Below are 72,089 nucleotides of genomic sequence, written 5' to 3'. Positions count from 1 at the left end.
TAGTGTCTGGTCTTCATTTTCAGCTAATGCAAGCTTCTTTTGATGTTAATTGCTCACTGTCCACTTCTTCTTCTTGTTCCAGGATGTGCCTATTTTTCATTTATTCATGTGTTGTTAATGTTTAGCATTAGAGGGGCTATCATCCCACCTCTGCGTTAGGATTTAGCATGTATCGTTGAATTTGTCTGCAATTTTATGTTATTTTAATGCCAGAGAGCTATCATCCTGTCTGTGTATTAGAAAACAGATTTACAGACCTTTTAACTAGTTGCAGCCAGCCATCACAGGCTCCTGTGCATCTGCTGGTGTGGTTAGTCTTCTCCATCATCACATTTTATTTAACATTGTGAGTAATCGGTCGTTAAAAGCCTTGTAGTCTGGGGGTGTTCACCCATGTCGGGGTTAAGCATAGTAGAAGTGGTTATCTGGCTTGGATATGCAGCATTTCTTTCATTCATCCACCATTTATCCAACTTTTTGTTGAGTTTGTAATGTTCCCAAGCATCTCTAATATACAGCCTAGGAGAGTTCCATGGGGAGATAACAGTCCCATTTTATTATAATTGTGTCCTATGTCTCTTAAATATATAAGCAAAAGATGTTGGGCATGTGTTATATTGTTTCCATGACTAGTTTCATGTGCAGGGGGCTGATAGCCCCCACTGTTCATTGTACCAGGTGCAACAGGGGGGTTACAAGGGTGTAACAACCCCCGTTATCAGGGGGTTTCACGGGGGCAGTAGACCCCCTACACATGGTGTGGGGCAGTGCCCCTAAAATTTTTTTTTGACTGTATATTAGGTGGGCAGATCTACCTATGGCATTGTTCATGGGTTTTTCACATGGTTTTGGCCATGATGATTTTCTTCCCATGGTGTTTTATAGATACATTGAAGGGAACTACAATTATGCTCTAATCAAGGGTTAATGGATTGCGATTTATGAATGCTTCAACGTCTATATATATTACAATCATCAAAAGAGTCGTTATCCCTGCAAAGCAAAGAGATCTCAAGATTTTCCTTGTATTAGATGGGTGTTATAGAAGGTTCATTAAATATTTTAGGAAACTAGATTCACCCTTGTTTGGTCTCTTGGCTAAAGATTCAGATTTTTTTGGACAAACAACTTTTGAGAAGTCTTTGAAATACTAAAATAAAATATAACCATTGCACCCATCCTTAGGGGTCCCAACTAGGAATTACCTTTCCATTTACACAAAGATGCCTCAGATAAGGATATAGGGGATTCCTTAGGACAAGTGGAAGACAAATTGCCTTATGTTATCTCTTTCATTAGTAATAATTTGTCTAAACATGATTTGAATTATACTCTCACTAAAAGAGGACTCTTAGTTGCAGTACATTCTTTGAACAAGTCTAGGCATTATATCATTGGTTATTAAACTTTGGCTCACAGTGATCATGCATCCATTAAGTATTTAATGAATAAACATGATGTCAATTCTAGGATAATTAGATGGTTTTTATTATTACAACAATTTGATTTGACTATTGCTAATAAAATACAGAAAGAGAATGTGGTTGTCGATTTCTTGTCAAGACTAACCCTACCTGAAGGAAAGGAATAAACTGTATATGTTCGACTTCCAGATGGACATCTCTTTTCCATCTCAGTGCCTCTCGTTAGTTTTCTGATATAACCAACACTTTGGTTGTTGGGAGGTTTTCTCCTAATGAATCCTCTAGGGAGAAAAGTAATATTATTAGGAAGAGTGCCCCATTCATCTGGATTGGGGGGAACCCTTTTAGATTGGGGACATATCAGATCCTGAGAATATGTGTGAGGGAATAAGAGGTCTTTGACGTCCTCTCAGTATGCCATGATGGATGTTGTGGGGGCAACTTTGCTGTGAAGAGGACAACATTAAATGTTTTACAATCAGTTTATTATTGGCCTAGTTTACATCAGGACGCAAGGAGGTACACCACCAGATATGATCAATGTGAAATAATAGGTAAGCCAACACCCAAGGATGAAACTCCCTTACAACCTCAAGTGTCTCTAGAGCCATTTGAAAATTGGGGCATGGATTTCATTGGAGCTAACTATCCCCCATCAGGAAAAAAATGTATATCATTGTATGCACTCATTACTTGACCAAGTGGGCTACAATAAAACCAGTAAAGGCATAAACTAAGTAAAAGGTGGCTGAATTTTTGGGGGAGAACATCTTCTACAAATTTGGTTTTCCAAGAGAAATAGTTGATGATCAAGGAGCACAATTTACATCAAGTTTGATTGAAGACCTTATAAAGTAGCAACACACAAAGAAAAAGTCATCTACTACCTATCACCCTCAATAAAATGGGTAGGTGGAAGTCACCAACAGAGAATTGGAGAACATTCTTACCATAGTTGTTAGCAACAACAATAAATATTGCGCAAACAAACTTGTGGAAGCCACTTGGGCCTACAACACCACTTGGAAGACCACCACTGGATTCCATCCATTTTAGATGGTCTATTGGAAGAAGATCGAGTTGTCCATTAAATTTGAGTACAACACCTTGAGGATGCAAACTTAGTTAGACATGGATCTCACTATAGAATAACAGGAAAGGTTTCTCCAACTCAATGGTCTCGATGAATTAAGAATGCAAACTCTCCTACACACTGAGCTAATACAGGTACAAGGGAAGATATGGCATGATAAGCACATCAAGGAAAATACTTTTCAAGAAGGATATTGAGCCTTGATGTATGATTAGATATTCAATGATTTTAAGGGGAAGTTGATGACAATATGGATAGGCTCCTATTAGAACAATTGATGAGGAAGGGATTCCCCTACTTCTCAATGGTCATAGGTTAAAGTTATACAAGAAACCTTTGTCCAAGGAAGAATTTTTTAGCTTAGTTAAAATATAGTTAAATGTGATTGGGATGCTCATAGCCCTTAGTCCACCAAATTTCTAAAAAGAAAAAAATAAGAGGGCCTATATGAAAACCCCCATGAGGCACCTGAGGCAAACTCCTTAGTTGAAAACCTCTCTAAGGTAGACTAGGAGCAAAAAAGGAAAAGATAAAAAAAAATATCACTAGGCAAAAACCTCCTCTCTAGCACCTAGAGAAAACATGCAAGTTGAAAACCTCTACATATGTAGCCTACCTATCTAAAAACGGAAGAAAAAATAAAATTTAAAAATAGGAATACAAGGAAGGAGTTATTACATCATTTCTCCTAACATTTTCTTTTTTCACGACTCCAAATAGTGATAGAATGATGGTGTAGGTTTTAAGCCTATACAAAAATTACCTATATACGAATTCTAAAAAAAAAATAAACAATGGTAAGAACATAAAGCATATATACACAGAGATTTTCCTCTGGATCCCCAAAAAAGGAGTACCAGCTTTATTTTTCATTATGTTCCCTTCATTATTACAATACATATATATATATATACATACTGAAGCATTCATAAAACCTAATCCATTAACACTATATTAGAACATTATCGTAGTTCCCTTGACTGGATCTACAAAATGCCATGGGTATAAAACCATCATGCCCAAAACCATGAGAAAAACTCATGCACAAAACCACAGGTAGGTCCATCCACTTAATATAGGGTCCAAAAAAAATTCAGGGCTACCACGCCCTTGAAACCCCTAGTGTGACTCGTCATGGAAAGAATATAATACACACCCAACAACTCCGTTATTCAGCCACCTATCATTTCTTCCATGTGAATTGCACATATTCACTTGCAAAGGTATCTATACACTAAAAAACCAAATCAGACGAGATATGTGAAAGCATTTGGATACACTTCTCAGACCTAGGTACATTTCTTAAGGATGGAATTTTATCCAGTCTTAGAACCTTTCATTACTACTTTACTTGAAATTTATTTTTCTTTTGATTCTTCGGGAGCTACAATAAGTGTCATATATTGTTGGAAAGGTGTAAAATAGGACTATCCAACTATGCACTTGAGAATGTTAGATATAGAAAGAATTCCATCAAAGATAAGCCATTGTATCATACATCCAATAGTCTGCAATGACCACAAGACTCTACAAATAACAAAAAAGTATCAATAAGATCAACGACTCCATTAAACTCGTAGTCCCTTGAGATCAATGACTAATCTTGACATTAATGACAACCAACTTTCAATTTGGTTAGGAGAAGCAATACTTGAAATAAGGGTTAAGTAGTAGAGTAACTAAAAATTATGGAGTACATCATCAAATAGAAGAACCTTAGTGGAAGAGATAACATGAGAAGATGAATTCTTCTTGAAGAATCACTAACAATTAGTCAAGTGTTGGCTACACTTGTTTGATGCAAAGGGGCATGTTAATCCCTCTATGAGAGAAATATTAATCTTAAAAGCCCATATTAATACCTACATATGATGTGATTACATTTCTATTTTTATGTTGTTTTGTGGCCTATAACCTTTCACAGTCCCATTTTATTATAAATGTTTCCTCTGTTTATTATATATATAAGAAAAAGATGTTGGGTTTGTGTAATATTCTTTTCATGACTAGTTTCATGTGCAGGGGGCCAATAGCCCCCAGTGTTCATTGTACCAGGTGCAACAAGGGGATTACAAGTGGGGCACAACCCCCCCTGTCAGGGGGTTTTAGGGGGGTGGTAGCCCCCCTGCATGGTGTGTCAGGAAATTCCACTGGAATTTCTTTTTGGACCGTAAGGGACTACAGTTAAGGGAACTAAGGTTATGTTCTAATCCAGGGTTAATGTATTGGGGTTTATGAATGCTTCAGCGTGTATATATATGTATTGTAACATTGAAAGGAACATAATGAAAAATAAATCTGGTAGTCTCAGTTTTGGGATCTAGGGGAAAATCTCCTTGTATATTTGTTTTATGTTTTATGTTCTCACCATTGTTTATTTTCTATTTTTAGAATTCGTATGCAAGTAATTTTCATACAGGGTTAAAACCTAAAAAAGACACCTAGCCCTTGTCTTAGTATCATCAAATATTTTATTAGTTTCGTATCATTCTCAAGGTCAAAGATTCATAATATATACTATTAAATAAAGAGAGACAACGTTAAATATGATAACCATTTTCTTCCCATCTCCTTTATAAAAGGAGGATACTTATATTTTGAATGTGATTTTGAAATTTGATTAATACAAAATATTAATATTTCCACCAATATCATGTGCTAATTAGTATTGGAGCTTGCATTCCTACCTTTGATGGAGGAGGTAGGAAATAGGGCATGATTCCCTCAATATCTAGTTTCTGTAACCAACACGTAAGAGGGGAAAGCTTCGTTAAGAAAACTAGATTAAATCCTTCTTTACCCAAAGTATAGACTAATTTTAAAAACAGGAGAAAATTTCCTAGTGGATCCTTTTAAAATGAATGAGATGGAGTCTTCCTCATAGATATGTTAATTTTTCTTTTGTGTAAACAATATTTTTTTTCTCAAAAGGTAGAAACACATCATCCAAGTTTCAAAAATATAGAAAGAATACATAAATATAAACATATGTATGCCATCACCTCCTCCTAGCCTATGATGGGACATGTGACTCTTCCTGTGTAGGATCATTGTATGGAAAACAAGTAGATACTTGAGTGAGGGATTTTTCCACTTATTTAGATGATAAATTTGATTAGTTGAAGTAGAATGTCATATTTAGGACCTAGGTACCTAATTGTGGGAAAATTCTAACCATATGTCGTTTGAAGATGCGTATTTTTGCATTGAACTTATTAAGGACGTATTTCAATAAAACTCTCATGCCATCACGAGTTGTCTCATGTTCTACATTTACCATTATATGATATTTTATCCCCATAGCTATAGTGAAGGTCTAGCTCACTTAAATTTGGTTTTTTTAAGACTCTATAATAATACATTGAATTTAAGTGGTTTTTTTTACTCTATAATAATACATTGATGTTTCCTACATGATCTAGGTATAACCCTCCTTTTTTGTACACTAAAAAATATTGCATTTTCACAAGACCACATCTCGCAAAAGTGCTTCTTATTGTACCCTCCAATTGAACCATAATCCACTCCCATACCTTCTTCTACTCCTAATGATGTTATCAAATACTCAAGTCATTCTTATGAATTATACTTAAAGATCATGATTTTTTACTTACATTTTTTATTAATCCCATGTTCAAAAAAATATTTTATGTGATGTCACCCCATCAATTGTGTGAAAAAATATTTTATGTGATGTTTCCCGTCAATTGTGTGAAAAAATATTAAAGTAAACCATACTAGGTTTATTGCTTCACCCAAAAGAAATTAACATGATAGCTTACACCCTCAGTAAAGGAGTCACAAATATCACTTTCATTTCTAAGCCACCTCGACAATTCTCCCTCTCTTAATAATTTTATTGTCCCTCATGTTGCACTTTACAAATGTATACAACTTATGTTTTTTCTAAACCTTATTAGTCAATGTATACTTACCTCACCTGCTCTCTTAGTACATGCAAATCATTTTTGCATTGAACTTATTAAGGAGGTATTTCAATAAAACTCTCATGCCATCACGAGTTGTCTCACATTTTATATTGTTCTTTATAAGATATTTTATCCCCATAGCTAAAATGAAGGTATAGATTGCTTCAATTTGGTGGTTTTTAAGCCCCTATAACAACACATTGAAGCGAGTCTACATGCTCTAGGTCTAACTCTCCATTTTTTACCCTAAACAATATTTATTTTTCACACAACCACATTTCCCAACAATGCTTCTTATTGTACCCTCCAATTGAACGATAATTCAATCCCTTCTCTTCTTCCTCTCCTAATGATGTTATCTAATCGTCAACTCATGTTCATGAATTACAATTGGATATCATGAATTTTTATTCACATTTTGTTTATTGGTACCATGTTAAAAAAAATTATATGATGTCACCCCATGTGTTGTGTGGTAGAATATTAAGGTAAACCATACCAAGTGTATTTCTTCACACTAAAAGTTCCCACATGATAGATTACACCCTCAATTCTATTCACATATATCTCTTTCATCTCTAATCCACTGGGATGATTTTCCATTTCTTAATGATGCTATTGTCACTCATGTTTTCCTTTATAAATGTACACATCTTAACGCCATATATGGTCTTACGAAATTATTGCACAAATAGAATCCTTTCACATTCTTGTTACATGTTATCAAAATATTTTTTCTAAAAGTGAATAGTCAAAATATATTCCTCTCACCTACTTTCCTAGTACCTACAAATTACATTAATACCAAATAAATTCAATTTCCAGATATTTAAAATACCATAAATAGATAAATACTATAGAATTGAGGCTTCTGTGATCCATAACGAGTTTATAAGGAAAGCTTTTGGCGACAATCACATCAAAATTCATTTTTCGACGTGTTTCGAACCAGCAAGTGCGGTTCATCATTAGGACAAAATGGAGAATCAGATCATAGCAATGGATTAAATAGAGAGACCCCTCACTCAAACGGCTAGAAAGAAGCAACTAATATGGACCACAAGAAATGGCTACAATTGACTGGACTACAATTGAATTTGACTAGATCAAGGGTTCAGGAAGTTTACTAATTAATTAATTAGTTAATTTGTTAGATTTCATTATTTTGATCAAATTTCATATGTAACTCAATATCTCCATTAATAATTATATATTTTTCTTTTCTTTTCAATTTCAAACTAAATAAATTATATGTGAAAACTTTTGTTATGGGATTAAAGTTTATTGATTAAATAATTAGTTAGTTCAATTTAATTTATTAACTTGTTTCCCATGTGTATTAATTTAAATTGATATGCATTATCATTCGTTGAGAAAGTTTAATAATTAGTTAGTTAATTAACTAGTTAGTTTGTTAGATTTCATAAAGTTGATTCAATTGTATATGTAAGTCAATATATCCGTTACTAATTATTAAAAAAAATTCTCTTTTCAATTTAATTGGGACTAAATGTATTTAATTTATTTAGGATATGAATTTATAATATTTAATTTCTTTTAATTAGTTACCTTTTTAGATTTGATAATTTTGATTCAATTTTATATGTAACTCAATATATCCATTACTAATTAATAATAAATAAAAAATTCTTTTCAATTTCAAAAATAAATTAAATGTGAAAACTTTTGTTATGGGATAAAGAGGAAAAATATATAAAAGTAACAAGATTCAATGAAAATTAAATTTTAATGATTAAATAATTAGTTAATATAATTTAATGGTTAACTCTTTTTTCCATGTATATTTATGTAAATTGATATGCATTATCATCTTTTAATTCACATAACTGAAGAGTTATGGGATAAGCTATGAAATAATATATACAAATGTTTACTAAATGACTAATTATATTTTTATTTCTTTTAAATGAATGAGTTACTAAAACTATTATGGGATAAATATGGATTAAATGTGTATCAAACAATGAGTTAATATTTTTAATAAGTTTATATGATTTAAATAAACCTTTTTATAACTCTTTATGTTTATAAATAAACTTATTAATTTTAGTAAAAATATTTTGAATTAAAAATAAATATTTATAAAGAATGTAGCCTAAGAAAAAATAAATAGCAAAAGGGAAGGGAACAAATGGGAATTCAAACAACACAACAGTCGAGGGAATAAGACAAGAAAGGAAAAAGCGAGAATGAAGAAGGGTAAAAAAGGGGAAGAGGGGGGGAGGGATGGGTGGCAGGGACTAGGAGGAGAGCTCTAGGATCCAATAGCTACTAATCTTCCAGCCATCATCCTTGTTGACATTGCTCGACCTTCTTTCAATTTCTATGGCCTCCCTAAATTTACGATGGTGAAAATTAGAAATCTTAGCAATAACTTTGGTCTCCTCAATATATGTATATGCTTGGTCTTCTCTACATGATCTGACAAGGCTGAAGAACAATCCCGCCCATGCTTAGTATTACTTGCGTGCTCATGAATCCTCTGATTGATAGAGCACCCAGTTTCGCCAACATAAGGGGTCCCACAAGAACAATGAATAACATAGACCCCTTTCATGTATCTGGGGTCAACAAGGTCTTTTACATATATAAGGGAGTTACAAATGGTTCTAACGGGTCTAAAAGTTGAAGGAAAATTATGTCTCCTAAGGATTCTACCAACCTTGTCAGTGGTCCCTTGTATGAAAGGGAGATGCACCCCTAAGATTCAATCTTTAGGGTCTTCCTTAACCTTGGGACCTCTGCTAGCTTTAAGGAAAGCTTTGAGACCTTGGTACCTACTATATCCATTATTAACAAAAACATCGAGGAGATGGCCTTTCTCTTTTTCCAAGTTCTTTTCATCAGAGATTCTCAACGCACGAGCGGCTAGTGTGTTTAGAACACCCAGCTTTTGAGTAGGGAAATGATGAGAGTTGGCATGAAGATACTGCTCGGTATGGGTTTTATTTTGAAATAACTTGTGGGAGAAAGAACCGTCCTCCTTTTTTGAAATGAGAACATCAAGGAAAGGGAGGAACCCATCAACCTCCTGCTCCATATTAAACTTTATGGAGGGAGATTGATTGTTCAGATGCTGGAAGAACTGATCCAACTCATCTTGGACATGAGACTAGATGACACAGGTGTCATAAAAAAATATTTTCCACGACTGAGGAAAGAGACAAGATGAGGCTAAAGCCTTGGATTCAAAGTCTTCCATAAAAATATTATCAACAATCGGGGACAGGGGGAGCCCATGGCGACCCCGCATGTCTTCTCATATAATTCCCCTTCAAAGCAGAAAAAAGTAGAAGAAATACAAAGCTCTACTAACTAAGCGGTATCGGGGTCAGCGAGGTGATTGATGGCCTCAATGGCCTCCTTCACCAGCATACAAGTATAAAGGGAGACCACATCAAAATTAATAAGAGTGTCATGAGGGTCAAGCTTTATGTCCTTCAACTCGTTGAAAAATGAAGAAGAGTCTTTGACGAAGGACCCAGTAAGGCCAATGATGAAAAGAGATCTGGGTATAAGCCCAGAATCCCCTTTCTTAAATAAATCTCAACCCTTGACCTATGGGTTATAGCCCACAGGCCTTGTCGGAAGGGCTCTTTGGGTATGAGCCTTTCATAACCATGGACTTACAATTAAAATCCCACTTTATAACTTTATCAGGCCTTTATATCCCATCGGAATCCACCACCCATCCGCATATACATCAATCTTAAACATTTCCATATATAAATATTAAAACCCCATTTTACCTTGTATAACGATGGACTTACATTAATGCCTTAACCACCCTTCGCAAACCTTGCAACATAGGCATCAAGCCTTAAGACCTCCCGCAGCCACATATATAAACATACACGGAACACTATAAAACCCCGCTCCAATCAATACACACTGATTTCAAATATTATAGCTTCGTCGATATATATATCAGTGATTCCGGCTTTCGGTGATCGCAACAATCCTTTGACTCCAACTCCGATGCGATGCGAACCCGACGCCTCTATCAGCTCCTTCCTATACTGATTTCGGATCCGCCATATCGACGAATTCGTATCGGTGGGTTTGTAATACAAAGGTTCTGCAGATCCGACGATCCTTTAAGCTCCGCTCTATAATGTTTCGGCTCCGAAGGTCGGAGCTCCCACTTCACAAGCTTAACGGTCCTATCGGACCCGACGCCTTTACATGCTGTACTCTATAATACGATTTCAGGTCTGGAAGATCGCGATTTCATTAATCACTGCTCCGAAATGATACAAGGCCTCTGCGGACCCGATGGCCCTTATACTCGGCTTTATAGTGGTTTCGGCTCCGGACTGTCGGAGCTTACACTTCGGCAGTATCAAAGCTTCTCCTCCGATGTGAAAGTAGGGCCGGACCCGATATAATAACTAGCCAACTTAATAACTTTTTCAATTCTGCCAATGTTTCGCCAAGGGAAATTATTAAGAATTCTCTGTGTAAACAGAAATATATACAGAGCCGTATAAAATGACTTAAGGCAGCATAAATATGACGAAATGAAAGGGAAATGATTCCAAGGCCTTAACCACACATCATGCAGTATAGCCAAGGTGCATTCATCAACTTCCAACTCAAAGTAACCTGTTAGCAGATACACATAGGTATACAAGTTTTCAATTAACAGAAAGTCTTTAACACAGATACACGGAGAAAGAAACTTCCCAAGGACCAGAAACTCTACATATATTAATATGAATGCATGAATTTACATTGAGAGACTTGAGCTCTCGCCCAACCACACACACACAGGCCAGATTTTCCTCACGAATGGCCTTCTCTCTCACAGGCCTGATTATCAATACTGGTGGCCTCCTCTCTCATAAGCCAAATTCTCAACACTAGTTGCCTCCTGTTGCCCGTAGGCTTACATACCTATTTATAATAATCATTGGATCAGATCCTTGAGATCCGATCAAAAGCCTAAGCTTCTACATGCATGCATCCATGACAAAATCTCTTGAGGCTTTATTCTATCTTTAGTCTATTTTAAAATAGAAAAGCCTCCTTATCCCTTAACAGCCCACATTCATTGCTTTTATGCCTAAAAGCTCTCCCTAGTTTCTATGTTCTCATTTATTTTGAGAATATCTAATTAAATCCCACCTAAATATTAAACTGACTTAGAATTAAGGAAACTAATTTCTAAAATGCATGACACCCCTATGTCTATTATTTACAATGATTTCCCTTGGGCTGAATGCTCCTGCATCAGACTCCCAAGGTAGAAAAAATTCATGATCTCCTGATCATGTGTTCAGATCTATGTTTGCCTGGATCCCATATCTTGTGTTGCAACTTTCCATTTGTCGCTGCTTCTGCCTGTTGTTCTTCTCCAGGTCTCCACACTTTATGCTGTCTTGCTCCACTTGCTGCACTTTCACAATCTGTCTCTATCTTCATTTTGCTGCTGCTGCTTTTCTTCCTTGCGGATGTCTTCCTCTAAGACATTTTCAACATGATTCTTGTGATTAATTCAATTTCTCTGTCCAATAAATCTTCAAGCTGCTAATTTCTTGCTGCCTGCTGAGCTAAGACGGCTTGCTCAGTTCTTATTCCTATGCTTGTTTCCGTTCTTACCTTCTCATTTCTTACTGCCACCCAATCATCCATGCCCTCTTGTCTTCTACAACGGAAAACTTCTTCTCTGTTTTCTCCTATCAGCAACTTACTGGACTGGTACATTGTGTACTCCTTTCTGCTATCTTCATCTCTCTGCATCTGCAATTCCCAACTCTGAAATTGAGATTCTTTCTGCACTGAATTCTGATCATTCAACATCCTTTCCAGCAACATAACGTCCTCATCCCATGGATTAGAAATTTCCATAGAATTCTCGTCTTTCTCCTTCATTTGACTGCTCAACTGAGTCAAATGTCCTTCAACACCTGCAATAATACCTGCATTCACAAAACACTTGTTAAAAAAAAAATCATAAGGCATTAGTGCCTTACTTCCCTCTGCCAGCACCTCAGTATGCTGTTCTGAATTCTCCATCTCAATCAGCACATCAGTATGCTGATTCTCTCTTCCCAAAGAATTCTCTAAAGAACTCTCAAGACTATCAACCAGTCTTCCTCTCGTGTCATCTGTTTCCATGATGTCTTTCTGCTCTCGTTCACTATACTAAACTCTTTCTTCTGCAATCTCCCTGTCATACTCTGGATTCTCCAACAAGTATTCCAACAATGCAATTTCCTTGTGGCATTGTTGAAGTATATCATCATCATGTACCATCCCTGCATTCATACACAAATCTTTAGTTTGAAAATCACAAAGTTCAACAGTCTCAACTGTTGGTTTATATACCAGCTCTTTAAGCTGATCCTCTTCCTTATTCACAAGAACTTCCTCTTGTACTATAAGAGCTTCAAGTACAAACACATCGTTGCTTTCTTCTTCCAAGTATTTATCTCCTGAAAGAGTCTTTTCCATACTTGTGACAGCTTCACAAGATTGCGCATCCTCCTCAGTAAAACCTGTAATCACATCACAATTGTCAGCTATAACAACACACGGTTTTACATTATCCAGTTGATCTGGATTTACCCAATAACTCAAGAACTCATCAATGATCTTCTCGTCTGTTTCACCAATGCAAACCTCCACTTTCAACTCAGTTGTTCTGAGTTCTTCACATCTCAACTGTATACTCATCATCTGCTCGAGCTTCTTCAACTCTTCCATTAACTGCATGTTTATCTGTCGATCTCATTTATGTTGTAGTCTCTGCCACTTCACTCTCTTCCTCATGAGCCAACCCACTCTCTGGTCCTTCATATTTTCCTGTAGCAATTCCATCAATAACTCAAGATGCACTGCTATCTTAGCTTTCTCTTTCTCATACTCTTCCTGAGTCAACTGTTGTCTTATGCCATTCACCTTGGCATATTTCTTCTCTTTTCTACTGTGGCCTCTTTCTGAACCTCTGCTTTCTCCTTTATGACTTTCAGTAATCATCTCCTTCGCCATGAGTTTCTCACCCATGAGTTGCATCAAGCCTCTACAACATCAACCTTTCTTGCTGCCACTTACCTCACCAATCCTTCCCTCCGGATCTGGTCTTTTGGTAATCACCAGTCCTCTGCTGGAATCTTTCAAGCATTCTCCACTGCTCCTTCAAGCTTCTCCCATCTACACCTTCCAAGAACACACTTGTCCTTTTCATTCAACCTCTGTTGAATCTTTAGGTTCTGCCACATTTACCTAGAATCCTTTGCTGGACTCCTTCATCACTGCACTTCAGCTGTGATCTACTTCCTCCTACTGAGATTTCTTCACTATGCCTGTAAATCAAATTATCCAAGAATAACCTTTAAACTAGAGATAAATAATACCTGTCAACTCACCTTTCAAGATCCTGTTGTTCTTGTTTCACTTCCTCAACTGCACTGCATCTCTATGCTGCAATATTTATCAGTTCCAAAATCTAACATTCATTCATCACATGCAATTAACTTAACTTAAAAACTTGAATCTTCAAACAAAGGTATTCCAACTCTAATACCAACTTCTGCTGCTCAGAAATCCTTCACTCTACAGGAAATGTTTCCTGCTCTGATACCACTTGATGAAAAGAGATCTGGGTATAAGCCCAGAATCTCCTTTCTTAAATAAATCTCAACCCTTGACCTGTGGGTTATAGCCCATAGGCCTTGTCGGAAGCGCTCTTTAGGCTATGAGCCTTTCATAACCATGGACTTACAATTAAAATCCCACTTTATAACTTTATCGGGCCTTTATATCCCATCGGAAGCCACCACCCATCCGCATATACATCAATCTTAAACATTTCCATATATAAATATTAAAACCCTGTTTTACCTTGTATAACGATGGACTTACATTAATGCCTTAACCACCCTTCGCAAACCTTGCAACATAGGCATCAAGCCTTAAGACCTCCCGTAGCCACATATATAAACATACATGGAACATTATAAAACCCCGCTCTAATTGATACACATGGATTTCAAATATTATAGCTCCGTCGATATATATATCAGCGGTTCCGGCTTTCGGCGATCGCAACAATCCTTTGACTCCAACCTCCGACGCGATGTGGACCCGACGCCTTTATCAGCTCCTTCCTATACTGATTTCGGATCCGCCATATCGGCGGATTCGTATCGGCGGGTTTGTAATACAAAGGTTCTACAGACCCGACGATCCTTTAAGCTTCGCTCTATAATGTTTCGGCTCCGAAGGTCGGAGCTCCCACTTCACAAGGTTAACAGTCCCTTCGGACCCGACGCCTTTACATGCTATACTCTATAATACGATTTCGGGTTCGGAAGATCACGATTTCATTAATCGCTGCTCTGAAATGATACAAGGCCTCTGCGGACCTGATGGCCCTTATACTCGACTTTATAGTGGTTTCGGCTCCGGACTGTCGGAGCTTACACTTCGGCAGTCTCAAAGCTTCTCCTCCGATTCAAAAGTAGGGTCGGACCCGATATAATAACTGGCCAACTTAATAACTTAAACAGAAATATATACAGAGCCTTATAAAATGACTTAAGCTAGCATAAATATGACGAAATCAAAGGGAAACGATTCCAAGGCCTTAACCACACATCATGCAGTATAGCCAAGGCGCATTTATCAACTTCCAACTCACAGTAACCTGTTAGCCGATACACGCAGGTATACAAGTTTTTAATTAACAGAAAGTCTTTAACATAGATACATGGAGAAAGAAACTTCCCAACGATCAGAAACTCTGCATATATTAATATGAATACATGAATTTACATTGAGAGACTTGAGCTCTTGCCCAACGACACACACACAGGCCAGATTTTCCTCACGAATGGCCTTCTCTCTCGCAGGTCCGATTATCAATACTGGTGGCCTCCTCTCTCATAAGCCAAATTCTCAACACTAGTGGCCTCCTGTTGCCCGTAGGCTTACATACATATTTATAATAATCATTGGATCGGATCCTTGAGGTCCGATCAAAAGCCTAAGCTTCTACATGCATGCATCCATGACAAAACCTCTTGAGGCTTTATTCTATCTTTAGTCTGTTTTAAAATAGAAAAGCCTCCTTATCCCTTAACGAACCACATTCATTGCTTTTGTGCCTAAAAGCTCTCCCTAGTTTCTATGTTCTCATTTATTTTGAGAATATCTAATTAAATCCCACCTAAATATTAAATTGACTTAGAATTAAGGAAACTAATTTCTAAAATGCATGACCCCCCTATGTCTATGATTTACAATGATTTCCCTTGGGCTGAATGCTCCTGCATCAGCCAAGAAGGGGTTTAAGCTTCAAGGTAAGGAATTTGGCTAGGAGGTAGGTTGGCCTTCCTATGGTATTGACAATTGGTCTGAGGGGGATGCCTTCCTTATGGATCTTTGTCAGCCCATAGATCCTCAGAGTGGTGGGGCTACTCTCAATAAGCTTGTGGCAAAAGGAACCTAGAGTATTATTGGATTTTATAGCGAGAGTGACTGTTTTGGAGATCCTTTTCAAGGGATTATTATTAAGATTTTTATAGCTACCACTATTACACAGGTGATCCAACATCTTCATGTGATAATCCTCTTTGTCAAGGATAACAGTAGCCCCACATTTTTAGGCTTTCAAAATGATAATTTCCGTGTTATGGTTCAAGGATTTTAGGGCATCGAATTCATCCTTGCTGATATTGTTTCTTGGGGGGTTTTCCTTCCTAAGGATGACAACACAGTCTTGCCTAATCATTTCCTTAATATTATCAAGCAAGCCCCTAATCCCGAACTCCACGTCACACATAATATCCTCCACGAGGATTTTTCTAGGAGCTAGGGAAAAATTTAGTCCCTTGCCAAGAAGACTATAGATGGAAGAGGGAAAGGAAAATTTTGAAAGATTGACCACCTTACTACCACAACAGGATTATTATTATTATTATTGTTTTTGTTGTTGTGATTACCATTATTAAATTTGACATTGTTCTTTATAGTGATGTTGATATCATTATTATTATTATATTTCTTAATATTATTAGTAATAATACTATTGTATTTGAAAAAATTATTATTATTATTATTATTATTATTATTATTATTATTACAACATCCACTACTATTATTGCTTTCAATATCGAATATTATATTAAAGTTATTATTATCAACCTTCAAATGGGGAGACCTACCACCATGTAAATGATAGTGAACCTTACTAGCTCTAGATCATTTACGTGGTCGTAGGTCTCCCCATTTGAAGGTTGATAATAATAAATTTAATATAATATTGGATATTGAATGCAATAATAGTAATGGATGTTGTAATAATAATAGTAGTAGTAGTAGTAGTAGTAGTAGTAGTAGTAGTAGTAGTAGTAGGGATAACATATATATTAATAATATTAATTTCAAATATAATATTATTATTACTAATAATATTAAGAAATATAATAATAATAACGATATCATCATCACTATCAATAACAATATAAAATTTAATAATAATAATAATAATAATTTTTCTCGTGGTAGTAAGGTGGTCAATCTTTCAAAATTTTCCTTTCCCTCTTCATTCTATAGTCTTCTTAGTAAGGGACTAAATTTTTCCCTAGCTCCTAGAAAAATCCCAGTGGAGGACATTATGTGTGACGTGGAGTTCGAGATTAGGGGCTTCTCTAATAATATTAAGGACACGATGAGGCAAGACTATATTGTTGTCCTGAGGAAATCAAAACCCCCTAGAAACAATATTAGCAAGAATGAATTCGATGCCCTAAAATCCTTGAACCATAACAAGGACATCGTTGTTTTGAAAGCCGAAAAAGGTGGGGATGTTGTTATCCTTGAAAAAGAGGATTATTGTAGGAATATGTTAGATCACTTGTGTAATAGTGGTAGCTATAAAAAGCTTAATAAGAATCTCTTCAAAAGGATCTCCAGAACAATCACTCTACCTATAAAATCCAGTAATACTCTAGGTTCCTTTTGCCACAAGCTTATTGAGAGAAGCCTCATCACTCTCAAGATCTATGGGCTGACAAAGATCCATAAGGAAGCCCCCCCCCGAGACCCATTGCCAATACCATAGGAGGGCCAACCTACCACCTAGCCAAATTCCTTACCTTAAAACTTAAACCTCTTGTTGGCCTTACTCAGTCCTTCATAAGAAAACTCTTCTTCATTTGTTAACTAGTTGAAATACATAAGGTTTGACCCTCATGACATTCTTGTTAGTCTTTATGTGGTCTCCCTTTATACTTGTATCCCTATTAAGGATGCCATTGAGGACATCAATCACTTCACTGACCCCAATACTGTTCTGTTAGTATAACCGTGTCTTACTTCTACTTTTTTCTGCTTTGAAGGGGAATTCTATGAGTATAAATCCACGGTCGCCATGGGCTCCCCATGTTCCCGGTTTTGCTAATATTTTTATGGAAGACTTTGAATCCAAGGATTTAGCCTCATCTTGTCTCCTTCCTAAGTTGTGAAAAAGATTTTTTGATGACATTTGTGTCATCTGGTCTCATGGCCAAGATGAACTAGATCAATTCTTCCACCATCTCAACAATCAAGCTCCCTCCATAAAGTTTACTATGGAGCAAGAGGTTGATGGCTGCCTCCCTTTCCTTGATGTTCTCATTTCGAAAAAGGACGATGGTTCTTTCTCCCACCAGGTATTTTGGAAGAAAACCTATATTGAGCATTATCTTCATGCTAACTCTCATCATTTCCCTGCTCAAAAGTTGGGTGCCTCAACACACTATCCACTCGTGCCCTGAGAATCTTTGATGAAAAGAACCTAGAAAAATAAAAATCCCATCTCCTCAATGTTTTTGTTAATAATGGATATAGTAGGCACCAAGGTCTGAAAGCTTTCCTTAAAGCTAGCAAAGGTCCCAAAGTTAAGGAAGACCCTAAAGATCGAATCTCAAGGGTCCATCTCCCTTTCATACAAGGGATCAGTGACAAGATTTCTATAATCCTTAGGAAGCATAATGTTCCTTCAACCTTTAGACCCCTTAACATCATTTGCAGCTCCCTTAGATCTGTAAAAGACCCTGTTGACCCCAGAGACATGAAAGGGGTCTATCTTATTGCTTGTTCTTGTGGGATCCCCTATATTGGTGAAACTGGGTGCTCTATCAATGAGAGGATTCATGAGCATGCAACTGACATTAAGCATGGGAGGGCTTATTCTTCAGCCTTGGCAGAGCATGCAAGGAAGACCAAGCATCATATATGTATTGAGGAGACCAAGGTTACTGCTAAGATTGCTCATCTTCACCACAATAAATTTAGGGAGGCCATAGAAATTGAAATAAAGTCGAACAATCTTAACATGGATGAAAACTGGAAAATTAGAAGCCTTGCCCCCTTATGCCCTCCCTTTCCCACATTTTTACCCTTTGTTAGCTTAGGTTAGGTTCTCTATAAATATTTCTTTTTAATTCAAAATATTTTTATTAAAATTAATAAGTTTATTTAAATCATATAAACTTATTAAAAATATTAACTACACATTTAATCCATATTTATCCGAGAATAGTTTTAGTAACTCGTTCATTTAAGAGAAATCAAAATATAATTAGTAAACAAATAATCTTTTAATTAGTCATTCAATAAACATTTATAGCTTATCCCATAATCCTTTAGTTATGTGAATTAAAAGATGATAATGCATATCAATTTAAATAAATATACTTGGAAAAAAAGAGTTAACCATTAAATTATGCTAACTAATTATTTAATCATTAAACTTTAATTTTAAGTGAATCTTGTTACTTCTATATCTTTCCTCTTTCCTTTTCCTCTTTATCCCATAACAAAAGTTTTCACATTTAATTTATTTTTGAAATTGAAAATATTTTTTTTTATTAATTAGTAACCAATATGCTGAATTACATATAAAATTGAATCAAAATTATTAAATCTAAAAAATTAACTAATTAAAAGAAATTAAATACTATAAATGCATATCCTAAATAAATTAAATACATTTAGATCAATTAAATCGAAAAGAGATTTTTTTTTTTAAATAATTAGTAAAGGATATATTGAGTTGCATATAAATTTGAATCAAATTTATTAAATCTAACAAATTAACTAATTAACTAGCTAACTAATTATTAAACTTTCCCTACCATTGATAATGCATATCAATTTAAATCAATATACATGGAAACAAGTTAATCAATTAAACTCAACTAATTAATTATTTAATCAATAAACTTTTATCTGATAACAAAAGTGTTCACATATAATTTATTTAGTTTGAAATTGAAAATAAAATAAAATATATAATTATTAACCAATATATTAAGTTATATATGAAATTTAATCAAAATAATTAAATCTAACAAATTAACTAATTAATTAATTAGTAAATTTTTTGAATCCTTGATCCAGTAAAATTCAGCTGGAGTCAATTGTAGCCATTTCCTGCTGTCAAAATTAGTTTCTTGTTTCTAGTCATTTGAATGAGGGGTCTCTCTATTTAATCTATGCTATGATCTTGTTATTCATCTTGTCATGACAATGAACCACACTTGCTGATTCAAAACTGTGCACAAATGAATTTTAATATAATTATCACCAAAAACTTAAAACATATTTTTCAAGTCCATTTTCCTTTTATCTTTAAGCTCATCCGTTGGATTCTTCCTTCAAATTACCTTACTCTACACTCTATTACCTTACTCTACACTCTATTGTATTAAAACGTCCATGTTAATTCGTAATTCGTCATTGTCCACTATAGATCAGGTTACATACGTAGCTATATACAAATTCACTGTCACTATCTGGTATAATTAGAAATTTAATACACAAGTAATAGATGAACACTATTCCATAAGTAACCATATGATGTGAACCGATCCAATTCCAATATGTGAGAATGGGACTAATACTAATCCATGAATGTGTTTGTGTGACCGGTGTGATTGTGGGGGTTTCCCTACTGTGTGATTTGAATGAAATTACCATATATCATCTATTTCGTGGCTCTCGAAGCCTGCAAGGTAATAAAGTAGAGTATACAAGCAATATCAATACTTGGGAAGGTGGAAGCATATATAATGAATAGGTGCATGGTCTGATAATGATTGGAAGCTTGCAACTTTGGAGTAAGAAAGTATATATTTATGCTACTTTCATTCCTTAATGAAATCGGTGAAAAAACATACGACCATAATGAGCATGAATATTTCTATTCCATATCAGATAGAGATAGAACAAATCTGCCAAGGGGTTGAACAAAGCCATGAGACGATTTATCATTCTTTGTGATACCACGACTTCTCGCCTCCTTGGGGCAATAGGTGCTCAACACTTTCAGCCTCCCCCTCTAACATTCTTACTATGTTCCCAACTCCTTACTATTGATTGAGAATGACGTTTACTCCCTGATGTTACGGTCTGAAATATGGTCGACATGTGCGATGACTGCGAGAAAATGTTCTAGAAGTTATTCCCTTCTCCGAATCCCAGACAATCCCTCCCCATCCTACTCTACGGCTCTCTCCCTCAATTCTCAATCTGCTCAAAAATTTTCTGCACAATGCATTTCTCTAGTTTGCTACACAAACTTAATCGCTTACAAGTCTATATTTATTTTACGTCAATTTTCATTGGAACAACATTGCTCACATCATCATGCGATCGCTGAACACGTAATTTTCGAGAGCTCACATATCCATGCTGGAGTGTGCTTATCACAGGAAAAGGAGGTTCCTTACATGGATCGAGTTCCAAGCGATCCGTTATTGCAGTATTGGTCGGTTAAGATGACTCATAACACAGGATTTTGGCCGGCTGGCGGTTCCTCAATATTCGCATATCCTACAGAGCCAACGTAGCATTGAGAAATCGCGTATAAGCCGGAGATGATTCGAAGATCGCGTTGATAATGGCATACTTGACGGAGATAATTCGTATAACACATATTCCGTTCCTAATCCGCTAAGAGCTTAAAGAACCTGAGCTTAAAGATGTTGCGCACAAAATTTGTTTTTATTAATAAAAATTATAAATATAATTTTTGATAAAATAAAATAAAATCATAATATATTGATCTTCTATACTAAACTTTTTTTCCGACTATTTTCAAAAGGACGAACACAATAGATGGCGAAGCTAAGACACCAATATCCCAAGAACCAGAAAAGATGAAAGAGATGCAAGATAAAGGGAGTTGGAAGACCGTAGAGAAAAAAAGAAAGGTCCATCACCAATCTCGCCAAGAAAGATGAGCAGCCAAAGAATTAAAAAGTAAGAAAATTGTAGGTCCGATAGACCAATTTGGTCTCAGTGCACGCTATCATCATCATCATCATCATCATTATTTATATTTATATACCTAATAGTTAGAAATTAAGATTGATTTACCATGTAAATTAAAACAATGATGTTGTAACAATACTTAAATTTAATTAATAACCATAAGAAAAATTTAATACTTACAATAAAATTACAACATAACCATATTCTAAACCATGAATATTCATTCCCACATTACTATAGATATTATTAACTTCTAAATAGACTTTATTACAATACCATCAACCATTACCATGACTTATCAAAATCCGTGTCTAGAAACCATGATACATTTCAAAGGCACAATGTTTTATAAATATTCTATTTTAATTTAATTTTATAACATTTTTAAAATTAAATGGAAAAAAAAATAGAAAAATGTTATAGTGGTATAAATAGTTATAAACATTTAAACGTTAGCTCAATTAATAACCAACCTAGATTAATCAAATCAATGAATATACTATCCTTCTTAAATCTAAAAATATACTTATTAAGACTATAAAAGTAAAAATTACAATATGCTAAGATTATCAAGTCTTATTATTGGAATATTTAGTATCAGTAACTATTATTATTTAAAAAAAACATAAATTATTAACATAAGGGTAATTGTTATTTATAAATATAATAATATAATAAGAAATATTATTAAATAAACCTTAAATATAATATTTATTATCAATAATAATAATAAAATTATTCCAAAATATAATAATGTTATTATTAAAAATATAACAATGTTGATTTATTTGAATAAAGGAAAACAATAATATTAATTAGATATCATTTTTTGGGATTCAAGGATTGAAGTGCGTTAAGAAAGTCATTCATTTATGACCATTTCCATGAAAGGTAGTGGTGAAGAAGTGGGATTGAAACTAGTGAAATGAATCACATAGTGTTAATCATCACTTGTGGGTAGTGAAATGAATCACATAGTGTCAATCATCACTTGTGGGGCTTACAATCCGTTAGGAATTCTCGGGAGGTCACCCATCCCAAATCGCCTTTGGCTCAAGCGCATTAACTGTGGAGATTTCCCACAATCAAGCCAACTTACCTCGCTACCCCATTAACTAATTAATTAAAAAAATAATATTAATCATATCTTATTTTTGTTAAAAAAATAATAATAATATTTAATAGATATTGTTGACAATTTGACTCAATAAAATTACTTGAAAAAAAAATAGAAAAAAACAGTTATTATAATTATTAATAAAACATTATGTCTCACTCAAATTACACATAACTAAAAAATATAATTTGAAATATAATTAAACAAGCCGAAATTCAGTTTAATTCTCTATCTACTAAGCCACTCTTAGACGGATCAAATCTCTTGAGATGCAAACCTCTTTTAGAGTGAAGATAGATTTGATTCTTCTTGTCTCTTGGTACACATAGAGTTAAGATGGATATAAGTTGGTTGTATTCATGTACTATTTGAATTATTTAGTTTGATTGTATGAATATATTGTTTTGAGAGTTAGATTATTGTCTTTATTGTTTTATTTTAAAAGTTAGAATGCATTTGTTAACATTTTTGTTTTTATATGCATTAATAAATATAATATCTACTTATATTATGTGTATGAAGGTATTATTGGGAGTGTTGGTAAGTCGTATTTTCATTCCTTATGCAACTGTTTATTTGTTTGGTGTTTTCCTTGTTTGTAAGTGTATATATTTTTTTAAGAATTTACTTGTATATGTATGAATGTGTCATTTTACTTTTTTTAGCATTCTCTTATTATTTATTTGTATGTTTATGGTTGTATATTTTTAATAATTTCAATAATAGAGCGATGTTTTCATCTTTTGTATGTATATATAAATGTACTTTTTGAAGAATTACTTGTTTATATGTATGAATATATCATTTTAGTATTATTTTACTCTATAATTTGGGTGTATTTTTTGTTTTATATATTATGGTGTTTTAATTTATTGTTTCTCCTTTTTTTTTGTTAACAAAGGAATTGGCAACTGGAGCAGCCTCGCAACTCGCGTTACACGGGGTCGATTCTGACCGCTACCACTATAACCCCTGGGAAACTGCGCCTGCCCCTCTCCACAGCTCTGGGTTAGTCCGGGGGAATTGAACTCATGACCTTTAGTACAGAGCCCGCCTTTCTAAAAAACTTCACCGCAATGTGATTACCAACTCGCCTACCCCCCTGGGGCTATATTAATTTATTGTTTCTCATTTTAAAATTTTATTTTTATTATTTTTTATTTTTTTAAATTTATTTCTACTAAAAAATTATATATATAAAGAGAGAGAGAGAGAGAGAGAGAGAGAGAGAGAGGCTCTTTTATTCAGCGACCATACAAAACCAACATATTTTTCATAGATCCTAACACACATCGCTAGGATATCAAACAAGAAAAATTGAAATTTACATATCAATCAGCATAAAGTATGTGTGACTTGATTGAATTCCACACCAAATATTCTTCAAACTAAAATGAGATCCTAGAATTGAGCCTCGTTCTACTACCAACAATGAAAATACATATGAGAGCCAAGAAGAAATAACCATATATCATCGAGCATCACCATTGAGAGTTCAACGCACACTACTATATCCATGCTAAACAAGATATTGATTTTCATGTTGAAAAGGTGATCAAAACATCACACTTAATCCCAAAACTTAACACAAATGAGCAATGAACAGGGGGGTTTGTCAACCCCCCTGTGACCCCCCTGTGCGTGTGACCAATCATGGAAAGAATATAACACACACCCAAAATAATCCCGCTTGTTGTTTTCATTTCCACACAAGGGGTCATAGGAGAGCTTAGTCATTGGTCCATCCTTGCAATGCCCATTGTTTCTCTACACCAAGAAAACTTCTCAGTGCTCACAAACTTTGTCAATGCATCTGCAATATTCTTTGAAGTGTCCACCTTTACCAACAACACCTTTCTATCCTCAACCATATCCCTCACCAAGTTATATTGAAGATGAATGTGCATTTTCCTCAACCATATCCCTCACAGTCTATCCTTATAGCTCGTTGTACTAACCTCATACTTGAATACAATCTTTGCAACCAAACTACTTCCCTGCTTGCATGAGTGGCCGCCATGTATTCTGCATATGTACTTGAAAGTGCCACTACAAAATATCTCTTGCTCATCCAACTGACTGCTCCTCCAAAAAGGTTAAACACATAATCCATTGTAAATATTCTCTAATCTAGATCTCAAGCCGAGTCTGCATCAACAAAGCCATGGATGTCCAAAACTTTGTCCAATCCCAGTCTTCCTTGGTAGCACAGACCATAATCACTAGTGCCACGTAAATACCTTAAGACCTACTTCACTATTGTCCAATGCTCCCTCCCTGGTTTTGAAATAAACCTACTCAATACTCCCACTACATGTGCAATGTATAGTCTAGTACAAACCATTACATACATCAGGCTAGGAATTGCACTTGCATACGGAACATAGGACATGTCCTCTTTCTCTTCTTGTGTCTTGGGACATTGTTCAACAGATAACTTTACACCTACAGGAATAGGAACCTTCACTGATTTACTATCATACATATTAAATCTATGTAATATTGTCTTGAAATACTTCCTTTGGTTTAACTAGAGCTTCCTCTTTTTCTGATATCATTTAATTTCCATGGTCAAGATATAGTTTGCAACACCAATATCCTTCATGTCGAATTTGGAGAACAATTAAGTCTTCAAAACTTGGATAATTTCTTTGTCATTTCCAATAAAGAATGTATCATCCACATACAAGACCAGATAAATAACACGGTCACCAATTAACTCGAAATAGACACAGTGATCCCGCTGTCTTTTGGTGAATCCAAGTCCCCGTATATATGTATCAAATTTCTGATACCACATCCTTGGTGACTTTTTTAACCCACACAGAGACTTTTTTAACTTGCATACTAGTTATTTCTTTCCCTTCACTGAAAAGCCTTAAGGTTTCTTCATGTAGATCTTTTCTTTCAGATCCTGATGGAGAAATTATTTTTTCACATCCATATGTTCTACATCAAAATCAGAAGCAACAACAACAGATAAAAGTATTAATCTAATAGAAGCTACCTTGGCAACACGAGAAAAAATATCACTAAAATAAATTACCGACACTTGGGAATAACATTTTGCTACCAATCAAAGTTTGTATTTTTCCACCTTTCCTTTTGCATTCATATTATTTTTAAACACCCATTATCTTCCATTGGGTTTCTTTCCAGTCGGTAACTGCCCAGATAAAAAGCCTCATTTTTATCCAAAGATGCAATTTCATCAACCATGGCCTCTTTCCAGATTTTTCCATCCTCTGAAGCTACTACCTCCCTAACAGTTTTGGGATCATCATCACTAGTAGATAAAGAAAAGTTTGAAAATAAAGCATATGGAATATACCTTTTTGGATGCCTTCTTTCTCGAACTGATCTTCTCATTAGCTAGAGTTTGTGACTCTTCATCTTCTAATTCCTCTTCTGTTGTAGAGATTGATTCTTCCTCCTTTAGCTCAAATTTTGTCTTCTCAGCTTCCTTTGGTAGGAATCCATGTTTAATAGAATATTTCACCTCTCTAAATACCACATCATGACTACACACAACCTTCCTTGATACTGGGTTCCATAGCTTATAACCTCTTAACCCATACTTATCTACCCAATAAAGATGCACCTTTCAAATTTACTATCCAACTTGGTTCTTTTCTGATTTTGAACATGTACATATGCATCACAACCAAATACCGTGAGATGTGAAAGAGAGGGTTTCTTACCAGTCCATAACTCATGTGGTGTCTTATCCTCCAATGTTGATGAAGATGATTTGTTAACCAGGTAACATGCAGTCTCCACCACTTCTACCCAAAGTTCTTGTATGCTCCTCCTTGGGTGATTCTTGGGAGGTGTGTTTGATATGGAATGTAAATTGGGTTGCATACTTAGTAATAAACTTGTGTTACCATTATTAAAAAAAAAAATTCACATGTAAAGTACTTTTTTTGGGGACTCTTGTTTGGGTGCTACCCAAAGAAAGGCTTAGGTAAGGATGCTTAGATTTCCTTAGATAACATTAAAATAGTTTTGGGGTTGACACTATTGTAGTTGTATGTCTATTTGGTTTGTGTGGATTGAAATTTTTAGTGAGAAGTGTGTAACCATCACAAAAGTATTGATTTATGTATTATCTAAGAACAAGGAAATAACAAGGGGAGGCATACAATACTAGGAAAAACAATGGTTTGTGGTATGAGAAGCCATTTAAGATATGTAAGCAAGATGGGCTTGTTTGTATTTAACAAGGTCCATAGAGTGTAAAAAAATAGACTCTCTTAATCGAATGAAATTCTGAGGTGTTGTTTATGGTCCTAAATGACATCATCAACATTGGGGAAAACCATCTGGTCTAGATCCTAAATCATACCCTTTTCCGTTTGGAATGGTGGCTCTAACTGGAATTATGGGACCAGTTTCCCTTAAAAAAATTATATGGAGTGAGATGGAAGGTGATAATATATTCTAATTTGTATTGATAATTGGAATAAGAACTACTATAAACTACTATTATACCTGGGTAAGATGATGACATATGTGCTATGAAGATGTCATAATTAATACAACAATATTGATCATTGTGCAATCATGATATTAACAAAATTAAAGAAAGTTATTTTAATTAAATAGTTAATTAAATTATTTTTTTATAACATCACATATGTTTGAGATCTTGTTGCTCACAATATAAAGAAAATTTCAATCAAGCATATCAATAGTGAGCATGAAATATTGACCTATACACATATATGTGAAAAATAATGTAAAACAATTCCATTCAAAGAAAATACACAGATAAATAGGATAGTAGTACATGAGACACTATAGCTCTACTCATCGCGGAAATGCAAGTGGTTTAGGTTAATATTAAGAAAAATTTAAATATAATAGCACAATTTAAGTCTATTCTTGCATAAACTCATAAACCGTTCCCCATCTCGGAGAGGGAATTTATAGTTTCACATACAAAAGACAAAAATAAACTATCGTAACAACTCTTTAAAAAAAACAACAATAATAGAAAAATTGAGAAACATTTTAAACAACATTCCAATCTTAGGAAGAAAATTGTCCAATAGTTAGATGTTGCAATCTGTTGATATCGACCAACATAGTTAGTTTCAGAGGGTGCCTGGGCTTAATCCTCATATGAATGGTAAAAATAACAGTCTTTAATGATGGAAGAATATAATAAGTGGCATTTGAGATGCATCAGAGAAATAGCCATTGACTATGTGTCTTGACCAAGAACTACCAATGATGGACTAGATCCAGTTTAGATAATTGTTCAATCGTTTCTGCCATTGTTGCACTATGTTCTTGCCCAGCCTGCAGTAATATCTTGCCATCTGGCAATGAATCTTTGAAGCAGTTGGGAATGAGATTTGATTGCAACAATGTATAATTGAACATTTATATGATTGAACTAGAAATATCATGAGCTTCAGGAACATCAGCTTCAACCTACTTCATTATAATTTCCCATTCTCTAACAATTATGATTTTTTGAGTTTCATCCATTTTAGGTAGGTTTGTAGATCTACCTTCAACACTTTCTTGCAAGTTTAGGAAATTAAAAAAAAAAAAAAAATCATTTACTTCCTCAAAATAATTTGTCATTTCCGACAATTGATTAGTTAGATATTTGACAATTTTACACTGATCTTGAATTGTTGTAATCTTATTGCAAAGAATTTTCTGTTGATACTTTAACAAATAATTTATTTCTTTTGCTTTTATCTATAACTTTGATAGTTGGGGATTGACATGAAATTGTACTCCATTCCCTTGATATCATCATCTTTCATCTGCATCTATTTCTCATGCTGAATTTGCAAGGAATGAAGCTTCTGTTGCAACTCTTTCCCTTGGTTTTGCCATTATTAATTGACCTTTTGTTTCTTAGCATCAAGATTCTCCTCTAGAAAATGATATTTTCCTCCTTTTCCTTTAAAATTTCTCAAAATTATACATCTTTATCAATTGTTGTTGAGGCATAGGAACTAGTGAGTTGTGTTAGAATGCCTAACTCTTCTATAGGTTTTGTAGTGGACCCTTTCCATAGTACTTCAAAAGAGGGGAGATTGTTGGACACTAATGTCTGCAATTCATCCAATTTTATTTTCTTTCATTCCTTTTGCACCATAACTTTTTGTTTAGGAATATAGAAAATGTCGTAGGGAGGAATATCTTGAATATTTAAAATAACCTGTAAGGTAGGAAAAATAGGAATAACTTCAACATGATACTTATCACTAATAGTCTAAGGTTCATCAATATTTGAATTAAGAGTTTCGCTAAAATATTTCCATACTTGAACCAATCTGGGATTAAAAAGAAATCCTTCGATCTAACATGTTGAAGGAAAGACAACAACCTTTGATTGAGAAGGAGAAATTGATCGTGAAGAACTGCCAAGTTGAACATTTGAAAATAAGACGTTTTCCTGAGCCAACTGTAACAAATTCAAAGGAATATTTTCTAATCTGCAAGCTCTGTATTTTTCATATTGAATCCTTTCCTATGGTGACAATTGTTCTTCTTCTCTTCTTAACACTACTGAATAAGAGGAATGTTATTCAAACAAGTCATCTAGCTAATATTTCTCATGGACAAACTATCTGAGATTCTGAGAAGCAGTGAAATTTTTAATCGTAGCAACAAGATCATATTGTGTATTTGGAATAGTAGGCAACTTGAGAAGTAGTATGCCCAAAATCTCTTTCTCTGCATGGCGATAGTTTGCGAATGAAAATATACCCCATTTAGCCAGGAAAATAGGCTATGCCTTCTTATTAGATTCTCTCAAAACATTTTCGATGCCATATCACATTGCTTGGCATGAAACCTCTTTTCTTACCAGTTTATCTCGAATATATAGGGGAAAAAGATCAGGATGAGCAAAACTACCAAAAAATATTATACAAGTAAATGATTCTTCTGTAAAACTAGTTTCCAACCTTTTGAAGGTCCTCCATGGCTTCCTTGAACATTTGAGGAGGATGAGATTCAAATATGGCTTCATAAATTGGAATTATCACTCTAGGAAAAATATGATAAAAATGCTCATAATACTTGGACTCCCATAGAATATTGTGATAGATATGAATGGGCTTCAAGTCCTGAATAGTCCATTTCCACCCCATCAACTAGAAATCAATTGTAAAACAAAGGACATCCATGATATATGCATACATATAAAAAGGAGGAACTTTATTATTTTATATACTTCTGCCTTGCCTAAATTATAGAATATGAGAAGCTAAATTACCAAAGATTATGGTGGCCCAATAAAAAACAAATCCTTAAGTCACAAAATCAATTAAAGGCACCCAATCATTAGGAAATTTTGACAGATTGGGTTGTGCATCCAACCAACACAGCATAGCTACCCCTTGGGAAAATAGGGGAGAAAGGGAATCAATTGATGATATGGATTTAAACAGGAACACATGAAATTGCAGATATAACCATAAATATAGAGATGCACCAAAAATAACACTTGATTTCATTAATATCCAATACAGAAATATTCTTACAAATAGAGTGGAAATAATACTAGCTTGGGTGATGGTAGCTTATCTATAAGAAGAGATGTAGGAGCTACATGCCTCTGAACTGAGTTACAATGAGACTCATGTGTCTTTTTATTATTGAACAATAAGAGAAAACCCTAAGCAACAAAAACCATAACCCGACCAATATGTCATGGACTCTTGGTTTTCATTATGGTCCAATATGTCATGGACTTGTTGGCCGATGTGTTGAGCATGATCAATGAAGTTATTTTCCTTGTCATCATTGAACTAGACATGAGCCGCATCTACTTGAGTCGCTACAAATGGTATGGCCACATCAATGGGACATAGTGGTTGGAATCCCATGCCCACCTCAAAAGGCTTGTCGCCAATCAAGCTATGGGATCCCAGCTATAACTGTGTTGGATATAGGGGAGGCTCTCATCCCATGTACATGGATGCTTTGAGTTTTACATGTGCAAAATGTGTATGATCATCCACTTGACGACCTTTGTCTTACCATCAATTTGTGGATGGAAAGTTGTGGACTTAGTGAGCTTGGTGTTTGACATCGACCATAGACTGGACCAAGATTTACTAAGGAACCAACTATCCTGATTTGAGATGATAGACAGTGGGATCCAAAAGTGTACCCAAACTCGTTCAAAGAAGAGTTTAACAGTGGCTTCTGTTGTGATATTCTTCTTGCAAGCCGCCATACTGGCCATCTTCGAGAATCTATCAATGACCACAAATACATAGTCATTTCCATGCTTAGTAGAGGGAAGGCCCAACATGTAATCCATGGAGATGGATTTCCAAGGTTGACTAGGGGTAGGCAACGGAGTATAGAGGCCTTGCTTCTTGATGGTCAGTTTGGAAATGACATAGGTAGTGCAGCATCTGATGTACTTCATCACATCCTATCAAAGATTTGGCTAATAGAAATAATTATGTAGTACTGCACCCATTTCTCGACGCCAAAATTCCTAATGGCTGACTGTTGTGTGCTTCCCAAATCACCTTGGCACGCTCACTTAAAGGAAAACAAAGGTGTCCCAAGTGGAATAACAAAGCATCTTGGATGTGAAAATCTAGAACTTGCTGACCCTCCAAGAGCATATGGTATGTGTGTCCGAATTCTGGGTGGATTTTGTAGAGAAGTGGCCAATCAAAAGTATTGTGCCCATAAGAGTTGAGAATGGTGGTTAACGCCATGATCGGTGGTCAGATGAGGTAGTTTGCAACATTATTGGTGCTTCCCTTCTTGTAATTGATATTCAAATGGAATTATTGCAGGTATGTCAACGACTTCTAATGGAGATCATTCCGCAACTTCCCTTGCGTCTGTATGAGTTGTAGGTGTCTATGTGGATGACCATTTCCTTTCCCAAAATGTAGTGCTTGCATTGTCAACAGGCTTGCACAATGGAATACATCTCTTTCCTAAGTGGGAAACTTACAGACTATGCCTGAAAGTGTATCACTGTGATATGCCACTGGATGACCCTACCGAGTAAGGACTGCCCCAATAGCATAGTCAGAGCCATCTGTCCCGATCTCAAATGGTTGTTGCAAGTATGGTAATGCGAGAACTGGTGTAGAGAAGAGGCGCTGATTCAACTCAACCAATGCCTTCTTTTGAGATTCAGACCAAAATATATTTTCTTTCACTCCTACCTTGGTGACTTGACTAAAGGGCCTCATGATATGAGAGAACTCTAACACAAACCTATAGTAGAAATTGGTAAGCCTCAGAAAGCTGCAAAGCTCTGTCAAACTGGTTGGGGCTAGCCAATCCTGAATGACTTGGATCTTGGTTCAATCCAAATGCAGCCCTCGTTCATCAATAATGTATCCCAGGTACTAAACCTGGGTTGTGCCAAAAGTGCATTTCTCCAAATTGGCACACAAGTTATGTTGTCGCAGTGTTTGGAGAACCTATCGGATGTGGTGGAGGTCCTATTCCTAACTATGGCTAAAGATCAAGATGTCATCCAAGTATACCACTAAAAATGAGTTGGTGAATGGCTAGAAGGTGTCATCCATCAGCCTCATGAAGGTTGTAGGAGCATTCATCAACCCAAAAGGCATAACCAACCATTCGTAAAGGTCCTCCTTAGCTTTGAAGGCAGTCTTCCATACATTGTAGGGTTCCATTGGTACCTGGTGATATCTTGACTTCAAGTCGATCTTGGTAAAATATTCCCCCCCTTGAGTTGGAATTGAAGGTCATCAACCCATGGGATCGGTACCTATTCCAAACAATGATGTTGTTCAGTGCCCAATAGTCAATACAGAGTCTCCAAGTCCTATCCTTCTTTTGTACCAACATGATCATGCTCCCATAGAGTGATGAACTTGGTCGTATGTGACTTTTCTCCAGTAACTTTTCAATATGCCTCTTGATTTCATCATTCTTAAGAACATAACACCGATATATTGATCCATTGGGAAATCGCGCACCTAGGATGAAATCGATGGAGTGCTTGACCTAACAATGTAGAGGCACCCCTGTGGGGGAGGTGAATATGTCCTCGTACTCCTCCATAACCTTGTCCATCTATTTTTGTCATGCAAAGGGGCTCTATATGGAGGTCGTGGCCACCATATTCTTCTTTCCTTAATGGTGTATTATGAGGAAAATAAAAATTCTCAATCTTTGAAATGAGATTGTTGTATTTTTTTGCAGTAACCAGAGAGATGGCAATAGGTGGTGCTAGCTCTGGTATCATGTACAACTTATCTCCCAAGGTAACAATAAAAGTGTGAGGCCTTGATTCATACACAACATGTCGCTACCGCAAGTATGGTTGGCCCAATAATACATCATGACCATCAAGGGGAGCAATGTCATATAATACATCATCTATGAAGGGCTTCATGCTGTATGGAATTATGTGACATTGTTGGTTCACACGAAGATCCCATCCTTGGTAAAGCCACTTGATGGGGTACGGTTGCGGGTGTGTTATAGGCGGTAAGCCCAGTTTCTTCATGACCTCTGTGAAAATGAGGTTCTTTTGGCTCCCGCTATCGACAATAAACTATAGTGGGGAACCCTTTACCCACATATGGGTGTGAAAGAGACAATCCTCCTCTCGATCTTCGGGTTCGTCCTTATGGATGTTTGTGATGGTAGTAGTGGAGTTGGGCTCCACATCCATAATCTACTTCCCTTTTTCATTCCCCTTGTCGGGTTTTGACTAAGAGTCGAAACATGTATCTGCTTCCGAAGCCCTCAACTTGGCCACGAGTGACTGCTTGGCCCAACACTCACTTGTGTTGTGAGTGGAGCTCTTATGGAACTCCCACCACTTTATCCTTCTTCAGCTTTGCAGTGTTTTCCTTTTCTTTTGGCTTTGGCGGGTTGTCCTAGGTCACCCCTCCTTAGATTTGTCCTTTTTTCTATAGTTTGGGGGAACCTTTTCCTTGCTTTAGATTTGTAGACCCAAAGTCTATATTATTTTGTTTGAACTTCTGCTTAATCTTGATGGCGTATCGGTAAGTCATGCCGAGTGAGGACATCTCCAGGAACTACACCTCATCCTCAATGTATCCATTTAAGTAGTCACAGTACTTGAGTACCAAATGTTTCTCAGAATCCTTGATACCCAACTTTGTATTAAGGGTATGAAAAACATTGGTAAACTTTGACACATATTGGTCCCCTCCCTGGCGCATCATGGTCCACTTTATTTATTTATCCTTGTAGCCCTTGACAAGGTAGTACTACTCCTTGATGGCATTCTGAAACGAATTCCAAGTGGGAGCGAAAGAAAAGAGCGAGGTTGTACTTTCATGCACCTGCTCACAGTAGGTTTCCCACCAGTCCTTAACGTGGTGGGTGGCTTTGAGAAGACAAAAAGTAATCTTTTCCTGGCTAGAAAAATCATGAACAAAAAAAATCCTTCTAGAAAATTTAACCATTTATCTATGGTGTGTGTATCTATTTAGCCCTCAAATATGGGAATGCCAAAGTCTACTTGTACCCTAAAAGGTGTGGAGCCTCCATAGTGGCTGCTAGATGTGGATGTGGCGCCGGTGGGCAACCATTGAAGGATCTGGGCAAATTTATCCATCGTCGCATTCCTTTGTTTCTTGAGGGCCTCCTCGAGCAATATTTTAATGGGATCTCCTGCTTCCTTGCCTTTCTTTTCTTCCCCCATGGGTGGTTTTTAGGGTTTGCAAGGTTGATCTTGCAAAGGTTCAACGAGTTCAAACCCTAACTCTTTATATCCCGACCTAGTTGGGGACATGCAAAGAAAAACAGAGAAAGACCATAATGCTTTGATACCATTGATCTTGATTTAAACAGGAACACAACAAATTATAGATATAACCATAAATACAGATATGCAACAGAAATAACACTTCATTTCATTAATATCAAATGTTGAAATATGCCTACAAATAGAATGAAAATAAGACTATCTCGGGCGATCGTAGCTTATCTTTAAGAAGATATGCAGTGGCTACAGGCCTTTGAACTAAGTTATAATGAGGCTCAAGGGTGTTTTTATTATTGAACAATAAGAAAAACGCCTAAGCAACCAAAACCCTAATCCAAGGATATGTAACACTAAGAGTTTATGCACCCCATTGGGGTTAGTTGGGTATCGAACTTCCCAGGGTCATAACTTCGTCATATTATCTCTATTTGACACATATGATACCTCGTTGGAAAGACCTCTCCAAAGAATACAACTCCTGACACGATTTCTGCAGAAATTTCCAAAGGAATTTTTCTGAAAGAAATGTCGTGTAGGGCCTCAAAACGGCTCTGGAAGTTTAGGATATGAAAAACTACCAAAATTATTAAACTATGCTACAATTAAGGAAACTGAAAAAAAATAAAAATAAATAAATAAATAAAATAAAAATAAAATAAAATAAAATAAAAAAATAAAAAATAAAATAAAAAAATAACATAAAAAAATAAAAATAAAATAAAAATAAAAATAAAAAATAAAAATAAAAATAAAAAAATAAAAATAAAAATAAAAAATAAAAATAAATAAATAAATTAAATTAAATTAAATTAAAAATAAAATAAATAATAATAATAATAATAATGGAATAGGCGGGTTGCCACCAATATCCACTTGGATCAATTGATTACTTACTAGACTCCTGAGATTTGTGTGTGTTAGGTTATTTTCACCACTATCTAATCTACTCTGAGCAGTGTCCATTTTCTTTTACAAATGCTTCAACATAGTGCTTATTATATATGCATTGTGGCCTCGACACATGAAACATATTTTTCAAATATTTGCAAGGGAAATAACCTATTGTAGTTCCCTATGATGTTTGAATATGCCTTTCTAAGATACCCAAGTTCTCAACAACCCCGGAAACCATATCTGTAAAAGGCATTATTCTGGGTCTACAACTATTCTATGAAGAAATAAATTGGTTGCTTCCTTTGGAGTATTCTTAGAAACATGTACATTGTCGTATGTTGTAACTCTTCTCTCTGTAACTTCAGGTCATTCATATTCAATGTACTAATAAATCACTTCCCAGGAGGAAATCCCAACATCTCTCAAACAGACAGTGTGGGAGAATAAACCCATTCTTGGAATCTTTTCATCAATGTCTTCCACAAATGGGCCAGAAGGTTGCTGTCATGGGGATTTTTTCTTAGTTTTCCCTCACTTTTTCATCTCTTCGTAATGTCGTGAATCAGAGTTTTCCTATAATGAACAAGCACAAGAAATCAACAAAGATTAATTTAGCAACATATAAGCACCATAATAAAACTTAACTTTATAATGACAATTTCCTTTTGGAACGAACTGATAAAATTGAGTGAATTAAATGGAATCATTTGTGCTTTCTAGACTATTAAAACCTCATTCAAATCTATTAAGTGAAACCACGGGAAACCATGTGAAGGATTCCATGTCGGATTTCAGGAGTGGGATATCAAAGAACAATTTGAATTGAGCTTATGATATTGCCGTCCTTCGAAATGAGAAGCTTTGAAATACCAAAGAGTCCGATTATGAAAAGTCCCAAAATGAGTATCTGAAATATAGCGAGCTTTTCGAAAGGTTTATTTTCGGAAGTGTTTAAAAATAATGTTCCCTAAATGTATATTTCTGGAATAGAATCTCTAGAAGTGAAGTTCTTTAAACATAAAGGAAAAAGTATCGGGATTTTGAAGCTTCGAAGATGGCATTTCAGAGCATTCTTTAAAAAAATCGATATTAATCGGTCTGATAAAGTAATATTAGGAACAATATCTCGGTAGCTATATTTAATTCCACCTACGGTATGAGAAATTTCTATATAGAGAAACATTTAAATAATAAATAATAACAATGGGGGCTGGACTTGGGAGCAGCAGGGTTTCATAACTTCTATAAAATAGATCTTACGAAATGAAAATTCTCAATATAAAGAAGGAATCGCTGGTATAACTTGAGTAGAAAGGGAACTTGGAAGAGTGGGCCCTTCGTTGCATTTATATTTCCCAACTTTTAAGAAATAAGCTCTCATAAAGGAAATCTGATGATATTCATTTTGATAAAGGAAAATCTTTAAGTGTTATGAACAAGTTTTCTTCTTTAAATGTGTTTATAACTTATTTAATTATTGTATTTTATTGTATTTTATTGAATAAAATAAAAATATTTCTAATTGAAAAACTAAGTTAAATAAAAAGGGTCCCCATTATTTATTAGGAACTAAGAAAAAATGGGAGGGTTGTTGTTTTCTACAATAGGTGGAATGTTGGATCGCTCTAACTGAATGGAGAAATGGGTGGGCTACCCAAATTATTCCTCTATAGGGAGATGGGTATCACCTTGGTAAAGGAGGCTACAATTTTGTCAACACTGACCTTTTCAATGGGTGAGACCTTATCATAGAAGTTAGGCTTAACATTATGAATGAATGTTAAATGGAAAGGATGGGAGAGGGAACCATAATAAGATATGTAAACTGTCATGTCAATGGTGCTAACCTGGATGAATTCCATTGTGGGGATATAGTGGGGAAAAATGAGGGTTATATTAAAGAGAATATTGGAAAATATTGAGATAGGGAGGAAGATAGTCTTCCCTCTCTTGAGAAAGAAGCACATAATACCCACTACTTGGTTTATGTGGATTAGCATTTGTGGTAAGGTGTGTGTAACTATCACAAGACTATTAATATATACATTGTCTAAGGAGAATGAAATAACAAGATGAAATATTAGGAAAAAATAATGGTTTATGGTGAGAGGCCATTTAGGATATGGAAGCAAGAGAGGGTTATTTGTCTTTAGAAAGGTCCATAGAGTGGGAAGAGATAGACTATTTTAAACGAATCAAATTGTTAACTTGAAAGTTAGATGAATATAATTTATTGGAGGAATGAGGGGACTATCCAAATTCTTCCTCGATAGGGAGATGGGGATCATCTTGGTATAAGTGACTATAAGTCGATCAACACTACCCTTATCAATGGGTGAGATGTTCATAGAATCTAGCCTTGACACTGTGAATGCATGCTAAATGAAATGGATGGAAAAGGTCTCCATGACAATCCACACAACTTGTCATGTCAATTGTGATAACCTTTATGAATTCCATCATGAAGATAATTTCCCATATGAACATCTATTTTCAATAATTGCCAAAACACCATGGTTTGTAGATATAGCAAACTATTTATCCTCTAGAAAATTACTATCCCAGTTCACAAATAAACAAAAGTGAAAGATAATTAGAGAAACTTCTAGATATAGCTGGGTGAATGGTGATCTCTTTTATACTAACTCTGATCTGATAATAAGAAAAAAAATTAGAGAAGGCAAAATATTAGAAATTTTGAAAGCATGTCATGACGAGCCATGTGGTGGTCATTTTTCAAACAAGCTGAGAGCCTACAAGGTCCTGCAATTCGGCTACTACTGTCCAACAATCTTCAAAGTCTCCAAAGCCCATGTCAAGAGGTGTGACAGTTGCCAAAGAATAGGAAGGCCAATAATATCAGATGAAATACCACTTAAGCCACAAGTGCTCATAGAACCATTTGAACAATGGGCTATGGATTTTGTGGGACCAATAAATCCACCATCAAATGGAAAGAAGTACATCTTGGTATGTATTGATTATGTAACTTAGTGGGTTGAGGTAAAGGTAGTAGCAAGAGCAACAGAAAACACAGTGTTCATATTCCTCTCACTACAACAAAACCAGCGATTAGCGTCCCTTTTTACTTCTTTTTTTGCATCTAGAGCCCATTTTTGGTGCTATTTGCATCCATTTATCAAATATGGTGCAAAACTTGACACAAAATTTGCATCAAGTTTTGCACCAAATCTTACACCAAGTTTAGCACCAGGTATTGCAATAGGTTTTGCACCACGTTTTGCACCAAATTTTATGCCAAGTTTTGTGTCATCCTTTACACCAGGTTTTGTTCCAGGTTTTGCATCAAGTTTGGCACCTAATTTTGTTTGACATACTTTTGCATCCTCATTTGCATCCACTTTTTGCACCTACACTTGCATCAACTTTTGCATCCTTTTTTGCATCCTTTTTTAAATCATTTTTTGCATCCATTTTTTCATCCATTTGTGCATCCCTTTTGCGCCAAGTTTTACATCGTGTTTTGTGTCTAGTTTTGCATAAAATTTTGCATCTACTTTTGTTGCATCCACTTTTCCCTCTTGTTTGGCATCCATATTTACATCCTCTTTTGCATCTATTATTGTACCCACTATTGCATCTAATATTTTTGTGGCATAATTAGCGCCTATTTTGGCACCTCCTTTTGCACCCACTTTTGATTATAATTTTGCATCCACGTTTGCATCCTCATTTGCGTCTAGGTTTTCATCAACTACTACATCTATTTTTGCATCACTTTTTGTATCCAATTTTGGACCGGGATTTGCATCGGGTTTTGTGTCTCGTTTTGCATCTACTTTTGCATCGACTTCTATTGCATCCACTTTTGCACACAATTTTGCATCCACTGTTGCACCCATTTTAAATTTCACTTTTTGCATCCATTTTTACATCTTCATTTGCATCATACTTTGATTCTTTTTTTGCATCTATCATTACATCCACTTTTGTTATGCCACAATTTGCACCATGTTTTGCACTCACTGTTGTATCCACGTTTGCTTCCAATTTTGCATCCATGTTCACATCCTCTTTTTCATCAAATATTGCATCTATTTTTGCATCCACTTTTATGTCAGGTTTATGCATTGGATTTTGCATCTCGTTTTGTATCTACTTTTGCATGATCTACTTACATTATATCCATTTTTTGCATCCAATTTTGTTTTGCCTGTTGCATCAATGTTTGCTTCCACTTTTACATCCATTTTTGCATCTTATTTTGCATATTTTTTGTCTATTGTTACATCCACTTTTGTTGCACCATATCTTGCGCCTACCATTGCAACCACATTTGCTTCCACATTTGCATCCCCTATTGCATCCACTTTTGTTTCATCCATTTTTGCATATACTTTTGTTTCCGTTGTTGCATCCACATTTGTTTCACCACAATTTGTGCCAAGTTTTACACCTACCATTGGACCCATGTTTGCTTCCACTTTTGCCTTCATGTTTGCATCCAAGTTTGCATTGACAACTGCATCTACTTTTGCATCCACTTTTGTGTCAGGTTTTTCATGTTGTTGTGCATATACTTATGTTGTATCCACTTTTCATCCAATTTTACTTCTATTGTTGCCCCCATTTCTATGTTTGCTTTTGCATCCCTTTTCCAACACTCATCATATTTTCTGCATTGATGATATTCCTTATGGCATTGACAATTATGAACAATTGATGACAATGTCAATAATATTGACAATGATGAAAATGAAGATGATGGCGATGACATGAATTGTGATTATGATGATAAAGACGATAGTGGTTACAATGACAATGATGATGATGGCAATGATTATGATGATGACGATGCTAATGACGTTGGCGAATCTTCCCAATTTTAGATGTTGTCATTGTCATAATCATAAGCATTATCTTTGGTGTCATCATCATCATTTTCATCTAGGTCATCATCAAAAACTATAATGGCATGAATGATGATGATGATTACAACAATGTCGATAGAAATTACCTTAATGATGATGATGGGGATGATAAAAATGACAATGACGATGATAATGGTGGTGATGATGATCATCATCGATCATCTCTCAAAAATAGAGTTGTTATTTCTCTTACGTATATCAATGTGTCCTAAACAACCCTTTTCTAGCACTGATCACATTTTTTGGGTTGATGATATTTCTTACAACATCTACAATTATGAACAATTGCAAACAATGTCCATAATGATGATGATGATGGCATGAATGGTGATTATGATGATAATGTAATGATGGCAATAATAATGACAAGGATGTGATGATGATGACAATGATTATGATAATGAGAATGACCTTACAATCTTATGGATTCGTGAACAATTACTAGTTTCAATACCATCTTCTGGATACGTATTACTATCATACTTTTTAGATTTTCTGTCTCTCTTGAGGTATCTTACTATAATGGTGTTGTCAACACTAGAAAGGTATCTTGTTGTAATGGTGGTTCTAATGTTAGCACTAGCAAAGTTTTTGTTAAATTTTGGTTAAAAAAAACCGATTTATGCAATTATTTTGACAATCTATGTAAAAAAGTAAATAACATCCAATTATTTTGACTGTAGTCCCATTGATTATCATGAATTCACCAGTCTGAAGACCATCTTCTACATACATATTATTATTAAACTTTTTGCATTATATCCCTCTTATATCTTGTTGTAATGGCAGTATTAGCACTAGAAAAATATCTTGTTGTAATGGTGATGTTAGTATTAGCACCAAAAAAATCACTAAATTTTGGTAAAAAAAAGTTTATCATTTATTTATTTTTAATTTGGGAAATTATTGTTTTTATATTTTTTGTTTTTAATTCTATTTTTATGCAGTAATATTTTTTTTGGTAGTAACTAGTTTTTGGTCTAATCATATGTATTAACCATGTTCTTTATGCTACAAGTCTAATTGTTGGGACAAAATTGCTCTTTCAAATAAGTTGCAAAAAGCATATAAATGGAAGAATAGCGATGACAACTATTTTCATTGTCCAATTGTTCAGTATATCATGTATGAAAATATTCAACATTTCTATAAACAATGGATTAGAGGTGAGTCTGTAATTGTACATAATGTTTGGATGATACATAAAAACAAAGTTTGTTTCATTGATGTGGTTAGGATCTACTTTGGATACGAAACCCTAGGTTTGGAAGTATGCAAATAATGAATTTGGTTTACCTTTGATAACAAATGAAATTTTATTTCTTTTTCCTCGTAAAACCAAGGAAGATATGGCAATAATTCTCGTTAGAAAACTACTTCTTGTTGAAGGTTTATAATTGGTTGCAAAAGTTCAACAACTGGGTATAGAAGTTTTTAGTTGCTATTAGGGAAACAATGTGATTATAGGTTTTAGCAGACATAGATCATTCTTGGTATTTGATTCACTTTGAGAATATAAGTACACCAAAGTGGATTAGGTTATGAGTGGATTGGCAAAGCAACCCTTATTTGTTCCTTTTAGTTTTTGAGATATCTCAAGTTCAACTAGTGCTAGTAAATGGTTTCAAAGATGTTTGCTAGGGTTTTTCAACAAGGTCACTAGGTCCCAATGTAACATAGATACTTCATATTTGTTGAAAATTAAAACCCCCACATAGCACTGAATAGATCATTAATGACTACCTAGAGAACTTAGACTAAATTAATCGTGGAAGTAAAAATTACAACCAAATTAATCATGAAAGTAAGAACTACAATTGAAAAAAACACACTTGGTAATATACTAGAATTCATCCTCGCCAAATCCAAATTTGATGAATAATATGTTAAATCTTTAATGAAACTCATGAAAAATAATAAGCATGTTATCGATATAAGAGTGCATCAACTTGCTTAATGTATATTTGTTAATTGGAGATGATGAATATCTAAATAAAGTTGATGAATAATATGTTAAATATTTGATGAAACTCATGAAAGATAATAAGCATGTTTATCCATATAGGAGTGCACAAACTTTCTTAATGTGTAGTTTACGAGACATTTTTCCAGCGTAAATCACAAGATATATCATTTGTTTAGGCGTTTCGAACCAACCAGTGTGGTTCATCGTCAAGACAAGTTGAAGAATCAGATCCAACTTTGCATGTTAAATAGTTTGAGCAGAGGGGATATTTGCACCTTAGCCTTAACAACCCTTGCCCAAGATGAATCTATTTAATGGACTAGCTTGGATATGTTAGGTCTTGGATTTCCAGAGTACCCAATCAATGCTTAACTCCCTAGTCCTAGCCAAAATTCACTCCTATTGAAGAGACAACTTGAACAATCTTTCTAATAAGATTAACAAGTTCGTTCCTTTTGATTGATTTACAACAAACCTTAATGCCTCTCTTTTCTTATCCTCCTCTTCCATTCTCCAACAAAAACTTATTAATCTTATATCATAAACACTTTATATAGGTAAGCATTGTAATCATTTTCTTCAACTCACACGGTACCTTTACACCTCAACCCATATAAGTGGACCTAAGTCCATGGCACAACCCATCACACTCTAAGATGGTTCTAATTGTCTCCTCAAAACTAGGACATAACACACCTTAAATGCCAAATGGTTAAGTCATCCCAAATTTGTGGGATTTTTTCCTTCATGGAACACATTCTAGCTAGTGTTGATCAAACACAATGCACTAACACCACTAACACACACTAAAAGTCCTAGATACCCTTACGCTGTGGCATGCACCCAAGCACTTCGACTGCACCTCCATAAAATGCACCTTCAACTTTGGATGTCCCAAAATAGTAATATCCTAACCCAATATGGCCTACTTGTTAGATTTGTGTAGTTCCCTCCTTATCAGATCCTTGCACCTCCTTGCACTCCATGGTAAATCTACTCTAATGGTCACCTTCCAAGTTCCAACACTTCCTTTCACATCATGACATAACCACCGATATACATTACAACAACCTTCAACTTCTATAGTGGGTTGCACATCTATTTCACATTTCTTCTCCATCTTACAAAGTGGTAGTGCCAAGGAGAGAGTATCAAGTTGAATCAAGGATTGCTCACTTAGTACCACTACTAAGTTACCTTCATGCAACTTGTCAAATCCCTTAATTTTGTTTCACAACTTTTCATAGGGCTTAACTTGCTTGTATACACTTCTAAGTGAGACTACAATCCCCCAACCTCTCCTCTGCAACCCTTGTTAGAGTCTTCTTAGACGTGCAATCATGCCTCAAGCTGAATATAACACTAGCATCCCAAATGTGCATGCTCATTCCATCTTTTAATGCTTCGATGAAACCACATTATGACACTGCTTAAAATGAAATGTTTACATCTTAAGACAATGTACCTACTTTGCTTATGACAATCTAAACTATGCAAGTGGCTAAGAGAGGACTATATTTTCCCAGGATGAAAATATAGGGTCTTACAACCCCATTCACACAATAATTTTAATATATTTCACCCGAAAAAAGATACATACCCTACTCCTTTCAAATTTATCATATAATTTTAAGAAATTAACACTTGTTATTAACTATTAAATAGACTTACTATATATTCTCCTTTGTTTGCACCCACCTTATATGTAAAAACATATAAATATTTTCAATACAACCAAATTAAAATCATATTTTTCCATTTAAAAATTATTAAATTGAAATTAAAAAAAATTACACCTAATAAACTTAAACAACAACCATAAAATTATATTATTATTATTATTATAAATATTTTCTAACCTAACCAATAACCAAAAACATTATATAGTTACTTCTTTAGTGATGTGAAAATAAAAAAAAAATGTATTTATTGTTTTAATAACACCTAATAAACTTAAACAACAACCATAAAATTATATTATTATAAATATTTTCCAACCTAACCAAGAACCAAAAACATTATATAGCCACTTAACTAGTGATGTGAAAATAAAAAAATGTATTTACTGTTTTTCACTATGAAATTAGCATTTTTGAAAAAAGGTAAAGCTTGAAACAAGAAGCCTGGCGTTGAGCTGGTAAAACAGTGTGAGAAAACCAGCCATTTTATTACTTTTCACAACCTCAGATATACTTCTCGAATTCAGCAGCTGGAGAAGGAGATTTGTGGCTTCGTTCAGTGCCAAATGCCTCCCCATATATTGCTTGATTTGAAGAATCTCATAACAGAGCTCAAGAGTTTTCACCATTTGTACGAGGTGGGGTCAGTGGATGAGAGCGAGATGACTGAAAGAATGTGCAAATATGTGGCCAAGGTCAGCAATGATCCCCATGAGAATATCATGATGCTTCAACAAATGGGAGTAGAAGACCTGTTTGATGGAGCTGTTGATGAGGCTCCCTGTAGTTATAAATTATCAATAAAGTCTGATTTTGTACTGGGGTTGGAGAAAAGCATTTCGAATTTGAAGAGAATACTGCTCCAGCAAGAGGTGTCAGTTGTTGGGGTGCAAGGTATGGGAGGGCTTGGCAAAACAACTCTGGCGTTAGCTCTCTTCAATGATCAAGAAATTAAAGGTAACTAGGGTTTCCATCTTTTGAAACCATTTTTCTCTCCTAAAAGGTACTTCGTTTTTCCTTTGGTTCCAGGGTAGCTGCTGCAAAAGCCAATATCTTGTTTATATTTTCTTTTACTCTCGTTTTTGCTAAAATCTGATACTTATATTACTAACAGAAGCAGATCCAACCAGGTCTGAGATGCACCTAGAGGTTGTGAAGTCGGAAGTTGCATGTCTCTACGTTGAGAAATGCATCCTTCACAACCTCAGACCTGTGTTTAGATAGGTTTGTGTTAGTGTCCATGTTCAATACAACCAATGCTCTGTCTAAATTCATTATACTATCACACAGACACATGCAAAAGTTGATGGATCACCCTTACCCCTACCCAAACTGTAGAATGCACCTCTCTTTTGTCCCTGCAACTAAAAGGGATATGATTGCTATCCCTGTAAGAGTACATAATTAGTTATCTTCACATCAAATAAGCCTTCCTCCTACCCATCAATGCAAGTAGAGCAAGTCCATGAGATCTCGCTATTGATTCTAGTAGAGCAAATCCTTGAGATCTTGCTCCTTAATGTGGCTTTTCACAGTAATTTCTTATGGCAATCAGATGCGTTGAACATTGAATCACTTTTGAGTTCAAAATGAAGAATTTACGAATTTTAGTTATTCTATCTTTGACGAATCTTCAAACGTTTTGACACACATTTTACGCCATAGGTAGTAGAGAGTGAACATCCTTACCTGTGAAGCACTCCAGACAGGGTTGTGGTAACATCCAGGATCTCCGGAAGAACGCTCTACCAGTAAAATTGTGGCATAATATACATGTAAAAACTCTTTCTAACCAAGACCAGACCTTCTTAACAAATTGGCACGTACAAGAAACATAGCCAACATCTTCCGAATCCCCATAATAGATGCAACTTCTGTAAAGCCTCTTTTATGAAGCCTTTCTTCAGTTGAGACTACGGAAACCTGGGTATCCCAAATGGCTTGCAGTTTGTTGTGGTATTTATATTTGTTGTTACCAAGAGTCCATATAGATACAAAACTCCACTGAGTCTTCCAAACTCTCCTAAGTTTGACTTCTCTTGACCAAAAAAGAGCCAAGTCAAACTAGCCACTGAAAGAATCAGTCAGATTGGTCAAAATTGGTATAACTCGACAAGTTTATATGCAACTTGGTCGAGTCCTGTAAGACAATGTCGTACTTGGTAAGGTCCATCTATAGAATTTCCACTTATAGTTGTTAATGTATGAACCACAGGTGCAAGCAGAATGTAAAGGCCTTCCACTTGCTTTGAAGGTAATCGGAAGCTCTTTGCATGGTCAGCCTCTCCCGGCATGGGAGAGAGCCAAGAACAAGCTCTTAAATGGGGAACCAATCTCAGATTATCACAAACAAGGGCTTCTTAGAGTCTTGGAAACTAGTATTGATGTCCTCGATGAGGAAACAAGGGTTTGCTTCTTAGACTTGGGATCATTTCCAGAGGATAGAAAAATTTGTGTTGAATCATTATTGGACATTTGGGTTTATGTGCGAAAAATGGACTGGCAAGATGCTTTCGTCATCTTGTTAGAACTTGCAAGTAGAAATCTGTTGAATTTGACAAGCAATCTCAGGTAAGTGCCTTTGCAAGTAGAAATCTGTTGAATTTGATAAGCAATCTCGGGTAAGTTCCTTCTCGACTATTTGTTGTGCTAGGCTCTTTGATCATGGCTTCCTTTATCTTATACATTGTGTTTTCTTCTTAATTGGATGTAATAGCAGACCAGCCATCAATTATGGAAGTGCCTCTGAGCTGTACTTTTCTCAGCACAATGTAATGCGACATTTGGCCATATATTTGGCTTCCCGAGACAGTATAGTTCATAGGAAGAGGTTGCTTATGCCTAGTCAGGGGCACAGTTTGCCAAGAAAATGTAAGCTGCCTGAGGATCAAGCATTTGATGCTCAAATAGTTTCCGTTTCCACAGGTGGGTGATTCTAGCAGCCTGCTTAAAGTGTATGTATTTATTTGTTTGAAGCATTTGGAGCCAAAAGCACTGCATTCGGAATTTCTGTTTCTTTTCCCTAGCCCTTGTGTTTCCTGCTAAGCAAGAAGTTGAACCAACAAAGGATGCAGGCAGGCTGTCATGGGCCAGGCCTAGAAACCAGAGAACCTTGTGAATAAAATATTTTGGGGCTGTTTATAATGAAGTTTTTATTTTCTAAGCATTTCCTACCAAACTGCACTATCCAATCACCAAATTCTCTAAAAGCTTCTGCTAATATTTTTACGTTTAATAACAGTTTTTTATGTTTTCGAAAAAATATATATGAACCAATTAATAATGTACCTTGGATACTTGTATTATCTGCTTTCCTTTTACGCAAAACACTACCTAGCAGTGTCAAGCAATTAAATTCAGGGTAAAACATTTATTGCTGTTGATCTACCAGCATATAAACGACCTGCATTCACATACAATATTTAGTTTGTGCTCAAGATTACATGTCCATGTCACTTGCGAATCTTACCTTATAATCAATAGCTGATCACTGCGTGATCTACATCTAGTGATCACAAACAAATTTCTAGGTGTTGGCCATTATGTCAAAAATCTTAGAAAGTGATTTCATAGTATGTTCAATAACCCATATGTTCTAATTGAACTTTGCATGTGTGGTTTATCTATGTAGGTGCCATGGAAGAGACTCAGTGGTGCAATATGAATTTCTCTGAGGCAGAGGCTTAAATTTTACACTTTTCTGCAAGCGAATACTTTCTTCCACTGTTTTTCAGTTCTATGAGAAAACTGAAGGTTCTCATAGTATTAAATTATGGGTCCAAGAGAGCCATAGTGAATGGTCTACCAGCATTATCTTCTCTCACTCAGCTTAAGACTATCCACTTAGAGAGGTTAATTGTTGCACCACTTCAAGAGCACAGTCAAGCCTTACTGAACTTAGAGAAGCTATCTTTGAGCTTATGTGAAGGGCTTGGAAATATGTCCAGGTTCAACAGTGCCCAGTCAAGCCTAGAGCTTCCCCTGATACTAGATTTTAACTTGGACCATTGCTGTGATTTGGAGGAGTTTCCTGCTGGAATTTGTGACATGACTTCACTTCAAAAATTTTCTATCACTAACTGTCACCTCCTTGAAAAGTTACCTGATGACTTGGGAAAGCTCATATATTTAAGAATGTTAAGGTTATTGGCTTGTCTAGGTCTGAAAGAGCTTCCAGCATCTATTGGAAAACTTGGGAAGCTGGAATATCTCGACATTTCGCTATGTGAGTGCTTAGAAGAACTTCCAGAGGAAATAGGGCAACTAAAGAAACTCAAGGAGCTTGACATGAGAGAATGTTCTCACTTGAGGAAGCTGCCTGAGTCAGTTGGAGGACTGAAATCTCTAAAGCATGTTCTCTGTGACGAGCAGATTGGGCAGCAATGGATGCAGGTCAAGAGCTCTGCTCTCATGGAGCTGAGAGTTGAAGTTGTAGAAGCACACTTCAGCTTGGATTGGCTGGATGGTTGACATCCTACCTAGACAGAATGCAGATGTAAGGAGTTTCAGCTTATACTGATAAGAGATCAAGACAAGCTTGTATTTTCCTATTATGAAAACTTCGTTCTCAGATGATGTTCAAACTGTAGGTAGTTTCATTCTAATTATCCTTTGATGTGCTGTGTATGCCAAATATAAGATAACCGATAGCAACCCTCTTCAATAACTATTGATAGTGACAAATTCAATTGCCTGGGGAAGTAAATAACAGAAACCTTGATTCTCGTACTGTCAGAATGTTGTAATTTTGCTAGTTATTAGCGCCAAGGCATCCAGCCAGACATACTTACACGGTCAACCCAATGGGTTTGAGGGTTAAAAAATTTATAGGTTTTCCGAAAGCGGGTGTCTATTGGGAAAAAGCTCAGCCGGAGATTCGAAAGCGGGACCTCAGCTTCACTTGAACGTCCGGGCAGAACCTGAGCCAAGGTTTGTTTTCCAGTTTGACGGCGAGCCCGAGTGCAGTCCGCAGGTCTTGCAGATTCAGGGCAATATTCGGCAACCAATTTTCAGCTACAAGTTTAGCCGCGACAGGAATTCTAGATCACGGTTGGTGCTCTGATTCTTAGCTACGCATTATTTACTCTCAACTACATTGTGCAGAATCTCTAGAGCTTGGTATACAGGATTTTCTTTTGAATTGAATGAAAAAGGACGCTACCGTGAAATTTAAATCCCTTACTTGTTTTCACAATATGCTTTCTATTATCAACCATTAATGTGTGGCAACCGTGCCTTTAGCAGTTTGGCAATATTACAAATGACTTTCTATTGTTATCATTGTGTCTATTGTTATCATTGTGTCATTATGTGGCAAGTGTGCATTTTCCTAATTCTGGCAATATTTCAATTGAATATAGATGGCTTAGAAATTCTTCACCTAGGTGGGTATCTTATTCTGCCAAAGTCACCCAAACATGCAACTGGTCTTAACCACTTGAAGCAGCCTGCTTACTTGAGCAAGACAGCCCATGAGGGATGACATTGAGTCGGATGACAGGGATATGAAGCATTCCCACTTCAACATCTCTAACCAAGCCCTTATATTAGACACACAAATGTCCCCATTTCCAGTGAATTTTCTGATCTATAAATTCGGTGGTCCTCTCCCAGTCAACCCATAACTTTAAAATTTGAATAAACTACTGGATCAGGTTGAATGTTGGCTGTCTTCTGGCATAGATTGCGGGTAATGGGGTGTTTAGAGTGCCCATTATCAAACTTCATGCAAAATTGGTATATATTCTATCATATTTAATGTCAGACTGTCCTGCAGTTTAGATTATATTTTAAGAGCTAAGCACCATAACAAACCCGGTGGTGTCTTTTTTCTGTTTGTTATTTTGCTATATTTTTTTTTAATGTAAAATTTGTGTATGCTATTGTAGGTTGTTTGTTTGAACTTAGAAATTTGAATTTCTTTAGCAGATTTTAAAGAAATGGGGTGTTTAGAGTGCCCATTATCAAACCCCATGCGAAATTTCTATATATGCTATCATATTTAATGTCAACCTGTCCTGCAGTTAAGATTAAATTCTAAAAGCTAACCACCATACAAACCCCGGTGATGTCTTATATATTATTTATGTAAAATCTGTGAAGGCTATTGTAGGTGGTTTGTTTGAAATTTGAACTGCTTTACATAAAAATTTGTGGAGGCTATTGTGCGTGGTTTGTTTGAAATTTGAGTTTGTTTGAAATTTGAAGTTTGAACTGCTTTAGCAGATTTTAAGGATTTGTATCATTAGAGTGTGTTTCTGTTGTCGAAATAGTTTGTCATGTTTTGGATCGTATGAAGGGATTGTTGTTTGTTTTTTGTTTTTCCTTTGTATGTAGCTAGAGATTGGTATACAGGATTTCCTTTTGAATTGAATGAAAAAGAACGCTAGTGTGAAATTTAAATCCCTTATTTGTTATCACAATATGCTTTCTATTATTGTTGCCATCAATATGTGGCAAGAGCACCTTTCCCAGTTTGGCAATATTACAATTGACTTTCTATTATTATTGGTATCAATGTGTGGCAAGTGTGCATTTTCCCAATCTGACAATATTCCAATTGAATGTAGATGGCTTAGAAATTCTTCACCTAGGTGGGTACCTTATTCTGCCAAAGTCATCCATACATGCAACTGGTCTTAACCACTCGAAGCAGCCTGCTTTCTTGAGCAAGACAATGCATGAGGGATGACATTGACTCGGATGTGAACCTTGACAGGGATATGAAGGACTCCCACTTCACCATCTAACCGAGCCCTTATACTAGACACTCAAATGCCCCCATTTCCAGTGACTTTTCTGATCTATAAATCCAGTGGTCCACTCCCAATCAAACCATAAATTTAAAATTTGAATAAATGAGTGGATCAGGTGGAATGTTGGCTATCTGCTGGCGTAGATTGTGAGTTATGGGGTGTTTAGAGTACCCATTATCAAAACCCATGTAAAATTTGTATATATGCTATCAAAATTAATGTCAGACTGTCCTGCAGTTTAGATTGAATTCTAAGAGCTAACCACCATAGCAAAGCCCGGTGATGTCGTCCTTTTTTTTAAAAATTTGTGTAGGCTATTGTAGGTGGTTTGTTTGAAATTTGAAATTTTAGTTGCTTTAGCAGATTTTAAGGAAATGGGTTGTTGAGAGTGCCCATTATGATATTTAATGTCAGACTGTCCTGCAGTTTAGATTAAATTCTAAGAGCTAACCACCGTAGCAAACCTGGTGATGTCTTATATGTTTTTTTTATGTAAAATTTGTGGAGGATATTGGAGGTGGTTTGTTTGAAATTTGAAATTTTAAAGTTGAACTGCTTTAGCAGATTTTAAGGTTTTGTACCATGAGAGTGCGTTTCTGTTGTGGAAAGAGATTGTCATGTTTTGGATTGTATGAAGGGATTGCTGTCTATTTTTTGTTTTTCCTTTGTATGTAGATGTTTCTGTGGATGGTTGCATGTTATTGTTCTGTTTTATTAGCAGGGGTTTAGAGACTGTTTTTGTATTTGTGGATTTCTTTTGATTCTGATTACAGCTTTTTATCTGTCACAGATCGATCCAATGTGACTCAAGTAATAGGGGCTGGTTAAGCTCCTGCAATAGTAGTCGGGAGAGAGATATAAGGGTACGGAAAGGATGGTTGGTTATGATACATGATCTTTCTGGGTCTCCAGTTGCAGCTGCATCAATGGTAACTCCTTTTGTTCCTTCAGTTGGTACAGATAGGGTTAGCCGCTCTAACCCTGGAGCTTGGCTTATTCTTAGACATATGGGAGAAGGTAGTTGGACGCCATGGGGTCGACTGGAAGCTTGGAAAGAATGTGGCGGTAGTGACGGTTTGGGCTGCAGATTTGAGCTTGTGGCAGAGGGCTGTGGATTGGTTGGCATGAATAATGGGATATTGCTTGCAGAATCAATGATCAGTTCCCAGAAGGGAGGGAAGTTTCTGATTGACATGGGTAATGGATGGTCAGGATGTTCATCCCTCAATTCTCTTGTTGCAAGTCCTCACAGCAGTGGAGATTTTTCTTTCAGCCAGTTCTCCTATCCTGTTTATAAAGGCTTTGTGATGAGTTCTACTGTTCAGGGAGAACGTCAATGCAGCAAGCCCGTTGTACAAATAGCCATGAGACATGTTAATTGTATGGAAGATGCTGCAGTCTTTGTGGCCTTGGCAGCAGCAGTAGATCTGAGTATGGATGCTTGCCAGCTAGTCTCACGGACGCTGAGAAAGGAACTGTGTCAGGAAGATGGGATTTTTTAGTTGTGTCAGACGTTGTATAAACAAGTTTTGATCCTTATTTTGATTTTGTCATGGGATAGCACCATGTTTTCTGCATTTGGGCTTTGAGATTTTTCCACAAACACAAAAGCATATTGTTTGTTTGTTTGCTGCTGTTCAGTTTACTGCATGTTATTGTGAATTGTACGTGGTGCTGCTGCCAGTTATAAGCATTTATCTGTGATCATTACTCGAGATCATCGATATACTTTTCTTTGCGGGCTCGTTCTTGGAGCTCTATGGAAGATTCTAAGAAGGGCAGCAAATCCCACTCTGCATATAGTTAATCTGATAATTGTGACAGGGAGAGAGGGGGCTTTTCTGTATTTAATATAATGTTAGGCTCTTCTCCTCCTATTTCACAGATGATGAAGTTGGTTTAGTTAACAACCAAAATTAAATGGAGGTTGAAATGAAAAAAATCATCATACAATCTTCACCGGTGTTGCAACGAGTGTTCTTTGGTTTGTGGTGACCTTTTTTTTTAAATCACCAACAATCACGTTTAACCAGCGTAACAATTCAGAATATTTTATTTTTAGTTAAAGTGAGGCTCACAGAAAGCTAGCCTATCTAACCCATAAGTTATGAGAGGTTAAACATGACCCAAATTTGGTTTTGTGGTTACTTCCGTTCGGTGCACAAAATGTGCATTTCTTCCAAGGAATTTAAAGTTTTTTTTACTTCTAAAAGGATCTGTACAAAGTTTTAAACGAAATTCCGAAAACTTTTATATTAAAAAGCTTTGTTGGGTAACGATTTTTAATGAAAATTTCCAAGATTTTTTTGATGGGTAAAAAATACCCAGCTTTTTGTATTTAAAGTGTGTTTTATCGTTTTTTTTTTACCAGCAAGAAAAGGTTCATGTGTTTTATTTATTTTAATATCATAAATAGCAGTGCTTGTTTAATTTAAAAATTTATTTTTTCCATAAATTTAAAATTATTCACCATACTAAACAATGATATAATTGATCATTTGACTTAGTATATATGAAAGTTCACTATGCTAAATAATGATATAATTAGTCATTGAATCTAGTAATGATATAATTGATCAATGGAGTAGTCTACCTAGGCGGTAGAATGGCCCGTTTTCCGTCACCGGCCGGAAAATCGTCCGGCTCCGGCCACCAGGAATGTCTCCGTCCTCCGCCACCCTCCCCTAGCTCCGCCACCCTCCTTCTCCGCTTCTCCGCCACCCTCCCCTGGGAAAACGGGCCATTCTACCGCCTAGGTAGACTACTCCTGCAAATAATGGTGTAAATTTGGGATGCAAACTTGGGTGCAAAAAAAGAAAAAAAAAATGTAAGAAAAGACAAAAAACAAGATGCAAAATGGGGCTGAAAAAAGGTGAAACCAAGGATGCCATATTGGATGTAAAAAATGATTCCTAATCACATGCAAATTTAGGCTCAAACTCAGACACAAAATTATATGCAAATGTGGACACAAAATGAGGCAAAAAAAGATGCAAATTTGGATGGTGAAAACGATGTAAAACTAGACACCAAAAAAATGCAAAATTGGATGAAAAAGTCGGTGTAAATAATGGTGCAACATTGGACACAAGTAGACATAAAAAAATGGTGCAAAAAGGGGCATAAAATAGCTTAAAATTGGATGCAAAACTTGGTGCAAAAACAAATACAAAAGTAGACGTAAAAAATGGCTCTAAATTGAATGTACCATTAGACACAAAATAAGATGCAAAGGTGGACACAACACATGACTCAACATAAGATGCAAATATAAATGCAAATTTGGATGCTCAAAATGATGTAACATTAGATGCAAGAGATGGTGTTAAAAATGATGCAAAATTGGATGAAACAAATGACGCAAAATATGGTGCAAAATGAGATGGGAAAAATGGAGACAAATCAAACATAAATGTGGATGTAAAAAATGGTCCAAAAAAAGATGCAAAAATGGGCACAAAAATGGATGTAAAATTTGGTGCTAAATCAAATTCAACACATGGTGCAAATATAGGCACCAAAGCTGGTGCAAAAATAGAAGCAAAAACTAGTGTAAGACTAGATACAAAACTTGGCGTAAGACTAGATGCAAAAACTGACACAAAATGGATGCATAAAAAGACGTTAAATTGGATTCAAAATATAGTGTAAACTTGATGCAAATGATGGTGCAAAAATGGAAGCAAAGAATGACACAAAATAGGAAGCAAAAGAGAATGAAAAATAGATGCAAAAAATGACACAAAACTAGAAGTAAAACCTTTCATAAAATAAGATGCAAATTTTGGTTCAAAATTTGACGCAAAAAATGATGCATAGTTTGGTGTAAAAAATGATGCAAAATCTAGCGTGAAAAAGGATGCAAAATCAGGTGCAAAAAAGGACGCTTTAAAAATTGTACAATAGAGCCAGATTTAGCGCCAGGTTGCTCATCACAATTACAAAAAAAATGCACTAAAATCTGGCGCTAAATCTGGCGCAAATCGCTGGTTTTGTTGTAGTGTCTTTGAGGAAATATTTGTCAGATTTTGGGTACCAAGACAGATTGTAACTGACCAAGGCACATAGTTCACTTCAAAACTTGTTCATGATCTTACAGAGAGGTACAAGATCAAACACAGAAAATCAACACCGTACCATCCTCAAGAAAATGGACAAGTGGAGTTGACAAACAAAGTACTGGAAAATATCATGACAAAGACAGTACAAATGAACAGGAAGGACTAGTCAGAGAAGTTAAGAGATGCACTATGGGCATACATGATAACATGGAAAAACACAATTGGGTTCAGTCCATACTAGTTATTGTATGGAAAAGAAGTCTTGTTACCCATATAATTTCAGATACACACATTCAAGTTAGCAGCAAATTTGGGACTAGAATTGTCTGAAGCACAACAACAACAGATAATGGAATTGAATCAACCGGATGAACAGAAATAGCAAGTAGTGGCACACACAACTCTGGTGCAACAACAAATGATGAAATGACATGATCGATTCATCAAGAAAAAAACATTCAACAAAAGAGACTGGGCATTATTATTTGACCTCAAATTCAAATATTTCAAGGAAAAGTTACAACTCATTAGCTGGGGCCATATGAGATAGAAGAAATCTTTGATAATGGAGTTGTTCAGATAAAAACAATTGATCAAGAATCTACTTCATTTTTAGTTAACAAACATAGACTTAAATTCTACAATAAGCATATCAATAAAGAAGATTTTGTGAAGAAAATGAGAAAATATACTGATCTAGAAGTAATGGAACATCATAGAAATATGCCTTCCAGTACTCCAAAAGAAGAATAAAAAATATAATAAAGAAAAAAATTAAAATTAAAAAAAAAAGAGTAAAAAAGTAAAAAAAAAAAAAAATATATATATATATAATAATAATAATAATAAATAAAATGTTTGCTTGTGAAAACCAAGCAACTGGGACAAACCAAACACAAATTCATGGAGGAAAACCAAGTAATTTGGCATGTATGATTCACAAATTTTTGTTTTACTCTCACGACAGTTTGATTTTACAGAATGAACCTCCAAAACAATACAAGAATTAAGGACAAGTCTTCAGATAAGCAAGGGGGAAGTTGCAATAGAAACTCAGTTTGAGTAGCTGAATTGAAGAAGGAACTTGAATTGTATTGCAAAAGGGACCTGAAAAATTATTGGAAACATTGTGCAAAAGGGACCTGAAATGTTAGAAAAAAAAATGTATCATATTACAAATACTACATAAAAATACACTTGACAGTAGGGACTTGAATCATGAAGTACCAATTGCAGAAGGGACCTGAACGACATCAACAATCAATGATGAATGAAAGAACATGAAGCAAAAATAAATTCTACATTTAAATCTATCCTAGATGATCCATCAAAGATATATGACCAAAAGACATCATCAAATACTATCACGAAGTAAAGTACAGTGAGTAAAAAATTTTGCTCTTGAAATTTCAAAATTTTTAGATTTCTGTTTAGAGATTGTTAAGATTAAGTTACTACCTGACATGCATATTTTACCTTCATATTCATTTCACTACTCTCATTATTCTATTCATCATATTATTTTGTTCATATATTCATACCCATTATTCTACATTTAATCCCATAAACATACTCGAAATATTCATTTCATATTCTATATTCATATTCCATATTCCATTTACTTATTCCATATTCATTTCATATTTCATAACCATAAGTATTTTTCTTTTGAAAAGCAAATGGATTAAAATAGAGGGTCCAATAGTTGAAACCCTAGAACTTACAAAACCATACACAAGATTAGTATCATGAAATTAATTTTAAATATGACCTAAACATGGTCATTTTAAAATTAACATATATATATTGAAATATGCGCATTATGAAATAATACAAAGTGAAGGAAATCGAAATAATTTATTTCGACAAGTTATAATTAAAGCACATAGAAATGATTCTATTAAGTGAAAAATTTATCATAATGCAAATCATGTGATGACTATGCAATGCAAACAAACATTATGAAATGTTTCAGAGGAATAAGACATCGGAAATGGATATGAAGAGGAGGTACGATGATAGTTAACGGGGATAAGGCCATGCAATAAAACTATGATGAAATTCAAAGCGACGATCAAATCACAATGCACCATAATGAAATGAATAATAATATGAGCCAGTGGAAGTGAAATGTATGGTAGGTGGACTATATGGTGAAATGAGTAATACAACAGTCAAAGGTCAAGTAAGAAAATTCGAGACGTGGAGGTAAGTACTATGGGTAGCTATGCATGATGACCATGAAGAAATGAAGGACAGCCACGAAGGGAAGCAGTCAAAGGAGGCATCATGTTGGAATGATCAACCAAATTTGAAAAAATAGCAGTGAATGTTTCAATAAAAACAACACAGTGAGTTTCGCATTCAACCCGAGCTCATATAATATACCTCCACCATTTTTACACACAAAATGCTATAAAAATCAATTTCTCTCTACCATCACAGCCATTTGTAGGCTCAGGGAGAACAACGAAGTGTTGCATAAGATATTTGCACATAGGCGAGAGCCTAAGGTGAATGGTTTGATAGAGAAAATGTAGAAACAGAGGAAATCAAACTGAGAGAAGAAAGGCAAGAGATATAGTAGTGGGAAATCAGAGCGATAAGAAGAAAAAGAAAAATAGATTGAGGGATAATCCAGAAAAGCATACAGAGTTAACTAAAGAAGATCTCATGAGCAAGAAGGTAAGACGAAAACTTGATTTCTCTCAATAAATGCAGCAGATATTTTATGAGGAAATCTCGGGATTTTTTGAATGAAACACAAGTTTGACTTCAAGATATAAGAGGCACTCCAACCACCATTTACTATTTGTTAAATGTTGTCGTTGCCATCAGCCAAGAAATAAGGTTTTTGGAACGAAGTTTATCAGTGGAAAACATCATGAAACGCAGGTTAATTGAGCCATGACATAGAGAGAATCACGACACTCTCGTGCAAATAGGTAAATCAACTTGGATCCTCCACGTTTACTCATGAAATCGCTGAAACTGATTGATGAAACAAAATGATAGTTAAAGATTGATCGCATAAGTGAATGCTTTCGCCAAGTTGAGTAATGAAACAAAGTGTTATGCTGTAGTTTTGATTACATAAACACATGTTTTCACCGAGGATTGAGTGATGAAAAAGAGTGTTTAGTTGTAGTTTTGATTACATAAGCACATGTTTCCACTGAAGATTGGTTGATGAGACAGAATGTTACGTTGAATTTTGGTTGCATAAACACATGCTTTCGCCAAATTAGTTAACGAAACATAGTGTTAAACTTGTAGTTTGTTGTAATTTCGTTGAATACACAGTGAATTATTTATGGTTTGATTGCACAAACAGTGGGTTGATTGCACAAATAGTGGCTTTAATTGTACAAATAGTGAATGAGAGAATGACTTCAATTTGAAATATAAATGAGTTTGATAACCATAGGAAAGTTATAAGAAAAATGAAAATCGAAAGGAGAAAGCTATGGTATGATATATATATATATATATATATATATATATATATATATATATATATATATATATATATATATATATATATAGATATATAAAATTCAAATCAAAACAAAGTTTCGATTTTCCATCTCTTTTCTTATAAACAGAGAATACAATGAATGATATGCACTTCATTTATATGGATAGAACAGAGTTTTGGTGAAAGAAAAATAGAACCAAGAATGGTTTTTTGTATCAGAGTATAAGCAGGATGTTTCTTTTTGTTTTTCATTTCCAAAAGGGTAATGTTTTGAAAAGGACAATGATTTATTGTTGCAGTGAAGACAAAGATTAAAGACACTCCTGATTTTATTGTTTCCAAAGGGTCTCAGGAGAAAGGTAAGCCCTACTACTAACTGAATCAAAAAGATATTTATGCTTGAATGATTGTTATTTTCATTTTCAAAAATGAGTTTAATGACAGTGGAAGGGTATATCAATTGGTTTTCAGAAAACATGACCATGAGAATGGAACCGAAATTTTAGATTGAATAGTGGAAGAAGGAAATAATAGAAAAATTATATCAAGCAGGGCTTATAAGTTTTCTTCAAAGGTTTAATGGTCACAGTGAGAGTATAACCAGGGAGTTTGTGAACAACTATACCCAGGATCAAACAATGGTAGGAAACTTAATCATTCCATTGACTCCAAAATACATCTCCTAAGCATTAGATCTTCCATTGACAGGAGAAAACTGTCATAAAGGCCTACACTTCAAGGATAAAGAATGGACTTTCTTCTTAGAAAAAAATAGGAAGGGAGCCTTTGACAGAACTAAAGGCATACCTAGGGAGTGGTTTAATGAACCATGGGGAGATTTAGTTTTGATTATTCAAAAATTCTTCACATGTGATATAGGACATAGTGTGGCACATTTGTATCATGTCAGGTTGCTCCAACACAGTAAGGGAGAAGTCAAAATAAGTTTGCAATATTTCTTCTCCCGAAATCTCATCACGACGGTAGAGTCAGTAAGAAATGAGTACAAACCAATAGAAGCTCAATTTTATCATCACGAACTAATAAAAATTCTTGTAGAGCATCAAGTAAAAACTTAGGGTACAATCTGGAATTTTTTAGTCCAAGACCAGTATGAAGAACAGATAATAGAAGAACAATACAAAACAGATCAGGAAACTAGGGGTATCATTAATTCACCACTTTATCTAAGAACTGAGTCTAAGAAGGAAAACGACACTGTTATGGTTGAAAATGAAACATATTTCATATCCACTCCTAGGAGTCATAGGAGAAAGAGCCCAATAGAAACAAGTAGCAAGGACTAAGAAGTACAGATTGTAGAAACATTTTCTATAGAGAAACAGGTAGAGGACATAATTGATAGACTGGAGAAAGAAGCTTTAGAAAAAGGCTCATATTTTGACAATGTGGAAGACACATCATATGCAAAAGATACACAGGAACTAGAAATAGAGTTGCACTTGAGAAAAATCAAAGAATTGACAGATCAGCTAGAAATAAACAAGATATTGGAAAAGAACTTGAAGAAAGAAAATAAAACATGCAAGAAAAATAATGCAAAGTTAGTAAGGGAGAATGAGAAATTAAATGAGGAGGTAGGAAAACTAAAGATAAATAATGATATACTTTGCAAATAGGCACTCAAGTAGCTTAAAGAGAAAAACATGTGGAAAAACAAATATGAGAAGCAGAAGGTCGAAGCTACTATTTATAAGGAAGAACACAGTATGGGGATAGATTATTTGTAATAGGTAGCACAATAGGAAGCATCAGGATCAGGCACATGATTTATAGCAGAGGTTAGGAGATCTAAGAGGAAGAAACAAGAATGAGGACATGCTTGTGAATCAGCAAGGGGGAGATGTTGGCCCTCATTTTTGGTCCAGTTTGGCTTAAGAAAACATACTTAATTCTTATATTTTCCGTCCATTTTCCATCAAATCCGCCTCATTTTGATGTATTTTATCCATATTTAGGTATTTAATTTTAATGTTGCAATTTCTAGAAGATTTTATGAAAATTGAATTTCAAGTGCAATTTTTGGACAGAATTAGAAATCCCTGTAATAGCTATATAGATGTGATATTTGCAGGAAACCTGGGCATGATCTAGATACATTTATGGAAAGCTTGGGAACTAGGACTGAACTAAGTCCAATTGGTTTGATCAAACCAAGCTAAAGCAGGCCCAATCAAAGTTGGTCAACCATGACCAGTCACTCAGAAAATCCCTAAAAAAATAGGGTAGTTTTATGATTTCATGGGATTTTCCATACTTTTAGTGATAGCTTGGATGAATTCAACTTGGATAGGTGGATATGGATAGATATAGCTATTAGAGATACTTTAGATCAGTTTGTTTTATGATATTCTATTTAAGCCAAAACTTTGAACGCTTATGCATGTAAAATTTGTATAATTTATGTGGAGACATTTGAATATTTGAAGTTAATTTGAAGAACATGTTCTACTTTCATTTTTCTCTTTAATGGTGTGGATGATTGGCTGAAGTTTCAGTAGTTCATAACCTCTTCAAGTGTGCAAGGCAAGGGTGGAGGGCCCCCCACTCCAAGCGAAGTACACTTCATTGTTAAACTAGCTTGATTTTCATGAACTAGTTGTTTCAGATTTATTTACTTGTTTTCCTTTAGATTTTCTTACTTGAATTGATGTGTGATGATTTATGTTTTATGATGAATCTAAGTTTATTGATAATTTTTATATGAAGGCACAACATCGTGTTCAAGTTAAACCCTCCTTCTACTAAATTAATGAATAAAAACTAGAGTTTACCTTTCTTGCTTCCAAGCAGTTTTATGCAATTCAAGATTTTTGACAATAGCATAATGATGAATGAATTTGTGATGAGGAATATCAAGGATCTCCTAATTTAGGAGCCTCTTTCATTTTTATTTATGCATCTTAAGCTGTTGTCAATTAATGGCTTTTGATTTCTATTCATCAAGTAATATTGTAGAAGAATGACACAAATAGATTTCTTAAGTTAAGAGCCACTTCATCTCATATATATTGCAGAAGTGAATTAGAAATTATTTGATTAGATTTATATTTGTAACATGTACTTCCTTAGTTCTTCATATTTATCTTCTAAGCTTGACTACATCTAATATCCATACATTGTGGACATGCCTCCAAGTTTTACAAACATGAATTGATAATGAAATACTTGTGTTAATTTGTGTTAATAAATTAGCCCAACAAAGAGGTTTATATCAAAGATAAGATTGCGAAAGTGTGAGATAAGGAGCAGAACCTTCCTTCTCTTGAGAAAGAAACATTTAATACCCACAATGGTGGGAGTAGTGGTTGAAAGTGGAAGAGAAAGGGGAGCCTTTGATAATGAGGGGAAAGGGATGTCAAAATCTCCCTAATGGAGACACCAAAATGTAGATAATTAATAGAATTTTTCTACCACATGTAATGTGAGGGTAGGAATGGAGGACCGCCACACCAACACACACTACTAAAATAAGGGAGGAGGAGGGTGGGGATAACATTTATTTTCAGGGACAAATAGAGAAACAATTAAGAGTAAGATAAATGAATGGGGGAATAAGAGGAATGTTTACTATATTAAGTAAAAACTTAATATATAGGTAATAATAACTTATGGTTATATGTGGCTTGGCGGATTCAATTAGGATTTAGATTAGGTTTTCACAGAGAAATTGATTACATTAATTGAGACCTTAATATAGTGTTAATGATAAGACATGGTTATATATGACTCAAGATATTAAGTTAATATTTATATTAGGATTTACTAACAAATTTGCAAAAAAAAAAAGACCAACTAACTTGGGTTAATTACATGGTAATAGTGAGCTATAAAGCCTAATGCTTAGAAAGGAAAGAGAAGAAGGAGCAAAAATCACTTGTAATTCCTTACGATAGATGATGATTCTCTTTTGGATAATGTGGATTGTGGAGAGTTGTGGTAGTCTTATAAAAGTGATACACCTAATTAAATGGCCTACACACTTAAAGATAAATAATAAAACACACAAATAAATAGACCTAGTTTCCTTAATAGATGGGATGATAGCCATGTGTGTGGGTATGTGTACACATGAAAAATAGATATCACAATTCCTTCAGAGGGCATAATAGTTCACTTTCCATGACGATGATAAAAACTCTATTGAATTTTTAGGGTTGAAACTTTCAAGAAATGAGTAGAATTATGTGATTGATGTTGTCCTATGATGAACCAATTAAACCTACAATATTATAAATAAGCTAGAAAAAAGTTCCTTGTAGAGAAGTGTAGAAGTGTTTTAGATGACATGTATCTAATCCTATGGGCTTAAGAGAGGTGGGAGGAGATCATAAGCTAACCTAATTATGCAAGTTTAAATTATTTTTTTCAAAGATAAGAAAGGTTTAAGAATCAAATAGTTGTAGAAAAAATAAAAAGGGTAATATAAAGGTATAAATAGGAAAAAGGTGTAAGAGAATATGTTAGATATTATAGTTCCTAATCCATATAGAATGATTATATCATACCATTGTACCATGGGTTTGGCATAGTGATATCATGGGTTTTGAGGCCCAAAATGAGGCTCTATTACATGACTTGCATATTAACAATCACAATAATTTAAGGAAATGCATGCCATCGTTACACCAAAGGATTGATAAGGTTTAGAGCTTTGACCCAAACTAAATCCTTAAATAGAAAATCCAAAATTTCCTTAAGAGGTTGTGGACTTGGGTTAAGGAAATCTAAGTGACAGGGACGCGAGTTGGTTCTTTGCACAAGTGGATTGATAAACTTAGGAAATTACCTAATTGGATGCTATTAGGTGTCAACATGAGTCAAACAAGAAACCAAGGACTAAGACTAAATGAGAATAAATATCTAAGAAATTGATGCAATTGCTAAATGTGTTAAAAGGGTGCCATGTCTAGGCTAGGATGAAACAGACTCTAGAAATATGATCCATATAATTATTAAAGCAATAATTGAGATGCATTATATCACTAATGGGTAGGTTATGTATGAAAGTGACACACAATAGAATTGAATAAGGCATCTTTAAGGCATCTTTAGATGGAATGGATATGTATATGTGAATACCCAAGCACAAATGTCATGCGTTATACATTTTGATGCATCCATAGATTTGTAATTCCTTGAAACTCGGTGTTTTTAATATTGGAATTGTATAAATATATTACATGAATGTTGTTAATCATTTCTTGTTTTATATTTTTGTTTAATACAAAAATAAATAGGAGATGTTGTAGTTCCTATAAATGAGAGTGAACATTTAAATTTTAGTTTGATATGGTAAACATGTTGTAATGAGAATATTAATAATAAAATATAATATGGTTCAATTAAAAAATAAAAATAATTATAAATAAATTCAATTCAATTTGTTATATTATGATTTTGCTTTTATTAATAAAATTACAAATAATTTTTCCCATAGAAAAACTATCATATGTATATTTTTACACCAAAATATAATGTCACATAAAGTTACATTTAAAAATAATAAAATAATACTTACATTAACAAATTTAGAAATAGCAACAAAAAACAAATCAATTTAGGCCATAAATAAAATCTTTGATTTCTCCCTTAAGATATAATGTATTTCAAAGTAATAAAAAAGAGAAAAGAAAAAAAACCTAATTAATTTATTTGTTTAGTATGAGGAAGTTAAATCAATGTAGGCCATAAATAAAATTTTTGATTTCTCCTTTAAGATATAATGTAATTCAAAGTAATAAAAAAGAGAAAAGCAAAAAACCTAATTAATTTATTTTTTTAGTATGAGGAAGTTATGTAGGTCTTTTGTTACTTAGTTGACAAAGGATATGTGGAAATAATATTATCTATATTACATATTGAATACTTCATTTTGTGTTTAGTTGACATGTAAAATTTAAAGATAAAATATATTAACAAAAAAAAAAAATTAATGTGAGCCATAAATAAATTAATTTTATATTAATTTAGATAAAAATATAATAGTTTAAATTAAAAAAGTTCTATATTTTCATTTTCCAATACTAGGGAGACATGTAATTTATTAGTATTAATATGAAGTTGATTAATAACATTTGATAAATATTAATTAGAAAAAATATGTATAATGTGGGTTATAAATCAAATATTTCAATATGCATGCTAAGTAAAAGATTTTAACATCAAATGAGAGAGTTGTTATTCCATTAATAAGTGCATTATATTCAAAGGTATGAGAGAGATTTGGAATTCCTTCAATGTCTAATATGAAATTTGCATCTAACATTTTATAAATTAGTATTAATAAAAAAACTATATATAGGAAAACATGTAGCATTTTGAAATATATTAACAAGAAAAATAATTCAACATATAGAGATATTATATCTTATGGATATATGTCCTCTACTTGGGAGAGACATCTATTAACATTTTAATGTGGGGAATCTAAATCATAAATAAAATATTTCAATGTCATCAACACATATTATATAAAGTAAGTGAAAAAAAATTATAATTAAAACATTGTGTTAATGTACTTTTAAAAACTAGCATATATCTATCTTAACTCTAAATTTACTGAGAGCCTAGAAGAATCATATCTCTTGAGGTGCAAACCCTCTATCAAGTTTTGAACCGAGAAAGAGGTTTTGGTTTTCTTTTTGAGAGATTAGATCCCCGCTAAACTTCGTAGATTGAAATTTAAGAGCGATCTATGTAGGTATATTAAAATAAATTAAAATAATAGTGATTTGTATTCATAACATGAACATATAATTAATAAAAATATTATATATATATGACATTTTCTTTGTATGTTTTATAATTTTAATACTTATTTTTTAATGTGATACACATATATGTATTATAGGTTTTAATAAAATTAGAAATAAGAATATTTCTATATACAAAGATGTGAATTTTATATAAATATAAATAATACAGAGTGTTTAGAAAAATAAAACCTCTTAAGCTACATTTTTTTTAAATTTTGTATTGAGAGAAAAAATATTCATCATGAGAAATTTGATGCCTTTTGGTAATTGGTAAATCCAAAATATTAAAATGAATCTATATTGATTTTAAAATTATCATACAAACTTGTGTAATTACATTAATACTATTAATATTTTTTAATTTATACTTGGGAAAACAAATTCATTTTAAATTTATGATACAAATTTATTTTGTAATTATAATTATAATCAAGCAATATAAGAAAACAAGCTTTCTTTGAATAATGGGAAAACATATCATAATTCAGTTGTCAAATTATTAATAAAGACAATCATCATTGATTGCTATTTGTGAATACAAACTCACTCATCACAATTATTAAAAGAAAAACATAAAATTATTTGTTGGTAATTAATAAAAAATTAAACTTTCCTTCCTATTAAATATTTCTACATAAACCTTAGACGATTAACTTATTTCCATAAGTTTACATAACACATATAATCTTCGCATAATACCAATAATCTTCTTTTTAATGTTTTCGCTTTTTTAAACGAAGTTGTTCGGGTATGATTCGGCGGGAGTTTGCAATTTTATTTTTTTATATTTAATATCCCTTTTTCACAGGGTTCGCTAGAAAGAAACCGCAAGATCTGAACTTTTTAAGATTGTTTTGGTAACTAAATGTCTTTTCCGATAGACAATGAGATGGTCCGTGGATGCTGAGATAACGTACAAAGTCTTCTTGATTAAAATATTTAATTTGAATAGAATGACACTGAAATAGTCTAGAGTGACATAACAAGAAAAACCATATAGCTGGGTGGAGTTCAATGCTGAGAGAGTATAAAGAAACTGTTGTCCAAACCACGTGGACTTAAGGTTTAAGCAATTCCGGAAATGAATCTGAACCTATAATACAACTAAATAACATGAGACAACATTGGATACATAAATACAAACTAAATGAAAAAATGAGACAGGAGGGATATGAGGTCATTGCTCAGACTTAGATCGATCTATGTAAAAACTCAACTCATATGAAATGTTGAGAAATAAACGTTACACATATAAGGATAACCATCATAAATTACTTGCAGGAGTTTTGTCTTCCCTTAGTGTCGTTTTCTACATGAATTGGATGCATATATATGTTCAGTGTGTTTAAAATGGCTCCTCAATCCAGTTGAAAAAGATCAATGGTAACCCAATCTCCATTGTTAAGACAATATAATGTACTTTTGGGCATTTGGTTCATACATTGATATGTATTCAGCGATATTCATTCGATATGAGTTAGAAAAACTGAAACTAATGCTGTCCAGTCAACATATGGCTCTGCTCAGTTAGAGGACTGATTCTCTGTATCAATGGGTATAAACGAGAGCAAAGAAGTTGCAGCCAAGATACTGAATGAATATACATCGATGCTCAGCAGCTCTGTAAATTGCAGTTCGAGAAGATCAGATGCAGTGCTTGAAAGACCAAAACAGGCATGTAAATTGCATTGTATAACAAAGATGGTATTCTTCTTTATGGCTTTTTTTTATCTCTAAATTTTAATTATGGCTTGATTGGTTTTCCTGGTTGGACAGCGTTATCAGGGAACATTACAAGAGAACAAGCTCTGCTCCAAACGTTGCAAGGCTACCATCAGGGAGATTGCTCAGCAAGTCCACGCAGAGATAGAGCAATGGTCTCAAGTGCGAGAGTTATTACTTCAGGTTCGTGAAGAAATGGAAGATCTGAAAAAATCAAGAGACTTTTGGGAAGATCACGCTCTTCATGCTGTTGACAAGGTTGCAACCTTGCAAGTACGGGTATATCTTTTTCGCATTATTATGCTCAAAATTGTTTGTTTGAATATTTTTCTTTAGGTTTTATCTTTCTCTCTCAAAGCCCAAAAAGGATAGCGCAGAAGTTTTCGTTGTTAAGTATTTAGTCTTGCTATTTAGGGACGGGTTGATCGGTTTAGGTTTTTCTATTTTGAGACAGGTTGATTTACTTGGATTTTTTGGTGGATGTAGCCTTCATCCTAGGCCTTTCTACCTTGCTTGCTATTTTGGGATGGATTGATCAGTTTAGGTCTTGCTATTTTGGGATGGGTTGACTGGTTTATGTCTTGCTATTTTGGGATAGGTTAATTTACCTGGAGTTTTTGGTGGATGTAGCCATCACTCTAGGCCTTGCTAGTCCTGCTATTTTGGGAGGGGTTGATGAGTTTAGGTCTTGCTATTTTGGGACTGGTTGATCTACCTAGATTTTCTAGTGGATGTGGCCATCACCATAGGCCTTGCTAGTCTTGCTACTTTGGGACGGGATGATAGGTTTAGGTCTTCCTATTTTGGGATGGGTTGATCTACTTGGATTTTCTGGGGGATGTAGCCATCACCCTAGGCCTTGCTACCTTGGTTGATATTTTGGGACGGGTTGACCAAATTAGGTCTTGCTATTTTCGGAGGGTTGATCTACTTGAATTTTCTGGTGGATGTAGCGTCACCCTAGGCATTGCTAGTCTTGGTATTTTGGGATGGGTTGATTGGTTTAGGTCTTGCTATTTTGGGACGAGTTGATCTACGTGGATTTTCTCATGGATGTAGCCATCACCCTAGACCTTGCTAGGCCTTGCTACTGTGCTTGCTATTTTGAGATGGATGAGTTTAGGTCTTGCTATTTTAAGACCAGTTAATCTAACTAGATTTTTCAGTAGATATAGCCGTCATCCTAAACCTTGCTACCTTGCTACTAGGTGGATTCCTAGGCCTTGCTACCTTACTACTTTGGGATGGGTTGATCTACCTAGAACCACCCTTAAAAAAAAATTAATTGGTATTTTCTCAATATAATTCCTTCCTTCAGATATTCATTGTGTAGCTAGAATGGCTGTAGTTTAAATTGTTTGATATCACAGGTCAGGTGAGTCATTTGCGAAACTATTGATTAATGGCCTCATAACATTCCCTTTGCCCCACTGTAACCCAAATCATTTGGCAATAATGACATTTGTTGCTCTCATCTCTGGAAAAACAGATGCATGATTGGAGAGGAAAGTCACGTCGTTATGATATCAAACAGTTGCAATCTCGCGCTGCTGGGATCAGAAATGAAATTAAATTGGTGCAGAGTCAAAGATATGCTGATGAGCAGGCTAGATGGCTCGATACCCACAGTAGACACACAGGGAAACTGTTATCTTCAAATTCAGCAAGTATCTCAAAAGGAATAAGCGATAATCATCTGGAGAGTTTGGCTTATCGCGAGCTTTGTGTTATTGGTGAAAAACTAAGCAACCAATCTGCAAATAGTGAGAAGGAAGCTCACCCAAAAGATGATGAAAATCGGAATGGAAAAAACAATAGCGAGACCAAGTATATGGAGATGGTTAAGCCAAGAATATCCAAAACAGTTCAAAAGTCTCGCCAGAAGAACCCCATCAAAAACGTTTCTGATCTTTGTGAGGTTCATAGAAACGGCCAATCATGGAGTCAGCGCCTTCAACAAAAGGATCGTCTTACAGAAAAGTTGTCAGAGAGAAAAACAAAGAAAACGATTGAAGGTGTCCATTCCAAAGAGAATTTGGTGTTACAAACCAAAGATGGTAACACAGAAATTAGAAAATTGAATTAACGAAAGAGAAATGAGCTCACTACGGATCAGTGGCTTCAGGAAAGCCGTGCAACATGATTTTAGCAGCTCGCTAAGCTTTGAAAAAGCTGTAGTCTACCTAGACTGTTTTTCTTTCTGAAAATGAAGAAAATTTTGGTAATATTTTGATAAATGTCTACAGAATTTTTGTAAATTTAAATTATTAGTGGTAAATTTCAAATTTTAAATATTTTATAAATTCTACAAATTTTTATTGGTATCGAATCTCTTTCCATTTTAAAAACATGATTTAAATGTAAAATTTGTTGAAATTATTTTAGCGGAATTCCGATCAAAATGACCGTCCCCACAATTCCTCCGCATCGTAGACTTGTACTTTGAAAAACGACAATAGAATGCAGAAAGGGCCCACTTTTAATTGACTTTAACATGTATGGACTTTTCGTTCGGGTTGGAATGCGTGTAGATTATTGGTGTTCTCAATTGTTTGTTTGTGATTGAGCTTATTGTGAAAGGCTGGTTTTTGCTCATTTCATTTTTCAAATTAGTATATTATTATAACTTGATAAATATTATATTATTATATGATACAGAGATATAATATTAGTTTATTATTATTTCTCTAATATTTATTATATCAGTTATGATAGTGTTTATATTTATTATATCAGTTATAATAGTGTTTATATTTTTTATATGAGTTACATAATAGTGTTTATGTATTTTAATTGTGTTAAGAGGTATTATAAAGTTTAATGTGGGAGAATTGTTTTGCATTTCAATATTTATTTAATATATATTAAATGTTGTAATGTTAATAAAATAAAACATTTAATTAGAAAATTAATAATAATATTTAACTAAATTAATAATTAATTAAATAATAAATTGATTAAGTTAAATTGTTATATTATATTTATTTTTATTAATAAAATTTTATTGTGAACTCAAGTTTTTATGAATTATAATTATGAATTCAAGTTTTTATGATTCAAAATGTTTAGACAAATAGTTTTCTCAAATCAATTGTATGTATATTTTATAGTTTATATTTTTCAAACCAATCAATATAGTTTACTATCAAGACAGAAAAATTATCATATTAATTGGTTTGAAAAGTATTAATTCCAAAATATACATGTCATTGATCCGGACAAACTATTTTTCTAAACAAAATTATAGACAATCTTTAAAAAAAAATAATAAACATATTACATTAAAATAAATTTAAATAATAATTCTTATTAATAATTATAATATTTTAGAAGATTTTGACAATCTTAAGAAGGAAACTGATGACAAAGGGTTACATAGGGTAAATGGCTTGTGGGATCAGGATAGAAGCGAGGGAAAATGGAGAGTATGGAAGAACCTGATTTACAATGAGGACTCTCCGTTGAAGGCCCAAACTGAAGCTCTCACAGTCATGTTGGAACAAAGAAATATTCTAAAATCAACATCTTCAGACCAACTGAGATGGGGCAAAAACAATGAAGGCAACTTTAACCTTAAAGAGGCCAAGCGAATAGCCCTTGGGCTTGACTTTCCAAACCTTGACACGGTATGGAAGGACCTATGGCAGAACCAAAACTAGATGAAAATCAAATTGTTCATGTGGTTGGTGCAACATAAAAAAATTCTAACTTAGGAAAACCATTGGAAGAGAGGTGTCATTGGTCCATCAAGATGCAAGCTTTGAAATTACAAGAAGAAACCATGGAACAACTTCTAAACCTATGCCCATTCACCTCCACCTTGTGGAATTAGGTGGCTTCAATTTTCAAACATTCTTACAGGGATATTGGCAGCATCAATAGCACTTTGAGGAATTCGAGGAGAAATTTCTCTACAAATGAAATAATCAACAAAGCTTGGGAGCTGGTTCCAAGCTTTCTAATCTTGGATGTCTAGAAAGAACACAATAATAGAATCTTCAAGAATAGGATTGGTTCAGCCCAGAGCATTATGGCTCAAATTATAAGACAGCTCAAAGAGACTATAGGAATCCTTATAAACCCCCCCCCGAGAACCAACCTCAAGATTAGGATGTGTAGATACTTTTGAATTTGGGCCTTCAGGGGCTCTCACCCCAGGGAATAATCAAGACTGTAAGTCATATAAAAGTTGATAAGGACTTCTGGCAAGCTCCGCCCCATGGTTTTATGAAATTGAATATAGATGGGGCCTCAAAAGGAAACCTTGGCAATGCTGGTTATGGTGGAGTAATAAGACATGAAAAGGGTTTAATAAAAGCCATCTTTCATAGTCATTTGGGTAAAGCCACTAATAATATGGTAGAGCTCATGGCCCTTGAGCAATGCTTAGAAATCTTAAGGGAGTCAAATTTACATAATACCATAATTGAAACTTATTCTGAATTGATAATCAATTCAATCAAGAAAATATGCAATGGCTCAGCACCAGACAAAGTATCGAAACACTAGAGGTTATTGCAAGTCTATCAACTTATTCAATCCCACCTGTGCACAATGACAACCCTTAGTTTCATTCATGTGCGACAAACAACCAACAAATTAGTGATTATTTTGGCAAATGAAGGTGTACTCTGTTCCAATAGCAATAAAAGATATGATTGGATAGAGACCCCCCAAGGAAAACTGCGAGAAGAGTGTTACAAACAAGCGACCTCAGACAGGGAATACCATCAGAGCAGGGGGAATAAGCAAGGTGAAGCTAGATGAAAACAAAAGAGTTTTGGTCTACACGGGGAAGAAGTATGAGCAGGATAAGTTTTACTCTGGTCTTCAGGCAGGAAAATGCACTCAGAACACTAAAATTCTTTGGTTTCCAGGCGGGAAACTACTTACAGGACTAATCTTCGAATGTTTCAGATATATATTAAATATGGCCCTTCAATATTTTGTGAAGAGGGCTTATTTAAAGAGTGGGTGAGTCGATGAAATCGTAGTAATCGAATGATTTTCGCGCATCTTACACCAAGACTGTTAACCATTCAATCGGACCTGAAACGCAATTAGGCAGTGTCTTTATTATGTTTCGGGTCCGAAGGTGCAGTTAAGTTTTGTGCAAGTTGATCAGTCCTTTGGAGATCGCGTGAATCCAGTGGATTTCGGGTGGTTAAACAGTCCAGAGGTTATCTCCCAAGTCGGATCCGAAATGGTTACTAGAGTTGGTACATTCCTTTTTCGGGTTCATGTATATGGTTATAGGGTGAGCATGATGGACACCCGATATAACCTC

The 72,089-nt window shown here is 34.7% G+C and overlaps 2 protein-coding genes across 3 annotated transcripts; both read left to right on the top strand.

Moving 5' to 3' along the window:
• The first annotated feature begins 44,457 nt into the window (after positions 1–44,457).
• Positions 44,458–48,876, top strand: LOC149153960 (putative disease resistance protein At4g33300). Of its 2 annotated transcripts, none has more exons than XM_089439909.1 (4): positions 44,458–44,964; positions 46,223–46,578; positions 46,727–46,932; positions 47,639–48,876. In XM_089439909.1, the coding sequence occupies exons 1-4, from the start codon at positions 44,947–44,949 to the stop codon at positions 47,692–47,694; spliced, it is 636 nt and encodes a 211-aa protein (XP_089296035.1). In that variant the 5' UTR covers positions 44,458–44,946; the 3' UTR covers positions 47,695–48,876. The 2 variants fall into 2 exon arrangements, with proteins under 2 accessions (XP_089296035.1, XP_089296034.1); XM_089439908.1 differs by having other exon boundaries at positions 46,724–46,932.
• On the top strand, positions 48,142–52,554 carry LOC149153959 (uncharacterized). The gene is made up of 3 exons (XM_089443990.1): positions 48,142–48,464; positions 48,838–49,056; positions 51,553–52,554. The coding sequence occupies exons 1-3, from the start codon at positions 48,142–48,144 to the stop codon at positions 52,262–52,264; spliced, it is 1,254 nt and encodes a 417-aa protein (XP_089300116.1). The 3' UTR covers positions 52,265–52,554.
• The last annotated feature ends 19,535 nt before the right edge of the window (positions 52,555–72,089 follow it).

This window comes from Pinus tabuliformis, chromosome 9 (genome assembly GCF_031772625.1).
Source record: "Pinus tabuliformis cultivar Carrire ecotype Pingquan chromosome 9, CPIR1, whole genome shotgun sequence".
NCBI lineage: Eukaryota > Viridiplantae > Streptophyta > Pinopsida > Pinales > Pinaceae > Pinus > Pinus tabuliformis.
Note: the sequence above shows the minus strand (reverse complement) of the source record. Positions and strands in the feature narration are given on the sequence as shown.

What these genes read in the sequence shown, in the direction of transcription:
- LOC149153960 (XM_089439908.1), top strand. An exon ending in AATTTGACAAGCAATCTCAG is followed by an intron (nt 46,579 to 46,723) that starts GTAAGTGCCTTT and finishes TGGATGTAATAG; the next exon opens with CAGACCAGCCATCAATTATG. An exon ending in AATAGTTTCCGTTTCCACAG is followed by an intron (nt 46,933 to 47,638) that starts GTGGGTGATTCT and finishes TTATCTATGTAG; the next exon opens with GTGCCATGGAAGAGACTCAG.
- LOC149153959 (XM_089443990.1), top strand. Translation starts at nt 48,142, where the DNA reads ATGTTAAGGTTATTGGCTTGTCTAGGTCTGAAAGAGCTTCCAGCATCT. An exon ending in GCACACTTCAGCTTGGATTG is followed by an intron (nt 48,465 to 48,837) that starts GCTGGATGGTTG and finishes AAAAATTTATAG; the next exon opens with GTTTTCCGAAAGCGGGTGTC. An exon ending in GACAGGAATTCTAGATCACG is followed by an intron (nt 49,057 to 51,552) that starts GTTGGTGCTCTG and finishes TATCTGTCACAG; the next exon opens with ATCGATCCAATGTGACTCAA.